The sequence below is a fragment of the Rana temporaria genome, chromosome 10 (assembly GCF_905171775.1).
Source record: "Rana temporaria chromosome 10, aRanTem1.1, whole genome shotgun sequence".
Classification (NCBI taxonomy): Eukaryota; Metazoa; Chordata; class Amphibia; order Anura; family Ranidae; genus Rana; species Rana temporaria.
In genome coordinates, this window is record NC_053498.1 from 81,509,315 (window position 1) to 81,581,403 (window position 72,089).

The 72,089-nt window shown below is 43.0% G+C and overlaps 1 protein-coding gene across 1 annotated transcript; it reads right to left on the reverse strand.

The window, feature by feature from the left end:
• Positions 1–2,772: 2,772 nt before the first annotated feature.
• LOC120915245 (visinin-like) lies at positions 2,773–52,459 on the reverse strand. Its single transcript, XM_040325592.1, has 3 exons — positions 51,931–52,459; positions 6,800–6,911; positions 2,773–3,062 (listed from the first exon to the last, which is right to left on the reverse strand). The coding sequence occupies exons 1-3, from the start codon at positions 52,309–52,311 to the stop codon at positions 2,965–2,967; spliced, it is 591 nt and encodes a 196-aa protein (XP_040181526.1). The 5' UTR covers positions 52,312–52,459; the 3' UTR covers positions 2,773–2,964.
• Positions 52,460–72,089: the final 19,630 nt, after the last annotated feature.

Genomic DNA, 72,089 nt, shown 5'->3' on the forward strand with positions numbered 1-72,089 from the left:
CAGGCATAAAGTGTATCTTAACCCCAGTAATCCTTTATTTTCACCTGGTGATCCTGCTAGTAAAACAATTCCTGTCCATTCCTGACAACTCTTACATACAGTGCTATAACTATGATAGATCAGCTAGGCTGCTCGTTCTTGATTACAGAACACCCCACTTATCTCCATACCATAAAAAGGAGACGTTTGGTAGTCCACAGAGGGGAACTTAGCAGGGCTGATGTAACTACTTAGGATTTCATTGCAGAAGGAGCAGAGTGCACAGCAAATTACAATCTTCCAGTGGTATATTTAACAGACCAAAAGGTAGAATGTTAAAGTTAATTGTTAAGGTTTACATACACTTTAAGCCTTTCCATTGAGCTAATATGGTGTTCATAGAGCACAATATCTCATTGTACATTCCATGGTGATGTTCATAAAATCTGGAATTGTATCTTGTGATTATAGATTGTGGAAAATAAATGCCATAGCATTTATTTTCCACAAATGGCAATTTTTACTGGAGAACCTCTTTAACTGCAAAATGTGTTTTTATGTATTCAACAATAAACATTTAACAGGTTTTTAACTTACTAAGTGTCACCGGTTATGTTAATGTTATAAATAGTGGGTTCTTCCTTACTATTTTCATATGTGGAACTACATGGATAGACATACAACAAAAATTTCATTGCTACTTTTGTTTAGTATGTTAACCTATTGCTGAAAATGGGCTTACATCATGAACTGTAAGAAGAAAATAAATGTGCTCCAACACAACTGGTCTTCAGTAATTTAATGTCTTGGACAACAGCCAATTACAGGGACAATAAGATATTTTGCATGGCCATTACCAGCACCTTTTGAACTCTTATGCCCTGTACACACGATCAGAAATTCCGATGGGATAAAATCAGATGTCATTTTTTGTCGTAATTCCGTTCAAGCTGTCTTGCATACACACTGTCAGACCAAAATCCAACCGTCCAAAACGCAGTGACGTAAAACACTACGATGAGCCCAGAAAAATGCAGTTCAATGCTTCCAAGCATGTGTCGACTTGATTCTGAGAATGCGTGTTTTTTTCTCTGTCGGAGTTCTACACAAACGAGCGGAATTTCCATCGGAAGAAATAAAACATGTTCTATTTCTAAACTCCGACAGAAAAAAGTCCGTCTGACTTGTTTCATTGGAAACTCCGATCATGATCAAGGCATTAATGTGGATTTTAGGATCTCAATATTGCAAGTGGTGTGAGTGCCTGAAGGATAGTTCTGAGTCATCACCGAGATTGCTGAGTATTTTTTTTTTTTTTTTTTGTATAATGAATGATCATGAACTCAGGAAACTGTTTTTAATTAAATTAGATGTGTGGGGGTATCCTTTGTTGGATGAATAAGGGACATAGGTTTACTAAAAATGGAGCCCAGAGAATAAGGTGCAGCTGTTCATGGTAACCAATCTCCTAAATTCAGCTTGTTCAATAAGGCTTTGACAATAACACCTAGTAGCTGATTGGTTACTGTGCATAGGTGCACCAGTTTCTCTGTGCATCGGTTTTAGTAAATCTCCCTCATTATGTAGCTCTAAACAAAATGGCAAATTGCACAATTGATACCAAAGTTACTGTAAAGCAATAGAGGTATTTTATTTAATACTCAATTCTTGACCTGCAACCTGCTGTAGAACCAACACATGATAAAAGACTAAAAAGTTGTGGAGACAATCCTCAGATTCAATGGCTAAAGATTTCCAAATTACAGAGAGAGTGCAAAGAGACTTTCTAGTTAAGCCTCGTATACACGCTCGGTTGTCTCGACAAGAACCAGCAAGAAAACTGATGGCAGAGCTTTCTTGCCTAGTAAACCGAGCGTGTAAACGAGGCTTTCAGGTTTCTCGTCTGGAAATCTGGCCAGAATCTCAATGAGAAAAATAGAGATCCTGCTCTCTATTTTCTCGTAAAGATTCTTGTCAGCCTGTTTCCCGACGAGAAACCCGAGAGTGTGTATACTTACCTGTCACCGTGGAAACCCGCGCATGCTCGAAATGACTTTACGCATACACGGTAGCTTCCGCGGCATAGGTAGTGTGAAGCAAGATGGCGGCGATGGCATCGAATGTGACAAGCGTATGCTCGTCGTACGCAATGACGTCACCACGTTCTTGCCTTTCAAAAGAACCGCGGTTCTTTTGAAAGGACTGTGTGTACACTCAGGTGGCAAGAGATTCTTGCCAAGAATCTCTTTAGGAAAAACAAAGTTTGTTCCTGACGAGATTCTGGCCCGTGTGTACGGGGCCTCACATTGGAAAACTGCTTAACATGTCACTTACTTCATCTGCACAATGTGCCGAGTACACTGGTGCTTTGCTATACTTCACTGTTACTCTAGAGATGTATAGGGAAGCCTGTGTTAGAGGCCCAGTTATAACACAGCCATGTTTTCCCATGTGCCCCTACACTAACCCATGTAAAATTTCAGGTTACACGACCTAGCTCAGGGACTTGGAAGGGCAGAGAAAACGCCACTGCACTCTGCACCGCTCTGTCATGCGCCTATTTGCATAGCATGCCAGGTAACAGAGTATGTGACTTATTATAGCAGTCTACCACAGACCTAAACCCCATTGCAGAAGTATTGTACTGCAACTGGACCAGTAGCCTAGTTAATTTATTTCACACCTGCTCCATATATTAGGTAATCCAACACAGCAATTTCCTTTTTTAATCTTGACTCTCCTGTTGTTTTATGACATTTTTCTGTAGGTCTAGGAAACATAGGACATTTAAAGTGTTTTCTATGGTAGATTATTTTAATTATTAGATTTCAGTCCAGATTGAAAGAAGGCATCTACAGAATAACTCTATTTTTTTTATTATAGACTGTAAACATCACCTGATAACTCACAAACACATATATACACCAAATTATATACACCACAGGCAAGCACATTTGGCGTTCTTTTATGCCTTGCTGTCTTTCTTCAAGTCTTGTTAGCTACTTTAGGGTCATATTGGATAAGCCGCATTATTTCATCATTCATCATAACTCCTTGAATGAATTCCCCTTCAGCAATTTTATCTGGATAAAAGAAAACAAATATATGAAAATAAACCAATTTCTTGTATAAAATTAATATACCTAGATAAACACGAATTATTGGCATCCTATAAGTTTGCTCATTAGACTATTTGTTAGGCTCAGAACTTGTTGGATATATCATTGGCGCTTCCCCAAACTCCATTCCGAAGACATTGGTGGTGGTTTAAGCACACAAGTACACACAAGTAGTTTTTCCCCCCGTCAACTCAGCAGGGCTGAAGGAAAAATAAAATGACAGCTCTGGAGGAGCTGCTGTACTAACCATGCAATGTTAGTACAGTGATCTCTCCCGCTGTGCTATTGTGCTCTGGCAGGTGGGTGGCCCCCTGCCAGAACACTCCGGCCCACACTCTCAGTCATTGGCTGAGAGAGCTGATCAGGAGCCAATTGGCAGACCTTTTTCGGTAATGCCCCATCAACAGGAGCCAGTCAAACTGCTGGCATCGGTCGGAGCATTTGCAGTACACACAGGCAGAATGTTGTCAGGTTTCTATTGAACCGGCCTATACCACCCAACATTCGGTCCGTGTGTACTAGGCTTTAGCTTGTTGAAAACAAAACAATGCCCTGCACAATTCTTTGGAAAACGAATTGTCATTCAGTTGGGTTTTAGGTTTTCATGCACTTTACCATATTCCACAAAAGTGGAAATCCCATTCACGTTTTCCCTGGTGTTGGCTGGTGGTTGTGTTTCAGACTTCAAAAAAGCAAGACTACTGGAATATTCATAACTATTCAGTTAAGAATAGAACAAGGCTGACCAGCTCATAGTGCTACTGTGCCCTTGTCGCTTTTCTAAATTGCGATCGGATGAGGAGTAAGGGTTCTGAGTGGGAAGACCCTTCACCAGTTCAATCAATGAACATATAAAGTTAATACACTTTTTTGTTGAAAGTGAAGAACACCTTTAAAGAGACTTTGTCACTGGGAGAACAAGTACTGCAGTTATGAGGTGCCTGCACACACCTGCAGCAGCCACCCAAGCCTTCCTGTCATGGTTGAATCTCAGGCAGTTGCCAAATGCAAAGTTTCAGTCGTTCTTGATGGGACCGAAGCTTTACCTGCCCTCCGAGGATATCATAGTGACAGGCCAATAGATGTGTGTGTGTGTGTGGTATGGCTTAATGGTAGAGTAAGCTGGGCCGTCGCTAGACTATTTTGTGCCCAAGGCAAGACAGCTACTTACACCCCCCCCCCCCCAAAGAAAAAAATAAAAATGTAAAAATATTAAAACAGGCTCTAGCTTGGGTGACACTGCCCCGCTGATATCTGTGATGTTTCCTTGCCACACTGGGATCACAGAAACCTTGGTCTCTTGTATGTCCTGAGCCTGGAGTCCTGACATCAGCTTTCACATCCTGGGCCTGTTGTGGGGAGTGCCAGGCCTTCCTCTTTGAGGTGCTCCCAGTTGGGGAGGATCCGTGTGACTACCTGGTACCCTGCCAAGGCACAGTGCACTATGGACCATTACTAAAAGGGCACCACCGTGGCCACGTCATCTGCAGAGCACTCTGGCTCTCCAGACCTGGTGGAGGAGGATTGCACCCACCAGGGCTCAGCCATGGACCACAGGGTTGAGCTCTCCCTCAGTGCCAGTGGAGTCAAGCTCTGTCGATAGCCTGCATCAGAGGTACCATCCATGGAGGTGATTGGGGCACCGATACCTAGAGGATCACACCCAACAGAGTAAGTAATTCTATAGGACCATCGCAGGTAAAGCTGTCTGCCCTACCTGCATAGGAACCGCCACAGCCAGTGGTGGTGTGGTGATGTGTGGGCCTTCAGCCCTGTGTGAGGAGCTTGAGAAGTGGCCTGGGGCTTTGCGGGATACCCCTAAAGGTACTGCCGTGGCAGAGCAGCTGGAAGGATTTGAGGCTCATGTTGCTTTACCTACAACATCTTTACCAGTCCCCACTGCTGTTTTGCCTGAGAGGGGGTGCTATTACATGGTCCCCAACACCTGGGAGACCTGATGTCCTCCTAACAAGGAGTCAGAGGAGGATTAAGGGGTGAGGATGCCAGCAGTGCTCCAGAAAAACCCACTATCTTACCTGGCCTTAGGACAGGGGCGCAGAGCCACTACCTCACACGGTTGTCGGTGTCGCTGTCTCCAGCAGTAGTTGACAAGGGACATTAGAGAAACCAGCAGCCATGGCTGCACCCTAGGCAGCAGTGCACCCTAGGCAACTGCCCAGTTCACCTAGTGGTAGCGCTGGCCCTGGTGGTAAGCACTTACACTTCTAGGAAGTGTAGGAACTTTGCCTGTCAAAACAGCCTGACATCCAGCCATGACAGGAAGGTTTGGGAGTCTGCTACAGTTAGGTTACCTAGAGGTGCATGCATTTCATATCTGAAAAAGCTTTCCCCCTTTTCCACCAGTAACTTTTTTTTTTTACTACACATCCACATAATCTATAGTATTATATTTTTAAATGTTTTGGTGCATAATTTAAAGTGTATTTAAAGTCAGCAGTTTATTTTAGTTGTGTGAGAGGATAACTCTCAGTGATTCATACACAGTCCCATCTCTATCCAAAAAAAAAAATTGATTTAGATGAACTTTAAAGTGGAACTAAACCCATTGATTTAATTGTTCCCTAAAACAGTAACCTTTGAGGTATGCTATGAAGGAAAACTGTAAAGCCCTGTACACACGCTCGTTTTTCCCGGCGGTAAAAAATCCCCCGGGAAAAACGAGGGGAAAGCCGAGAACCCGGCAGTATAACTGCCATGAGAGCTTTGGGAGGGAATCCCGGCCGTGTGTATGCTCCATCGGCACTACCTCGCAGTGTTTCCCATAGGAAAGTATTAGTAAATCTGGCGGAAAAAAACGCTGGTAATCCTGACGGGAAAATAGAGAGCAGGTTCTCTATTTTCCCGCCGGGATTCCCGGCTGTTTTCCTGTCGGGAAAACTGCGAGGAAGCATACACACATACGGTTTTCCCGGCCTAAAGCTCTGTTGGCAGTTTTCCTGGCAGGAAAACCAGTCGTGTGTATGGGGTTTTAGTGTTTCCAGTGTGCTTATGTCAGGTCTCAACTGAACTGTTAAGCCACCAAATGGACCGTTTTCATCGGACGAACCGATCGTGTGTACAGGGCATTAGAGGTGATCACATGTGGAGCTTGATAACAACTTCAGATCAAACAGAAGCTAAGATGGCAGCTTCCTTGGCTGTAAAGGAGAGGAGGGTATAGTTCCACTTTAAGTGAGACTTGGAAGTAAGTTTTTAATATTTCCGTATTCCTCCATGCTTGTGTAACAGGTCCACAAAGTGTAACAAAACTTACCAAAACCTTACTTTCCAAAGTCTTCATCTTGTTTAAACACAAGTTGTGAAAATGTGGCGATATCAAATGAAAAAAAAAAAAAAAACATAGCAAATACATTGCCAATTTTCTAACCTCAGGGGGCCAGTTCTGCTTGTACCCATTACAATCATTTCATGATGATGAACTGAAAAGTGTGTTGAAATGCAGTCTGGCTTAGCAGGCTTGTGTAACATGAATTTGCTTTAGAAATATATAAAAAATTGTCTATTCTTCCAGTAGCAGCCAGAGCCAGAAAGAGAATAATAAATAATGGGTTTCACGATTACTTGTCCCCCAGTGAACTTTGACTGTTTAGCTAAAATATGCTCAGTAGAATATGATTGTTCATTGTATGCATACCAAGCATTGCTGTATTGGCAATTAAATGTTAATTAAATAAAATTACCATGATCTTTCTTTTTAAAATAAGCCCATAGCTTGTCTGCTCTCTTTTGTGGTGTATTTTCATCCTCTGGGAGGTTATTCTGTTCTGTTGGAGGGATCATCTTGAATATAGCCTAGAGAAAAACAAAAAATATATTACTGTGTAAATAAACTTATCTAGTCATTTGGATACAGTCGTATGTAAATATGGTGGCAAGGTGTGTTATCACAAAACTCTTCTTTTGCAAGAACACATTTTTATTAGGAAAAATTATCTCTATAAAATCCACTTGCAAACTACCTAACTGGGAAAATATGTCATAATTTTATAGTGGTATACTGGGGTTATGGCTGTAGCTAGATGCCATAACCATGTATTAAAATTGTCCTCAATCACTGCTCTTTCCGATAAAAGTGATTAGAGTGGCTGATTAGCCGCTGGATCACTTTTAGAAAAGGTGGAAAAGGGCACCCCCCCCCCCATTCCCGTGGTTCTCAGGCTTACCTGGCTCATCGGGAAGCTCGGGAACCTGATGGTTGCGGTGGCTGGACATAGAGATTAGCAGAGGAAAGACGCTCATCTCTATGACCTAGGAATCTGGGAACAACGTCATTATGTCACTTCCAGTTCATGACAAAAGTAAACAAGGCCATTTTTTTTTAAGCATTAGATCAATGTGTTTTTTTGATCTGATGCTTCTCATTGTTGAAGAGAGATGTGGGGTCTTATTGACCTCAGATCTCTCCATAAAGAGGATGTCATGCTTTATTGTTATCACAGGGATGTTTACATTTCTTGTGATAGAAATAAAAGTGATCAATTTGTTTTTCAAGGGACAGTGTAAAAATAATAAAAAAAAAAGTAATAAAATAAATGAACAATTTGTTTTTTTTAAAGCGCCCCTGTACCCTTGTGCATGTGCGCAGTGGTACATGCATACATAGGTCATGCCCACATATGTAAACAGTGTAGTGTAGTTTGGCCCCATTCCACGAGCGCATGCAATTTTAAAGCATGACATGTTAGGTATCTATTTATTTGGTGTAACATCATCTTTCATATTTTCCAAAATGATTGTGTTATATACAGGCATACCCCGCTTTAAGTACACTCACTTTACATGCACTCGCGAGTAAGGACATACCCGCGAGTGTATGTAAAGTGCCTTACAAGTACTGTACAGACATTTTGCAGCCGCAGTAGAAGGAGCTGAAGTTCCGAGAGCATACCCTGCACTGTTACAGTGTGCCCCTGACACCCCCACTACAGCTCCTGACACCCCCACTACAGCTCCTGACCCCCCACTACACCCTAGAAGTGAAAAAAGGTATTGTTTCACTTTAAGTACATTTTCGTTTTACATACATGCTCTGGTCCCATTGTGTACTTAAAAGTGGGGTATGCCTGTATTGTGTTTTTTTTTATAATTAAAGTGTTTTTTTTTGTCCCCTACCTGGAAATAGTTTGCAGATTAGCATGTACCCGACTTTACACATATGCATATTTTTCTTAATTCAGGTACTGAAGCTTTAATTAACCAATTTATTCAGTGCACTAGGCAGACATCCAGCATCTTCGGGAGGAAAATTGATAATAGCAACCCTCCACATCAATATGTCTCTCGGGAGACAATTCTGGATCTCCCAAAGCCTTCAGCAGTTGCATACAGAATACACGTTAGGTCCTTATGACAGTAGGGATGCCTGAACACTTTTATTTGAATTACACCGAAAAATTTGTATGTGATAGATAATTAGTAACTGTAATTTAAAAGTGGGAGGGACAGCACCAGGGGCCAACCGGGTGTGCTGCATTTACATGTGCTGACAAAGAATATGCTGACAGGAGGAGAGGGAAGTAGGTAGACAGATGGTCTCACCAGTATGTTGTAGCTCCGTCACAGGCCAAGGCCAGAAAAGTTTTATCACGTTACCAAGCTGACTCTGATGTCCAGTAACTCAGGGATAAAAATACAAATTATTTTGTAGATTAAATAAACTTTATGGGGCAGATCCACAAAGGAAGTACGTCGGCGTATCTACTGACACGCCGGCGTACGTTCAAATTTCCTGCGTCGTATCTTTGGTTTGAATCCTCAAACCAAGATACGACGGCATCTGGGTTAGATCCTACAGGCGTACGGCTTCGTATGCCTTCGGATCTTAGATGCAATACTTTGGCATCCGCTGGGTGGCGTTCACGCCGTTTTCCGCGTCGGGTATGCAAATTAGCTATTTCCGACGATCCACGAACGTACGCGCGGCCGTCGCATTCTCTTACGTCGTCTCTAGTCGGCTTTTTCCGGCGTATAGTTAAAGCTGGTATTTCGTTGCGTATAGTTAGACTTGCCATGTTAAGTATGGCCGTCGTTCCCACGTTAATTTTGAATTTTTTTTTTTTTTGCGCAAGTCGTCTGTGAATCGGGATGGACGTAATTCACGTCTATGTAAAAAAAAATGACGTCCTTGCGACGTCATTTAGCGCAATGCACGATGGGAAATTTAGGGACGGCGCATGCGCAGTTCATTCGGCGCGGGGGCGCGCTTCATTTAAATGAAACACGCCCCCTAATCGCCAATTTGAATTACGCGCCGTTATGCCTCCAGAGATAGACTACGCCACCGTGACTTACGCCGCAAATTCTTTCAGGATTCGAACCGAGGACAAGTAAGTCACGGCGGCGTAGCGTATCTCAGATACGCTGCGCTGGGGCAGATCTTTGTGGATCTGCCCCTAAATCTATATGTGTGTATTTTAAGTGCACATTTTTTTTTTTTTTGTCTGACTTTGTATAATTTGTTTTATTATGGATAGGACTAAATAATACACATAAGAAGGTTGAAAGAGACTATTTAGAGTAGGTGGCTCGGCTGTCTCTTTTCCACGTTTCCTTTTTTATCTGCTCTGTTGAAATAAACCTTAACTTTAGCTCAGGCTAAAATGTTCATACTTAGGTGTACGTTTAATAAACCGTGATAAGCCGAGATCATGATGATCACGGCTGATCACTGCTTATCACAGAGCATTGCCGGTTTAATAAACTGTGATAAGGAGCAGAGAACACATTCTCCACTTCACATCACATCACATGTTTTGTCACAAACGGCCAGTTTAATAAACCGTGATATGAAGATTTCACAGCTCTTCCACTGAAATATATCCCTTCCAGATTCACCAGCTCAGAGGTGGAGAATCTGGGAGAGAAGCTGGTGTGATAAGAGGATGAAGGCTTATTTCTTCCTAATTTCAACACCAGTGGGTTAAAAATGAATATTAACAACAATATACACGTGTGTGTGTGTATATATATATATATATATATATATATATACATACAGTATCTATATAACACGTGTGTGTGTGTATATATATATATATACATACACACACACACACACACACACATATATATACCGTATTTATCGGCGTATAGCGCGCACTTTTTTGCCTGTAAAATAAGGGCAAAATTGTGGGTGCGCGATATACACCGATACTTGCTTCCCGCACTGTGTTTGAACTTTGCCGCCAATCCCTGCTTCCCGCGCTGTGTTTGAACGCCGCCGCGGACATATACCGAGCGCAGTACACTCGGGTACAGTCGGCCAGGCTCGGCTCCCTTCTAGGTTATGCAAGATGAGCCGAGCGTGCTCGAGTGTACTGCGCTCGGTAATGTCGGCGGAGGCGGCGTTCAAACACAGTGCGGGAAGCAGGGATAGGCTCAGAGACAGCGCAGGAGCAGCGGGGAGGACACCACGAAGGCCGCAGACGGACGCCGGACCGGACAAGGCCGCCGATGGACGCCAGGCAAGACACCAAAACTGTAAGTAATAAAAAATAAATAAAATTCAGGAATTTCACGTCCAGAGTAGGGGTGCGCGCTATATGCGGGTGCGCACAATAGGCTGATAAATACGGTATATATGTATGTATATATATGTGTATGTGTGTATGTGTATATATGCATGTGTATATATATATATATATATATATACATACATACAGTATATATATATATATATATATATATATATATATATATATATATGTAATTTTATATATATATATAATATGTTATCACATGTCTGAAAACATTAATTACATGTTCTTTTAAACGTTAGTTTCACTTTTTGAATTCGGCTGCACCATAATCTCACAATATCTCACAAGATTACAGGCAGTCAACCCACTTTTACACAGATCTCGGCTGTTTTCAGAGAAAAAACTTCACCTCTGTTCACCATCTGAGAACTGAAGTTCTCAGTTTATTAAACCGGCTGCAGAGGAGATAATTCTCCTCATGAGAACTGCCGTGAACTGAACGGAGAAAAAACTTCACAGTTTATTAAACGGACACCTTAGCTAGATGAGTTTTCCCCACCCTCCCCGTTCTGAGAGCTGTAAAATGTTTTAATCAGAGAGCGAGCCTGAAGACAGGCAGTTTCTGCTGTGCTCTTCCTTTAGAGAACCCATAATGCTATGTGAATTGTGTGTTACAGATTAACATTGAATTAAGCATTTAAGCAACAGATTTATATTCAGTAAAAAAAAACATGAATGAAAAAAAATCCCAAATCCATTGTACTTTTCATTTAAACACAATGGACCTATTTGAAAGGAAATGGGTATTACAATTTGTACACTATTTCTGCATATGCCAATTTTATAAGTCTGTTCAACATGGAATTCTAGTTGTGGATCAGCTAACTGGCATATTGTAAGGACTTGTGAGTGCAGTTTTGGGCAAAAGCAGCATATCTTTTAAAACAATAGCAAATGTAGCTGCCTTACTGGAATGAATGATACAAAGGTAGAGGACAGGCTTATGGATACCCAGTAAAGTCTCTAAGCATTCAATAGAAACCAGTCGACATTCAGTCGGTCCGGCTTCTGTCGAAGGGGAAAGGTCTGCCGATCGGCTCCCGATCAGCGCTCTTAGCCAATGGCTGAGATTGCTGACCGGAGTGTTATGGCGGGGGAGCACCCCCTGTCAGAACACAATAGAACAGCAGGGGAGATCGCTGTACATAACTCGGATAATAAATAAATAATACAGTGGCACCTCATGAGCTGTCAGTTTTTTCGTTAAGCCCTGCTGAACAAAAACAAATACTAGTATGTACTAGGCTTAAAGTGGATGTAACCCAAATTCATGAAATTTGAGCTGGGCACATATATTTGCAGTATTTTGTTATATCTCTTCAAAGAGCTAAGTCCCATAGCTCTCTCCTGACCCGTTCCTCTGTTATCAGCCTGATAACTCCTGACAAATTCTCTGACACATCAGATAAAAGCAGCCTGAAACTTCTGTCAGGGGATGTTGCAAAAATAGATTAGCAGGGAGCTGGCTCTGTTACAAAACACCTCTGAGAGTCTCTGCCTATGTGGAGAGGGGGTGAGTGCCTTTCCACCAATCAGCAATTTTAGCTATCTTGGCTGTATGCCCAGACATCACACTCTGTGTTAACCAGGAAGAGAAGATTTCCTAACATGATCTGAACCTTCTAAACAGTATATAAATGTGAAGACAGCAGATATACATGTAAAACCTGTAGGGAGATTTGGTTCATATGTACATAGTTCCAATATGTAGTATAAGATTTTAGGGGGTAATCCACAAAGATCCGGCGTAACTTAATTTTTTCCATTTAAGTTACACTGCCTTAAAATTTCTACCTAAGTGCCCGATCCACAAAGTACTTATCTAGAAATTTTTGGCTGTGTAACTTAAATTCCGCCGGCGCAAGGCGTTCCTATTTTCATGGGGGCGATTCCCATTTAAATTAGGCGCGCTCCCACGCCGGCCGTACTGCGCATGCTCGTGACGTCATTTTCCCGACGTGCATAGCGCGAAATTACGTTACGCCGAGCTTTGTGGATTGCGACGGGTCAATAAAGTTGCGTCGGGAAAAAAAAAGATACGGCGCGAAAAAAAAAATTCAAAACAAAAAAAAAAATCGCGTCGCTGGACAGAAGGGTCTGTTTTTACAAGGTGTAAACAGTTTACACTTTGTAAAAGCAGCCCTAATTTTGCATTTGCAAACTAAAACTTACGGAGAAAAAACTAAGCTGAAAAGCTTTGTGGATCTCCGTAAGTGCTAATTTGCATACCCGAGGCGGCATTTCGACACGAAATGCCCCCAGCGGCGGATGCGGTACTGCATCCTAAGATCCGGCAGTGTAAGTCCCTTACACATGTCGGATCTTCTGCCTAACTATGGGAAACTGATTCTGTGGATCAGTTCCATAGTTAGAAACAGGGATACGACGGCGTAACAGCAGTTACGCCGGCATATTCCTTTTGAGGATCTGGCCCTTAGCTTCTATAATACATTTTTTTTTTTAAAACGACACTCTTGATAATAATTAAGACCTTTTTTTTTATCTAAGGTCATCTTATATTAACCTGGTCTAAGTTGGTTTAATCCTTTCTTATACAATGTATGACGTAATATTTTAAGTAGTTAGATCCATGCTAAAATTATTTTAGTTAAACTACTTTTAGTTTATGTTGGAACTACAACTCAATATTGTTAACATATATGTGATCTTTTCTTTTGCTGCCACCATATGTACCTATGTATGCTAATTGTTAAGATTCAATAAACAAATTTGACAAGAACATGTTTTTATATATAAGATACATAGTAAAAAAGCATAATTTCATCATTTAGATGTTGTATTAATAACCTCTCTACCTAAAAACAGGCCTAACAAATAGGGAGAATACAGTAAGTCAAGAACACAACAAATCCTCTTTTGGTGTGTACAGATATGTGCAAATAGTGTATTTAATTTGGTTTTTCTTTTTTTTTTTTTTTTTGCAGAAAAGTGTACTGTGCTGCAATCAGCCTTGAAACAATAAAATTTCGACAACTTAAGAGTAATATTTTAAAAGCACACACTGGAGTGCAAAAGTCCTAGTACTGCTTATAAGAAGGAAGATATGCCGGTATGTATACAAGTATTATACACCAATGGAAAGTATTTTCTTTTAGAGCATGTGTTCTATTTTTTTTGCACAGGGACTTGGTGTTTTGAAGCAGAGGGCCACATACATGCAAGGTGTTAAATATTTGGGGGCAGATCCACAAAAGGATTACGCCGGCGTATCTACTGATACACCGGCGTAATTTTAAATTTCCTGCGTCGTATCTTTGTTTTGTATCCACAAAACAAGATACAACGGCATCTGCGATCGATCCGACAGGCGTACGTCTTAGTACGCCGTCGAATCTAAGCTGCAAGGTGGCGTTCCCGTCGAAATCCGTATTGAGTATGCAAATTAGCTAGTTACGGCGATCCACGAACGTACATCGGCCCGGCGCATTTTTTTACGTTGTTTTCGTTCGGCTTTTTCCGGCGTATAGTTAAAGGTGCTATATGGTGGCGTACTAAGTATGGCTGTCGTTCCCGCATACAATTTTGATTTGTTTTATGTCGTTTGCGTAAGTCGTTCGCGAATAGGAATTTGCGTAGAATGACGTCACCGTCGTAAGCATTGGCTTGTTCTGGTTAAATTTCGAGCATGTGACATCGGGTCACAACGTATTTACATAAAACACGCCCCCTTAACATCCATTTGAATTCCGCGCCCTTACGCTGCAAGAGATAAACTACGCAGCCGTAACTTACGGCGCAAATTCATTGAGGATTCGAAACAAAAAAAAGTAAGTTACAGCAGCGTAGTGTATCTTAGATACGCTACGCCCGGCACAATCGTTAAGCAATCTGGCCAACACACAGGCATTCTGCTCAGCAGTGTGAGCTTTTACTGCCTAATATGCAATGCAGTCACAACAATCACTTCCAGTTTAATGCTCAAAGCAAGAAGGACAGAGGCATCTTCTCAACACAGAATAAAAACTGATAGAAGTTTTAGCTCATTCATGCTTTGTTAAAAAAAAAACACTTTTGACTGCAATAGGTCTTTCATCTTACCAACATATGAAATATATCTAACAAATACTAAGCATCGATTTTACTGTATTGAATTATATTGCAATGTGCACAGTTTTCATCCTGGTAAAGGCGTTTAAAATATATTTCTAATTTAATTCACTGCTGCTCTGATGTAGGATGGCATATTTTTGAAGACCTAAAGAACACATATTTAGATTACAATTTTAAACTGGCTGTGGGATTCATAGGAGTAAGAGGGTTACATGTGGGCCAAAAATTTGACATGCCTGCTGTAAGTGAATTGATTTATTTCTGTTGTTCGAAGTTCAGTCCGCCGTGTGCTTACAAATTACAATAATGAGAAGATGGATTTTCCTCTGCTTCTTGCTCGGGGCTAGAGGAGGTGGGGGTTACTCAATGTTACTACATTGGCAGCTCCTATCTAAATCAAGGATTTGTATTTTATATTTTCTTTTAGATTTTCCTTTATGTATAACAATCAAGTATAAGTGCATAGACCTTAATGGCTGATCTGATCTGATCTGTACTGTTATATATGCGTGAACCCAGTGCTCTTTTGGACATTTAGTCATAGCCCACTGGAACCCTCTGGTTTGTGGAACCAGAGGAATTATCCCCCTGCTGATGGTTGGTGTTTTTTTTTTTTAATGTATATGGGTTATGCTGTCATGGTTGTGTGATACCTTCTTTAAGCTTGTTTAATATTTGCTACTGTCATTTTTCCTTGTCAAGATATTTTATTGATTGAATAAGCAAGTAAATTACAATACATTTGTAATAAATATTACAATGAGCCATACGTGTTTAACAGAAATGGTAAAACTCTAATGTCCAACAGTAAACTTCCGATAGGTAGGTTATTTAACTACTATCAAAAAAGAAAAAGTACGTTAGTTAATAAAACGTGAGATAACTGACTTTGGTGGAAATTATGCTACCGTAAGAGGTAATAGCTTGGACCAGAACTATTAAAACCATTAAGTAGAATAATACTTTATTACTCTTCAGAAAAGAAGAAAAAAAAGAAGCAGAGAGACACAAGGAAGAGTAGGAAAGAGTAGTAGGAGAGATAGAGAAGAAAGTACAGGAGTTCACTGGATTGGCACGAGTAAAATTGCTTTTTGTCTGAGGGCGTAAAAAGAGCATTATGATCTTCACAGTATAGAGTAGGGTAACAGCTAGGTTCTAAGGCCCCGTACACACGGTCGGACAAAACCGATGAGAATGGTCCGACGGAAGTTCACCTCTGAAGTGGCCGTATGGCCTGATGTGTGTACACACCATCAGTTCAAAATCCGATCGGGTCAGAACGCGGTGACGTAAAAAACATGACGTGCTGAATAAAACAAAGTTCATTGCTTCCAAGCATGCGTCGACTTGATTCTGAGCATGCGCGTGTTTTGAACCAATGCTTTTCTGTACTAACCATCGGTTTGGTCCGATGGGGCAGCGGTCCATCGGTTCGGTTTTGAAGCATGTTTTAAAATTTTGGACCGAAGGAAAACAGACCGATAGCCTATACACACGGTCGGTTTGGTCCGATGAAAATGAACTTCGGTTCATTCTCATCGGACCAAACCGACCGTGTGTACGGGGCCTAAGAGTTTGGGTTTGTAAGTCACTTTTATCTGGGTAGGGTTGCCAGCTACCATGGCATGAGAATTCTGTTATCGCAGGATGGTGATAAGCGGTAGTTAATCCAAGGATTCCATATTTTTTCAAAAACAGGAATTCGGTCCCTTTCTATTGCTAGCATTTTGGCATGAGACATAAAAACATTTAGTCGACTTTCAGTCTCGGGTATCATTGCTACTATAATTTTTTGATTGTTCCACTGTCTCATTTTACAAGATATATTTTTGAATATACTGTATATGTTTTATTTTCTCTTTTCTGTATATCTGAAATCTAGAATAAAGAATTTAGAAAAAAAAAAGTATAAATACAATGTCTACACTGGGCAACCAGTTCATATGCAGTATATGTACATAAAATATAAATTTATGACACTGGATAAAGTTGTATACATATATGGTTTCAACCTTTCACACCTAAATTTTCTTAATTAAGTTAAACAATATAATTAGTTATTTGATCCAAGTATAGTGTTATTGTGATTTAACATTGAACACTGGTATTTCCATTAGATTAGAAGACCTTAATGGTTTATTCCATAAAAAGTATAGTCTGATTAAATTGCCTTAATACAGCTGAATATCAGTGTAATCGCGTTAGTTTCATGGGTTTGGTGATTTGCCTTCTGTACACTTTGTTCCTACTTGGATTATGTGACAGCTGTGAGTTGGTTTTAATGTCCTCAGGTTCCTTGTTAGTAAGACCCTGAGCATAATGTGCAGTATTTAGTACAAGCTCCTCCTGTTAATGAGGCTTTTCTCCAAGGGTTTCTGAGGTATCCTAATTTGTGCCCAGCATAACCTTTTTCTATGTACATGTTGAGCTCTTGCTCGATAATGTCACAAGTGCAGTCATTTTAAACTACTGTTGTGCACATTGTGTTGAATATTCAGACTACATACCAAGCACGTATTCATTGTTTTCTTCACCTACCTACAGAGATACTATGTTTACATATAAGATATCTCTGTAAACAGTTGCAAGCCAGTCCTCAACAGATATCAAACTGGCACATACCGTCTGTGTTCCATATGTATTTTGTTGGTGTCATTTATGGGCATTGTCATTTTTAGGCTCCATTTATACTTGTTCGACTTGTCATGCAACTTGGGACATCCAAGTTGCATGACAAGTCGTTCTCCATGTCTTACAATGATAACCATTCATATATGCACAGCTTAAAAATGCAGCAACTTAAAAGTAAATCATGCACTACTTTGGTCCAATTTTCATGCAACTTAAAGCGGGGGTACACCCAAATTTTTTTTTTTAACATTAGATTGATGCTAATTGCGGGAAGCACAATCAGTTGTTTTTTTAAAAATCAATGCAGTACATACCGTTTTAGAGATAGATGTTCCCCGTGGCTTCTGGATATGGTCTGCGGGACTGGGCGTTCCTGATTTGATTGACAGCCTTCTGACCGTCGCATACAGCACGTCACGAGTTGCCGAAAGAAGCCGAACGTCGGTGCGGCTCTATACGGCGCCTGCGCACCGACGTTCGACTACTTTCGGCAAATCGTGACGCGCTGTATGCGACGGTCGGAAGTCTGTCAATCAAATAGGAACGCCCAGTCCCGCAGACCATACCCGGAAGCCGCGGAGAACATCTATCTCTAAAACGGTATGTACTGCATTGATTTAAAAAAAAACACCCGATTGTGCTTCCCACAATTAGCCTCAATCTAATGTTAAAAATTTGTTTTTCAGGTGAACCCCCGCTTGAAGGGCCACAGACTTTAATGTTAACTCTCAGAAGTTGCATGAAAGTCATACATGAATGTTATACAATGCAACAGTTGTGCAACAGTCGTCCATTTTCACTGGTCAAAGCCAAACTCGTATCCAAGTTGCACCCATCCAAAGTTGCATCAAATTTGCACTCCAAAGTTAGTGCAACTTTGGAGTCGTACAAGTGTGAATGGAGCCTAATAAAATTTACATGAAAGCAGGAGAACTTCTCCAGCTGGGAAATCATAACATAATTTGAATACAGCCCGTATTTAATAATTTGTGCATTGATAACTGCATATCATAATGCTATTTAGGGACTGTAATTGTGTCCTTCAGCTGCATTGGTTAATCATTTTATTTCTTTGGTTTGGGTTCAGTTTTATGTCAAATTGTGTTCCCTTTTGGGTTTTTGACCTCTTCTATAGGAACTAAGGGCCAGATTCACAGAAGAGATACGACGGCGTATCTCCTGATACGCCGTCGTATCTCTGTGATCCGCCCATCCTAACTATGCGGCTGATTCATAGAATCAGTTACGCATAGATAGCCAAAAGATCCAACAGGTGTAATTGACTTACACTGTCGGATCTTAACCACTTAACCCCCGGACCATATTGCTGCCCAAAGACCAGAGCACTTTTTGCGATTCGGGACTGCGACGCTTTAACTGACAATTGCGCGGTCGTGCGACGTGGCTCCCAAACAAAATTGGCGTCCTTTTTTCCCCACAAATAGAGATTTCTTTTGGTGGTATTTGATCACCTCTGCGGTTTTTATTTTTTGCGCTATAAACAAAAATAGAGCGGCCCCTAGTGGCCGCTCGAAGAGCGGACGTATAGCTACGGGCTCTCGCCCAGGAGAGCCGAACTGCCGCCGTATAATGACGGTGGCTGGTCGGCTAGTGGTTAAGGATGCAATTCTAGGCCGGCCGCTAGGTGGCGAGGCCATTGTGGTCGGCGTAGAATATGCAAATGACTAGTTACGGCGATCCCTGAACGTCCGCGCTGCCCGTCGATCTAACTTTACGTCGTTTCCCTCGCATTACACCACGTAAAATTAGGGCTGAGCCCTAGGTGTTCTAAGCCATGTTAAGTATGGCCGTCGTTCCCGCGTCGAAATTTAAAAAAATCACGTTGTTTGCGTAAGTCGTCCGTGAATGGCGCTGGACGCCATTTACGTTAACGTCTAAACAAATGACGTCCGTGCGATGTCATTTAGCGCAATGCATGTCGGGTAAATTTCCAGACAGAGCATGCGCAGTACGTTCGGCGCGGGACTGCGCCTAATTTAAATGGTGCCCGCCCCATTTGAATTAGGCGGGCTTACGTCGATCGGATTTACGTTACACCGCCACAAGTTTACAGGTAAGAGTTTTGAGAATCATGCACTTACGCTGTAAACCTGCGGCGATGTAACGTAAATGGGATACATTACGCCGCCGTGGAGTAACGTAATTCTATGTGAATCTGGCCCTTAATGTTTTTAAATATATTAACTTTAACCCATATTACATTAGTTTTACCCACATTTGCCTCATCATGAACATTTAGATGTAAGGAATATTTTGGAACTAAAAAAGTCATCTTTGTCTACCAATTATGACATATTAAGGTTAATTTACTAAAGTTAAATAGACTGTTCAATTGCATAGGAAGTTGCTCTTTGCATGGGAATTTTCCCCAGAGCTTAGTGAAAAAGGGGAATCTTTGTTGACTTCCACCATCCAATCATGTATAGTAAAACCTTGGATTGCGAACATAATTTGTTCCAGAAAAATGTGTGTAATCCAAAGCACTTGTATATCAAAGCAAATTTCCCCATAAGAAATATAGGAAACTTAGATGATTCGTTCCACAACCATTAATTCATAGGTCCCTCAGTTTATAGTCCATATAAAAAGATTATAGTAATGTGATAGGTTGTGTAACCGTAAAATGTCCATCCACAAATGGAAGCCTCTACAAGAGGATTATAAGCAAAATCCAGCAGGAGCTACAGAGTATAAAAAAGACGAGAGGCGCCTCTAATGCCGCGTACCTACGATCGGTCAATCCGATGAGAACGGTCTGATGGACCGTTTTCATCAGACCAAACCGATCGTGTGTAGGCCCCATCAGTTATTTATCCATCGGTTAAAAAATGTGAAATTTGTTTTAAAATTAACCGATGGATACCTAATCGATAGAAAAAAAAAACGATTGTTTGTAGGCATGTCCATCGGTTAAAAATCCACGCATGCTCAGACTAAATTAGGGGACGGGAGCGCTCGTTTTGGTAAAACTAGCGTTCGTTATGGAGATAGCACATTCATCACGCTGTAACAGACAGAAAAGCGCGAATTGGCTCTAACCAAACTTTTACTAACACGCGGTAACACGGAATCAGCAAAAGCAGCCCCAAGGGTGGCGCCATTGGATTTGAACTTCCCCTTTATAGTGCCATCGTACGTGGTTTACGTGAATAATCCATCAGACCGTTCTCATCGGATTGACCAATCGTGTGTACAGGGCATAAGTGAAGCAATATGTTGCTAAATGTGGTACCTTCATTAAATGTAACCATATTGCTACACTTACAGGTGCCTCTCTTCTCTTTTATATCGCTTGTATAACAAGGCAAATGTTATTAAAATGTTTTGCTTGTTGTCAGGGAAGGTTCCATCTGCTGATGACTGCCTGATATTTGGCGTGCAGTACTGTGGTCCACCAGCAGGTGTCTCCTGGCAGTCTGGAACTGCCAGGGGAGCTTTCCTCTGGTGGTGGTATTATGTGATCTTTGGGCCGCAGTACTGGCGTCCACCAGCGGGTGGTTCCTGGCAGTGTGGGGCCATCATCATCTCCTGCAATCAGGCGACACCTGAGTCTGATTGCAGGAGATGTGTATAAATACCTGGCAGACACACTCATACTTTGCCTTGGTATCTTTCCTTGCGCCCTGACCCTGAACCTGAAAAGCTCTGTATCTGTACCTGATCCGGATCCTGTCTGTTACCCGAACCCTGAGCCTTGTACCTCTACCAGTCCCTCCTGTGATCCATCCATCCTCTCCTTGTCCCGTTTGTTTTCCCTTTCCCCAGCTGCTGACCTCCCGTTGACGACACTGGCCTGGCCCTGTTTATGATTCTGGTTTTCCCCATTACTTGTATATATTTGTCTGTTACTGTTATTATTTGTGGGTTATGTTTGGTATTGGTTGCTGTGCACTGTGTGGAATTGGAGGTGGTTGTATTTATATTATTTCACTTATCTTAACCACTTGACCACTGGGCACGTAAACCCACTTAATAACCAGACCAATTTTCAGCTTTCGGTGTTCTCACAATTTGAATGACAATTACTCAGTCATACAACATTGTACCCAAATTAAATTTTCGTCCTTTTTTTCACACAAATAGAGCTTTCTTTTGGTGGTATTAAATCACCGTTGGGTTTTTTATTTTTTGCGCTATAAGAGAAAAAAGACTGAAAATTCTGTAAAAAAAATAATTTTCTTTGTTTCTGTTATAAAATTTAGTAAATTTGGTATTTTTTATTCATTCTTTTGCATAAATGTGGAAGATGAAGTTACGCCGAGTAAATAGATACCCAACATGTCACCCTTCAAAATTGCACACGCTCGTGGAATGGCGCCAAACTTCGCTACCTAAGAATCCCCATAGGCAACGTTGCAGGGTATTGTGGGGTATTGCGGAGTATTGTGGGGTATTGCGGAGTATTGTGGGGTATTGCGGAGTATTGTGGGGTATTTTGGGGTATTGCAGCAGAGTATTTTGGGGTATTGCAGCAGAGTATTTTGGGGTATTGCAGAGTATTGCTGGGGCATTGCAGAGTATTGCTGGGGCATTGCAGAGTATTGCTGGGGCATTGCAGAGTATTGCCGGGGCATTGCAGAGTATTGCTGGGGCATTGCAGAGTATTGACGGGGCATTGCAGAGTATTGCCGGGGCATTGCAGTGTATTGCCGAGTATTGCTGGGGCATTGCAGAGTATTGCTGGGGCATTGCAGAGTATTGCTGGGGCATTGCAGAGTATTGCTTGGGCATTGCAGAGTATTGCTTGGGCATTGCAGAGTATTGCTTGGGCATAGCAGAGTATTGCTGTGGCATTGCAGAGTATTGCTGGGGCATTGCAGAGTATTGCTGGGGCATTGCAGAGTATTGCTGGGGCATTGCAGAGTATTGCTGGGGCATTGCAGAGTATTGCACAGGGAGGGATGGATGGCTGGCTGGATCTGTGACTGCATGTGTCACAGATCCAGCCTGCAGCAGCTGCTGCTGCATGCGCTCTCTCCCCTCTCCTCTCTCACACTGTACCGTTCGGTACAGAGAGGAGAGGGAGGAACCGGCGTCATGACATGACGCCGGTTCGTTTACTAGGGATCGCTCCGTCATTGGACGGAGCGATCACGTGGTAAACCGCCGCTATCAGCGGCGATTTACCGTGATCCGTGATCAGCCGGGTCCGGAGGACCCGGCGGTCACGGAGATTCCCGTGTGCGCGCCCCACAGGGCGCGCGGGAGTGCGATTCTGGGAGGACGTACATTGACGCCCTCCCAGAGTTAAGCAACCGCCTTGTAGACGTATTTCGTCTATAGGGCGGTTGCTAACTGGTTAAATAAATCATTATATTTCACTTACACATGTTTGGGTTTCCTCTGTTGCAGTCCACACAGTTCTGGTATTTTCTGATACGTGACACTTGTCTTGCAAAACACTCTTAAACCAAGTTACTCTTAAACCAAGGTTTTACTGTACAAGCAAAAATGCTGTTTTTTATGTTCATTGAACATAGTTTGGTACTCTTTGCAAAGTGAAATTTCTCCGCATTTTATAAGCTCTGGAGAAAATGCACTTGCCATATGAACATCCTTTAGTAAATCAACCCCATTATTCACATATACATTTTAGCTTAATAACATATCCATATAAGTGGAAACCCTACCAATACTTTTATTAAGGGTTCCACTAGGTCAGGGGCCTCCAAACTTTATAAGCAGAGGGCCAGTTTACTGTCCTTCAGGTTTTGGCTAAGCCAGGGCCGGATTAACAATGGGGCTGATGGAGCTGCAGCTCCAGGCCCCTTTCTCAAGATAGGCCCATTTGCCCAAAAAAAAAAAAAAAAAAAAAAATTTTTTTTTTTTTTTTTTTTTTAAGATTTTTTTTTCTAAGATCGAATTTGGGGGGTTGTAGCTCGATGACCAGAGGTCACAGAAACCCCACATTTTGGGGTAGGCATGGGAAGAGCTACCCCACAACTGGTTAAAATATGGGACGGCTATCATTTATGGTTCCGGAGATACGGGCCTGCTTGCACAGCCTGTCAGAAGCTACATTCAGAGCGGCCAATATAAATACAAGCTGACACACTACAGCAGACTGATAGGATCACAGTGCTTATAATAATTATTTGTATATTACTCATGGTAATTAGCCCCTCGCCACCCAGGCCAATTCTGACACTTCTCTACTACATGTAAAAATCATCATTTGTTTTTTGCTAGAAAATTACTCTATGGTGGTCTTTGCACTTTTTATGTTGCAGGGTACAGAGCTGCACGATTCTGGCTAAAATGAGAATTGCAATTTTTTTGCTTAGAAGATAGATCACAATTCTCTCACGATTGTTGCGGCATAACATCATCTTTCACATTAAAACAAAAAAAAAAAAAAATGGGCTAACTTCACTGTTTTGTTTTTATGGTTTTTATTATTCATTGAAGTAAGAAAATGCAGTGTGACATAACATATTGCAGCAATAGCCATTGTATTCCCTAAAGTCTCTGCTAAAATATATATAATGTTTGGCGGTTCCAAGTAATTTTCTAGCAAATAATATTATTTTTTAATTTAAGAAACAAGTGTTGGACTTTAAGTGGTTAAATTTAGTTACAATGTTAGTTACAATGTTTCATGTTGTTTACAAACTTCGCAGACTGCCCAGATTTGTTCTTTACACACAGAAGTGTATCCCTTTGATCTAAGAAGGAAGTGTTAGTTACAATGTTTCCTGTTAAAAACTTGGCAGACTGCCCAGATATTTTCTTTTGACAGCTGAAAGTCTCTCCACTTGTTATATGAAAGAATCAGCAAACTCTGAGATTGGAGATCGTCAGGGCGGTTGAATCTAGATCATGATTTTTTTAACGATTAATTGTGCAGCTCTAGCACGGTATTTGCGCAGCAATTTTTGAAACATGTTTTTTTGGAAAAAAACGTTTCATTCATTAGAAAAACAGTTAGTTAGTTAAGTTAGCACAATTTTTTTTGGTATCCTAAGCGATGCTTTAGTTTTTTTAGGTTACATGTTTAGAGTTACAGAGGAGGTCTAGTACTAGAATTATTGTTCTCGCTCTAATGATCGTGGCGTATGTAACCTGTGTGTATCTGGCTCTGATACTACCAGTGCCTACCCAGCCACTGACTAGTATCTCTCCCCAGCCTGTCCCCACACACCCTCTCACCTGCTGACCTGTGGATGGGGGAATCACTCCTGCAGTGTTATTGTGTTCTGCCAGTGCGTACAATGATCAGTGTTGCTAACTTTAGCTGGCAGCACTGATTGTTTTAAGAAAAAAAAACAGGCTGGTTGTACTCAAGTTGATTAATAGATTGACTTGTGTAAAACCAGCTAGCCCATACATAGATTGACTATGGCTGGTCTCTGCATAATTGGCGTAATTTCAATCCATGTATGACCCGCTTAACCACTACTCAGTCCCTAAATATCCTTCCACTCCTGTACATAGTGCTCACTGTCATACTCTCCACACTCCTCTCCTGTACATAGTGCCCACTGTCATACTCTCCACACTTCTCTCCTATACATAGTACCCACTGTCATACCCTACACACTCCTCTCCTGTACATAGTGCCCACTGTCATACCCTCCACACTCCTCTCCTATACATAGCGCCCACTGTCATACCCTTCACACTCCTCTCCTGTACATAGTGCCTGCTGTCATACACTTCTCTCCTGTACTTAGTGCCCACTGTCGCACCCTCCACACTCCTCTCCTGTACATACTGCTCACTGTCATACCCTCCACACTCCTCTCCTATACATAGTGTTCACTGTCATACCCTCCACACTCCTCTCCTATACATAGAGCCCACTATCATATCGTCTACATTCCTCTCCTGTACATACTGCCCACTGTCATACCCTCCACACTCCTCTCCTGTACATACTGCCCCATCATACCCTCCACACTTCTCTCTGGTACGTACTACCCTCTGTCATACCCCCTCACTCTTCCTGTACATACTACCCATTGTCATACCCTTCACACTCCTCTCCTGTACATAGTGCTTTTTTCCGTACCCTTTGTACTCCTCTCCTGTACATAGTGCCCACTGTTAGACCCTCCACATTCCTCTCCCTCACCTGCACATACTTCCCACTTATATACCGTCCATACTCCTCCCCTATGTCGCTTACCCACAAAAACAGTTCTTTAAAATTATACTGAATATCCTCAATGTTACCAGCTCTAGAATGGACACACTTTTGTTAGTTCAACTAAAGGAAATCTCAGTTCTCATATTTGTTCTGCCCCATTATTAGTACTCCTTTAATTTTGTGATTACTACTATGATGTATAGAGGAACATAGGGGATCTCAGCTACTCTAAATATAGCACTTATATAAAAAAATGGCCCTGAAAATATTTTTTAAATGTTGGCAACTGTGCACTTAGGCACTGCCCAAGGGCCACCGTCCACTGGGTCAGTAGGGGGCCCCATGAGAGGCTCCTGGGATCCTGTGATAATAAAGTGGTAGTAAACTTTCCTGACATTACTACTTTTTAGAGGCCCTGGGGTAGGTTATGCCACAATGTACAAGTATGCACAGCATATTAGCACATTAGTGTACACTTCAATTTTCAGACTGAGCCCTCCAGTGCTGCGCTGTGATGAATCAGGCGGGGCCTGGACACTTCCATCTTCACCCGGTCTTCCTTCTGGGTTCTGTGCCTTTGGTCACTTGCCTTGGCTGGGCTGCGTTCATGTCATTCCCACGCATTTATTTATTATTTATTACACTCCATTCACACCTCCGCGACAAAACGCCCGACGCCGGCCGCTCGTGCCGCTGGAGGGGAGAATTCCCATTGCTGTCTATGAGATGGTTCACATCTCATAGACACCGTACACCTGCGGCATGAAAAAAAGTCCCGGACCCTTTTTTTCAGGCGGCATTGGCGTTCGGCCATACAAAGCAATAAGAAGGATTTGTAAAAAAAAAGTTACACTATTCGCGGCAAAATACGCCGCGTACGCGGCGTTACTTGTCGCGGAGGTGTGAATGCAGCCTAAAAGGCCCCACCAAAATCCTCAGCACCAGGCCCATGATGTTCTTAATCTGGCCCTGGGCTAAGCCAGACTGTGGTCAGTGGAAGAAAGCAATTCCCCATAATCAGTTTTGGGAGTTTTGCCCCCTTGTTGGCATCAGTACCCCATCATTTGTTTTAATTTGATGAAGAGTGCCCCTTGTTGGTATCAGTGGGAGGAATAGTGCCCCATTGGTGCTGTCAATGAGAGTAATGGTGTCCTATAATTACCATCAGTTAGAGTAGTACTGCCCCAAGGGCTGCATAAAGGTAAGCAAAAGGCCACATCCGGCCCTAGGGGTGGCAGTTTGGAGACCACTGCACTAGGTCAAAAAACCTCCTGAAAATAATATTTTGCTTTGCTCCTTTTTAAGACCATACCTGAGATTTGAACCCTTATCAATAAGCTGAATGGGCACATAGGGATTTACACTTAGAAAAGGTGGAACTTGTACCTTGGGATGTGACCCCTTTCTGAGTGAATTTGTGTCAAATATAAAAAAAATGATGGAAGGTACAAATGACTTAAAGGTCACTTTCTATAAAAAAAAAATACAGCCCATCCTCCTCTGGTGATGTCACTGGGCCGGATTCAGATACATTGCAGTATCTGTCGGCGCGGCGTAACGTAGCTCAGATACGGTACGCCGCCGTAACTTAGGGCGCAAGTTCCGTATGGAGAAAGAACTTGCGCCCTTAGTTACGGTGGCGTAACGTATGTGTGTCGGCGTAAGCCCGCCTAATTCAAATGGGGATGATGTGGGCGTGTTTTATGCAAATTCACTGTGACCCCACGTATTTGACGTATTTTACGAAAAAATCCCAGTGCGCATGCTCTAAATTATGCCGTAAGTCGTCAATACTTTAGACGTGAGCGTAACTTCCGTACAGCCCTATTCGCGAACGACTTACGCAAACAACGTAAAATTTTCAAAACTCGTCGCGGGAACGACGTCCATACTTAACATTAGCTACGCCTCATATAGCAGGGGTAAGTTTACGCCGGAAAAAGCCTAACGTAAACGATGTAAAAAAAAAAGCACCGGCCGGACGTACGTTTCTGAATCGGCGTAAATACCTAATTAGCATATTCCTTGCGTAAATATACGGAAGCGCCACCTAGCGGCCAGCGTAAATATGCAGCCTAAGATACGACGGTGTAAGACACTTACGAATCTATGAATCAGTCGCATAGATACGACGGCCCGCACTCAGAGATACGACGGCATATCCGGAGATACGCCGTCGTATCTCCTTTCTGAATCCGGGCCACAGTGTTTGGGCCTAGCAGTTGGCAGCAAGGCCTGAGCACTGTCACAGGTAGCAAGTCATATACGTCCTTGCCTGCAGAGAGCAAGGAGCTGTGAGGGAGCACTCTTAATGTGAGTATATCAGGGCCAGGGGATGCTCTTTGCAGAGACACTTTTATTTTGCCCTGCATGAGCAAGGTGATAATATCTCTTTAGAGTGCCATCTGCTGTATGCAAATGGTAGATATGAAATTTTTTGCAATATTACATGTATAAAGAAAAGTAAAACATTCTTACTTTTCAGTACTGCAAATGACTGAACCCCCCCCCCCCAAATATATAATTTATTGCTTACCTTACTGCGTATTTCTATCATATAATATTTTTATACTGTGATAAGTCATCCTGTTATTAACCACCTTTTAATAATAACATCATCTAAATTCATTATCGTTATTAATTATCATTCTTTACCTATTGGCTCTCCAACCACAACTAATGTTTTCCTGAGTAGTATGCAGTACATCTTTATGGGCTGCAGGTGCCACTGTTGCAATTTTTCATTGCTCAGCAATTTTGGATTATGCTAGGATTAAAGATTTGGGAAACCTTGGTACCGTTTGTGATTGAAAAAGTAAAAAAATAAAAAAAGCGTTTTTTACAAATTGGACCCTTGTTTTACAAAATGTATTACTGTGCAGGGATCATTTATTAAACTTGACAGGTATATTGAAAAAGGTGTCTGTACTTGTACTAAGGCTACATTCACACCAGTTATTTAGGCAGGTGTGAATTGTAGAGTCAGAAATCAGAGATTCCTGCTTCAGTCCCAAGCGGCTAGATGTGACCACTGGTCCTGTTCACATTAATGTAGGTTGCCGACAGCTGCAGCTATTTGCTGCTGTCCACACAGCCAGTGATGTTCTGTGGTGATCGCTAGGGAAGAGGGCAGGGGGCACACCTAGCCACACGCTACAATTTGCACCGGCCTACATTGCTGGTGTGAATGTAGCCCAATAAAACATATTTGTTACTTTTTTTTTTCCCCCAATAAATTTATATTGGTTTTAGTAGACACTAGACAGCATTTCTATAGAAAATTATATATCTGAATATTATATATGTTGATTTTATTTGTGCAGTTCTCACATACATAAAAATAAGCAATTTGATAATTTGGTAATTTTTTAAGCTTTTATGAAAACATAGAGAAGGGTTATCACCCCTGTAAACATTTGTTTTGCTGTCTGTGTGCATCTGTTCAGAAGATTGCACCTCACTTTCTGTCCCAATGACAAATGATGTTTTGAAAATTTGGGTTTTGTAGTGAAACAAGGATTGGTAATAAAGCATCAGTGGACAGGAGACACCTCTTACAGAAGAGAATTTCCCTTCCTAGGGGTAGATTTCCTCTCACTTCCTGTTGTCTCCTTCCGTTTGCAAGTAGGAGTCGTTTGTAAGTTGGATGTTTGAAAGTAGGCGCCTGCCGTATATACTCTGCAGAAATTTGGGCCCTAGGTGTTGGTGTTGCCACAACACTGTAAGCCCTCACAGTAAGTCTTGATGGGCGCTGGAATGCCCTGCTGTGTGAACTAGTATATCAAAATTGTAATACATGCCATTGTTGAACAGTGGTAGAAAAATTGGCCCTTTGGTGCTGGCGCTGGTGCCACAACTCTGTAAGCCCTCACAGTTACTCTTGGTGGGCACAGGAATGGGCCCTGCTGTGAAATATTAGATCAAGAATTGTAATTACATTCCCCTGTTGAACAGGGGCTGAAAAATTGGGCCTTTGTTGGTGGTGGTGCTGGTGCCACAACACTGCAACCCCTTACAGATACGCTAGTTGGAGCGCAGGAATGAGCCCGCTGCAAAGTATTGCATCAAAAATTGTAATTAAGGACTTGAGTGATTAAGGACATGAGCAAAACAGGGCACATGGGTCAGTTGTCCCTGTCGCAGGGCGGAGAGGCGGTTGGTGCCATTGTCGCAAACCACCATTCCTGGCTTAAGCTGGCGTGGCGTCAACCACCTCTGAGCCTGCCCCTGCAGAGCTGACAGAACCTCTGGCCCAGTGTGGCTCCTGTCCCCCAAGCACACCAGCTCAAGCACCGCATGGCATCTCTTTGCCTGCGTACCTGCGTAGCCCCTTGAACGCCTACGCAGCACCGCTGGTTCCGAGGACACATCAGCACAGGAAGAGGCCACAGAGGAAGAAAAAGAGGAGGGGGTGGAGGGGAGAGGTGTTACACAATCAGTAGTAGCATTTTGGAGGCGTGGTGGCGGAACAACCTCCAACACTACTGTACCTTGTCCTGCGTCCTTCCCAGCTGCCAGCAGAGTCACCCAATGCGCCGTGAAAGATAGGTAACGTCCCTGTCCATGCCTGCTGGACCATGAGTCAGCGGTAATATGCACCTTACCACTGACCGCCCTGTCCAGCGAGGCATGGACATTGCCTTCCACATGGCGGTAGAGAGCCAGAATCGCCTTCCGTGAGAAAAAGTGGCGTTTGGGAACTTGCCACTGAGGTACCGCACATTCCACAAACTCACGGAAGGGGGCAGAATCTACCAACTGAAAAGGCAGCAGTTGAAGTGCTAGCAATTTAGCTAAGCTAACATTCAACCGCTGGGCATGTGGATGGCTGGGAGAGAACTTCTTTCGGCGCTGCAGAAACTGGGGCAGGGAAATTTGCCTGGTACAATCTGCCATCGGTGTACCGATAGTAGATTGCCCGCATGTACTAGGCTGTGACACACCTAGTTCTACACCTTCAGTCCTATCAGTGCAGGCTTCAGAGAGGACTGAGGGTATAGTGGGGTTGGAGATCCCAGCTGATGAGGGGGAAGGGGAGGTCCGCTTTGTTCTTTGGTGTGGGTCTTTGAGGTACGCTTGCCAACGAACTGCATGGCAGGTCGACATATGTCTGGTCAAGCAGGTGGTGCCCAAGCGGGTGATGTTTTGGCCACGCGAGACATATGTTGCAAATAGCAGCGGTGGAATAACGCTGAGACACAGCAGCGCCCTGCATATGCGTAGCTCTGCGTTGTGATGCAGTCGGTGTGCTGCCCTTAAGCTGGCCCCTGGAGGGCATCCTGCCTCGTTGGAGATGTGCCTGTGCCTCCTCCTCCTCCTCTCTCCTATCAGGCACCCACGTAGAGTCAGTGACCTCATCATCCCCTCCCTCCTCATCACTGTAGAAAACCTGGCAGTATGCTGCAGCTGGGGGAACATGACTGCCAGATTGCTGTGCTTCTTTGGCACCCCCTCTCTCTGGGCTCACGTTACTGCCTTCCTCTAGCTGTGTACCATCATCGGAGCCTTCAAAACGCTGCGCATCCTCATGCAGCATGTACCCAACACTGTGGTCAAACAGTTCGGGGGACTCCTCAGGAGGACATGGTGGGGCTAGGGAAGGAGTGACTGGTGCCATTGAGCAGAGGGAAGAGGACGCCTTGGCAGCTGCTTTGCCAGACAAAGTACCCTAAACCTGGGTGAGAGAGGATGAGGAGGATGAGGACGGCTTGGTCATCCACTCTACCAAGTCTTCGGCATGTTGCGGCTCAACGCGGCCAGCTGCCGAAAACAAGGACGAGCGTGTCCAACGGCCACATGCTGATGAGGATGCACCGTGTCCACGACCAGCACTGTTGCCTCTAGATGCAGAGCCTGCTTGCCCTCGTGACTCTCTGCCTCTCCTTGTTGTTCTTCCAGACATACTAATGGCCTGCAGAGGACAAAGGCAGTACACACACCTCGTAGCTTTAGGTGCAAACTACAGAGGACACCGGCAGTACACACCAAGTAGCTTTAGCTGCAAACTACAAAGGACACGGGCAGTACACACCAAGTAGCTTTAGGTGCAAACTGCAGAGGACAAAGGCAGTATACACACTACATAGCTTTAGGTGCAAACTGCAGAGGACGCAGGCAGTACACACCAAGTAGCTTTAGGTGCAAACTACAGAGGACACGGGCAGTACACACCAAGTAGCTTTAGGTGCAAACTGCAGAGGACACAGGCAGTACACACACTATGTAGCTTTAGGTGCAAACTGCAGAGGACATGGGCAGTACACACCAAGTAGCTTTAGGTGCAAACTGCAGAGGACACGGGCAGTACACACACTACGTAGCTTTATGGTGCACACTGCAGAGGACACAAGCAGAACACACCAAGTAGCTTTAGGTGAAAACTGCAGCGGAAACGGGCAGTACACACCAAGTAGCTTTAGGTGCAAACTGCAGAGGACAAAGACAGTACACACACTACGTAGCTTAAAGTGGAGGTTCACCCGAAAAATAAATTTTTAACATTAGATTGAGCAAAATTAGGCGAAGCAGAATCGGGTGTGTTTTTTTTAATCAATGCAGTACTTACCGTTTTAGAGATAGATGTTCTCCGCTGCTTCCGGGTATGGGCTGCGGGACTGGGCGTTCCTATTTGATTGACAGCCTTCCGACGGTCGCATACAGCGCGTCACAAGTTCCCGAAAGTAGCCAAACGTCGGTGCGCAGGCGCCATATAGAGCCGCACCGACGTTCGGCAACTCGTGACACGCTGTATGCGACCGTCGGAAGGCTGACAATCAAATAGGAACGCCCAGTCCCGAAGATCATACCCGGAAGCCACGGAGAACATCTATCTCTAAAACGGTAAGTACTACATTGAAAAAACACCCGATTCTGCTTCGCCTAATTAGCCTCAATCTAATGTTTAAATTTTTTTTTCGGGTGAACTCCCGCTTTAAGGTGCAAACTGCAGAGGACACGGGCAGTACACACTACATAGCTTTAGGTGCAAACTGCAGAGGACACGGGCAGTACACACCAAGTAGCTTTAGGTGCAAACTACAGAGGACAAAGGCAGTACACACACCACATAGCTTTATGGTGCACACTGCAGAGGAAACAGGCAATACACCACATGAGAATACTGCAGCTAGCACAATCACCTGCCTGCCAGTGAATTAGGAATAGCTGATCTAGCTAAACTGTACAGTGTATAAATATATGTACAACACCTGGGATGCATATATATCCTCTACACACTGTAACTTTAACTGACTAGCCTGCCTGCTCTATCTACCTAGAAAAAATGACACTCTCTCTTGCTCTCTCTCTGTCTCTAACAACCACCGCAACACACTACACAAGGCCGACCTGCAGGCGGCCTTTTATAGTGTGGGGCGTGTACTAAACCCCCTGAGCCATAATTGGCCAAAGCCACCCTGGCTTTGGCCAATTATGGCTCTCCGTTTTTTGCACGCTGTGATTGGCCAAGCATGCGGGTCATAGTGCATGCTTGACCAATCATCAGCCAGCAATGCACTGCGATGCCGCAGTGAATTTTGGGCCGTGACGCGCCACTCGAATTTGAAGCAAACGGCCCATAACGTTCGTATTTTGACGAACGGTCGAACATACGAAGCTCATCCCTAGTTGAGGGTTTAGTAACACTAAGACCCCTTTCACACTGGGTCACTTTGCAGGCGCTATAACGCTAAAAATAGCGCCTGCAAATCGACCTGAAACATCCGCTGCTCTCTCTCCAGTGTGAAAGCAGGACGGTAAAAAAAGACCCGCTAGCAGCATCTTTGGAGCGGTGAAGGAGTGGTGTGTATACTGCTCCTGCTCATTGAAATCAATGGGGCATCGCAGCTATACTGCCTCGCTTTGCAGTGTTTTAACCCTTTCTTGGCCGCTAGAGGGGGTAAAAGCGCCCCGCTAGCGGCCAAAGAGTGCCATGAAATTGACGGTTAAGCGCCGCTAAAGTAGCGGCGCTTTACCACCGCCGCCGTCCCTGCCCCAGTGTGAAAGGGGCCTAAGAATTCTAGCAAACGTGGTCCCATTTAATAAAGGGTTACATTAGACTGAATGCTTTTGTGCTCCTGAGTGATCCATAAACGCCTTGATATACATTACTGGCCTATAAGACAATATTTTGTTAACCCATTTAACACACACAGACTTCAGCTTGTATAAGAGCAGTACGCTTTGACTAGCAATGGGAAAACACGGCTATACCGCCGGCAATGCACCTCTGCAAAGGGGGGTTAGAACCGCACCGCTAGGGGCCGAATACCGCCGCAATTCCGATGGTATAGCCGCCACTGCACCTCTCACCCCAGTGTGAAAGGGGTCTTAAACTGAAACATTCCTTTAAATTTCGTACCTGGGGGATGTCTATAGTATGCCTGTAAAGTAGCGCATGTTTCCCATGTTTATAAAAGTCTCTGCACAAAATGAAATTTCTAAAGGAAAAAAAGTAATTTAAAACTACTCGCGGCTATAATGAATTGTCGAGTCCCGGCAATACAGATAAAAGTAATTGAAAAAAGACGTCATGGGTTCCCCTTTAGTTAATTACCAGGCCCTTTGGGTCTGGTATGAGTATTAAGGGGAACCACGAAACAAAATACAAAAAAAAAATGCGTGGGGGTCCCCCCTAAAATATATATAACAGGCCCTTCAGGTCTGGTATGGTATAGTTTATTTTTATCAATTAACAATATAGAATATAACTGAGCAAAACAGAAATTCTAATTAATATTTGGTGTGACCACCCTTTGCCTCCCTAACAAGGCAAAGTAATAACAGCATCATTTAAAGTATATCTATAGCCAAAAATTAGGTTTTCGTTTTCGTTCGTTCTTTTTTTTTTTTTTTGTAGAGGGAGGGGATAGACAAATGGAGGGTTATAATTTTGCTCTAGCTTAAGAAATCTTTTTTTTGCCAGAAAGTGGCATGCAGTACAATTACTACTGTTACTAGAATAGTTATTACCAAACCATTTCCTTGTGTGAGTGACGATAATGAAATGTTATGGAGTCGGCGTCAGTAAGATCACTTTTATTCTTTTATAGTCAGAAGTGCAACCCATATGGGGTGGGATCTGAATCATGAAATGGACTAGGCTGCTTCTATTCTTACTTTTGTATTAAAGCTTTTTTAAACTTTTGTTGCCCCCACTCTTTTCATTCTTTTCCAGTTTGTCATCCATTCAGTTGATTTGCTAGATTCATGAGCACCGACTGCTCTGTACACCATCATGCCTATAATAAAAATGTTACTTTCATTGTCATTGTGCCTTGTTAACCTCCCTGGCGGTATGATTCTTTCTGGTTTTAGGTGCTGAAAGCGGTACAATTATTTTGCATGAAAATTTGGAGTTTTACATTGTAGGCCTGTAATTCTTAGGAATAACTCACTTAAATCTGTCCAAACAAGAGTCTAGTAGACATCCCCGGTATGATAACATTTGAAAAACAAAATCATAAATTATAATATAATAAATAACTATAAATAATTATAGCAAATAATAATGGGCTGGATTCAGGTACGACTTGCGCCCTCTTACGGAGGCGCAGAGTACCGTTTTTACGCTGCGCCTCCGTAAATTACGTGCACTACGGTTCATTCACGAAGCAGTAGCTCCGTAATTTGCGTGTGCGCTCCCTAAAACTGCCCCGGTGTAAGGGCGCGTAATTTAAATGATCCCGTAGGGGGCGTGGATCATTTAAATTAGGCGCGTTCCTGCGCCGAACGTAATGCGCATGCTCCGTCGGGAAACTTTCCCGACGTGCATTGCGGCAAATGACGTCGCAAGGACGTCATTTGCTTCAACGTGAACGTAAATGGCGTCCAGCGCCATTCACGATTCACTTACGCAAACAACGTAATTTTCAAACATCGCGACGCGGGAACAACGGGTATACTTAGCATTGGCTGCCCCTGCTAATAGCAAGAGCAGCCTTACGCGGAACCCGACGAACGCAAACAACGTAAAATGCGTACGCAGGGCGCGCGTAGGGTTGTGAATCGGCGTGAGTATGCAATTTGCATACTCTACGCTGACCACTACGGGAACACCACCTAGCGGCCATCGTAAGAATGCAGCTTACGATACAACGGCATAAGAGCCTTATGCCAGTCATATCTTAGGCTGCAGTCGGCGTAACAAGCTTTCTGAATACAGAAAAGTCGTTACGCCGGCGCAACTAAGCAATTGCGCTGCGTTACTATGGTTACGCAGACGCAATTGCTTACTGAATCTACCCCAATGTAATTATAATAAAAATTATTCAATAACGTAATCAAATCAAAAACACTGAAATTTGCTCAGTTGCAGAATTGTCGCTGTCATTACTTTCAGTGTCTGAAGACGAATTTCGCCACAAATCGCAATCGCTAAATTCTGCAAGTGATTATAATTTATTTCGTTTTCTAGCTGCTCTAAAATCACTTTTGACATAAAGGGACACTTTTTGGTTGCTATGGACAATCCACAGTTTGCAGGCAGAAAAACAGTTTTTATTATATAAAAGAACATGTAGGGCACTGGGCAGACCACTAGGGACAAGGGGGGTGTGTATTTTTTACATACAGTACTGTAATCTGTAAAATTACAGTATACTGTATGTAATGTGTTTATTTACTTTTTTGGCGCCGTTCCTCGCCCCCGTGCATCGTAACGTCACAGGAAACGGAGAGCAGAGTCACACAGGCTCTGTGTAAATCGAGCAAGGACGCCGCTCGCTCACACAGCGGGGATGCATCGCAGAATCCAGGGACAAGGTAAGTAACTTGTGCCTGTGGCTGCTGCGAGGCGATCCCGAGTCTGGCTCGGGGATACCGTTTTTGGTATTGAAATCTTACCCCGAGCCAGACTCGGGAATACCGCCAGGGGGGTTAATCATTGTTGTGGGACATAGATTAATTTTTTCACATTGGTAGCTGGGAAAATTATACTGAGAGATATATTGGCAGACTACAATACAGAGCAGCACATATTTTATTTTTTTATTCACTTTGCAATGTTTATTTATATTCACACTTTTTTTTTTTTTACTTTTTTACATTTGTTTTACCCAGGTAACTATAAAGTATTGCATTTAAAGAACTGCCATCTGCTCACATAATGTGTAATAAAAACATCTTTGTCATTCTGAAGCTTCCAACCACCAACCACTTTACATTTGATTTTATATACTGTGATTCTGTACTTGCCAAATATGCTGCAGAAATCTTCCTCCACTGAGTCTGGCTGCAATAATTTTAACTGTGGACAGCTGAAGCTGCTGCCTGTTCACTTCCTGGATTTACTCAGACACACAGAGGTACACCTCCAGCTCTGCAGTTCATTGGATCTCTTATAACTCACCCCCCTTTCTTCCTGGCAAACTCTAACAAGAGTAAAGCCGCGTACACACAATCGGTTTGTCTGCTGAAAACAGACCGATGGACTGTTTTCATCGGACAAACTGATCGTGTATGGGCTCCATCTGTTTTATTTCCATCGGTGTAAAAAAATAGAACATGTTTTAAATTTTTCCTATGGATAAAAAAACCTATAGAAAAATCCGATCATCTGTATGGATATGGAACTCCATCGGTCAAAAATCCATGCATGCTCAGAATCAAGTCGACGCATGCTTGGAAGCATTGAACTTCATTTTTTTCGGCTCATTGTAGTGTTGTACGTCACAGCGTTTTGGCACAAACAGATTTTTGACTGATGGTGTGTAGGCAAGACTGATGAAAGTAAGCTTCATGGGATATCCAACGAAAAAATCCATCGGATTAGATTCCATCAGATATCCGATCGTGTGTACAGGGCTTAAGAGAGCGAGAGCTGTGCATGATGTCATAAGCCTAAACTAATGACCAGACAAGAAACAGGAAGTGGGCTGTATAAAGTATTTACTGGCAGAAAAATGTTTTACTATTCAAAGTTAAAACAACAAGGTCAGAAAATTTAATAGATGAAAAGATTAAAAAATTACGGAAGTTCCGCTTTAAATATTTAAAATGTTCTCCTTCCAAACGGCAGGGGGTGTGTGAACTTTCAACATTTCTGATATCTGATTTTCTGCTCTGCTGAACTTTTGGTTAGAATGTGGAAAGGTTAGTACCTCTGCCAGGTTTTATTGCTGCCTGTATACCTGCTGGGGAGTTTAAAGGGCTTGTAAAGGTTTGTTTTTTATTTTCTAAATAGGTTCCTTTAAGCCAGTGCATTGTTGGTTCACTTACCTTTTCCTTCCATTTGCCTTCTAAATGTTTTTTTTCTTTGTTTACTTTGTCTGAATTTCTCACTTCCTGTTCCTCCTCAGTAAGCTGTTCTGGCTGACTGACCCCAGCCAGAACAACTCGGATGATGGGGGCAAACTTACTGAGGAGAACAGGAAGTGAGAAATTCAGACAAAGAAAAAAAACATTTAGGCCCAGATTCACGTACGACTTACGCGACGTATCTTCTGATACGCCGCGTAAGTTCTAGGATGTGCCGTCGTATCTATGCGCTTTATTCTTGAAACAAGATACGCCTGAATTTTGGCTTGATCCGACCGACGTAAGTCTCCTACGCCGTCGTATATTGGATGCATATTTACGCTTCCATTGATTTACGCGTCGAATATGTAAATTACCTAGATACGCCGATTCACGAACGTACTTGCGCCCGTCGCAGTAAGCTACGCCGTTTACGTAAGGTGTATGTCCGGTGTAAAGTTATTCCACCTAAAGCAGGGGTAAGTCATGTTAGGGTATGGACGTCGGAACAGCCGTCGTATTTTACGTTGTTTACGTAAGTCGTACGTGAATGGGGCTGGGCGTAGGTTACGTTCACGTCGTACGCATTGAGCCGTGGTATCTTAGGTAGTATATGCGACGTGATTCTGAGCATGCGCCGTTCATTCGGCCATTAATTTACATGGGGTCACGGTTCATTTTAATACAACACGCCCACTACCTTCCTAATTTGAATTAGCCGGGCTTACGCCGGCCCATTTACGCTACGCCGCCGTAACTTAGGGAGCAAGTGCTTTGTGAATACTGGTCTTGCCTCTCTATGTTACGTCGGCGTAGCGCATATGAGATGCGCTACGCCAGCTCAAAGAAACGCCACTGTACGTGAATCTGGCCCTTAGAAGGTAAATCGAAGGAAAAGGTAAGTGAACCAAGAATGCACTAACTTAAAGGAACCTATTTAGAAAATAAAAAACAAACCTTTACAACCCCTTTAACCTACACCATTGGTTCTTTTTAGTTGTCAGTGAAATGGAGGGTGAGAGGAAATCTTCAAATGGGGATACCTGCTCTGGAGACAACCATCTAAAGCTGGCTATACATTATACAATTTTCTCATTGAATTACCTTCCAGGGCCTGCCTGATTGCATTCAAATTGAAATTGTTTAGGTTTGACCTCATATTATATAGTTTTGGTAAATCTAAAGGAAAATTTAGCAAAAAAATTGTATAATGTATACCGTATATACTCGAGTATAAGCCAAGTTTTTTCAGCCCTTGTTTTAGGGCTGAAAATAGCCCCCTCAGCTTATATTGGAGTCAGTGTACCTGAAGGACTGTGGGTGTCCATTTTTCAAAAGTCGCTGCTTTCTCCTGGTCCAGTTCTTGATAGGCGTTTGACGAGAGGTCCTCTCATCCTCGGACTTTCCCAGCAGACACTTCAGTGTTCAGTGTTCCGCCTATCACGGACGTCTTCTTGTCCGAGGATGAAAGAAGGTCCGTGATTGGCGGGAACACTGAATACAGTGTTTGCTGGGAAACTGAGTCCCAGGATGAGAGGACCTTCATGATAGGTGGTAGCGGAACACTATCACGGAACGGAGTAGGACCAGGAGGAAGCCGCGACTTTTGAAAAATGGATGCCCACAGCCTGTCAAGAATACAGGTACCGCGACGAATACTCCGTTGCGGGTCTATAAAAAATCGGTGGTACGCCACCTACTGGATGCGGCTAAGGCCTGCATCCCGCTGACTTGGAAATCCCAGAACCCGTCTACACTAGCCCTCTGGCTCAATAAAGTCGACAATATCAACCATCTGGAGGACCTTATCCTCACCAGCCAAAATAAACAGGAGGCATACAAAAACACATGGCAACTGTGGAACGTGTTTAAATACTCCTCTGAAGGACAGAGCCTTAGGGAAGAGTAAGCAGGTGACGCCGATTAGGACATACCCCTGACTCTCTGACCGCACCTCCCCCCAGGACTCCCCCCCCCGCAACCCGCTGATACTTCTCTTTTCTTTCTTTTTTCTACTTGTTTCCTTTTTTTTTTTTTTTCTCTCTTCTTCTTCTTCTCTTTCGATACACCAGTACCTGTTTTTCCTACTCTCTTATTTAAATATTTTGGAAAATTAAGGGAGGATTGGCCTTGTATGGGTCAAGTTACTTAAGGGCCCCCCCTGGGTCGAGGGGCACACGTGATGATCGCTTAGGCCCCTGAGGGGATCCTCACAAGGGGCATCACACGTAGACCGATAGACGATTTCCTAGGCCTCTTGAAAAACACACATACTGCCGCACTGAACAGGGTCATACATCCAGGGAATCTCTAGAGACGCACTATATTTAGACACAGGCGGAGGTTATTTGATGATATTACCAGTAGAATATACAGACTTTCAAGAAGTGATCTGTAATGTTACATAAGATGGTATACTGAACTGTTGAGCCTATAACCTGATACGTGATGTAACACTAGTGGAACTGTTGTACCATTGTGGCCTGTGCAGGCCGATCTTCCTGTTATAAATAAAAAAAATAAAAAAAAAGAATACAGGTACACTGAGGCTGCAATGGGCACAGTGAGAATGGGCACAGTAAGGCTACAATGGGCACAGTGAGAATGGGCACAGTGAGAATGGGCACAGTAAGGCTGCAATGGGCACAGTAAGGCTACAATGGGCACAGTGAGAATGGGCACCCAATGTTGAACCTCTTTTCCGCTTACAGTAGCTGCTGCATTCTCACTCTAGGCTTATACTTGAGTCAATACGTTTTCCCATTTTTTTGTGGTAAAATTAGAGCCTCGGCTTATATTCGGTGAGATTTTGCCAGGCAAAGTCCTGGCGACTTGAGTACTACTTGATGCAACTTTGAAGTGACTTTGGAGCATCTTTGAAGCGACTTTAAAGCCAATTTAAGGCAACTTTGAAGCAACTTTCAAGGAATGCCTGGGTAATCTTCCTGTACTGTCGAAAATAAATCACATTAATATAGATGAGGATCCGACTTGGAAATTGAATTACAAAAAGGTATTTCAGAACAATGGAAATCTAGAAAAATTACCAAAGAAAACTGTATTTTGTTGAGAGTATTTTTTTTTAATCGGTAGAATCAGTGTCTTAAGCATCTTGCTACTGGCAGATGGCATTAACCACTTCTGCACCAAGCCTGGGGGGGGGGGCTTTAAAAAAAAGAATCATTTTTCTTTTCTTAAATAATTTGAAAAAAAAAATAACTGTCTCTTTAACCACTTAATCACCAGGCCTATTTTGGCACTTCTCTCCTTCATGTAAAAATCACAAATTTTTTGCTAGAAAATTAATCAGAACCCCCAAACATTATATATATTTTTTAGCAGACATCCTAGGGAATAAAATGGCAGTCATTGCAATACTTTTTGTCACACCGTATTTGCGCAGCGGTCTTACAAGCGCACTTTTTTTGTGAAAAATTAATTTTTTTTAATTAAAAAATAAGACAACAATAATTTTTGCCCAATTTTTTATATATTGTGAAAGATAATGTTACGCCGAGTAAAATGATACCCAACATGACACGCTTAAAAATTGCGCCCGCTCGTAGCATGGCGTCAAACTTTTACCCTTAAAAATCTCGATAGGCGACGTTTAAAAAATTCTACAGGTTGCATTTTTTGAGCTACAGAGTAGGTCTAGGACTAGAATTATTGCTCTCGCTCTAACGATCGCGGCGATACCTCACTTGTGTGGTTTGAACACCGTTTTCATATGCGGGTGCTACTCGCGTATGCGTTCGCTTCTGTGCGCGAGCTCGTCGGGACGGGGCGTTTTAAAAAATTTTTTTTTTGTTTTCTTATTTATTTTTATTTATTTGTATAATTTTTTACACTGAAATAAAAAAAAAAAATATATCACTTTTATTCCTATTACAAGGAATGTAAACATCCCTTGTAATAGAAAAAAACATGACAGGTCCTCTTAAATATGAGATCTGGGGTCAAAAAGACCTCAGATCTCATATTTAGGCTTAAATGCAAAAAATAAATAAATAAATAAACTGTAATTTTTTCAAATGACAGAAAAAAAAAATGTTGCTTTAAGACGCTGGGCGGGACTGACGTTTTGACGTCACTTCCGCCCAGCAGAGATATGGGGACAGGTGGGGGCGATTTTTCCCTCAGTCGCATCCCCACACAGGTGCCGAACGGTCCCGATCGCCTCCGCCGCTACCGACGGCTCCGATAAGCGGCGGAGGGCGCGGGAGAGCGGCGGGAGGCCCTCTCCCGCCACCGATATCGCGGCGAATCCACCGCAGAGACATCCGTTATCGTTTACAGGACCGTCGGCACTGAAGATGGATACCTTGGTTGTGGCAGCAGCTGCTGCCGTTACCGAGATATCCATCTTTAAAGTGCCGCCGTTAAAATACGTAAGGCGGTCGGCAAGTGGTTAAAAGAAAAAAAAATGATCACTTTTATTGCTGTCACAAGGAATGTAAACATCTGTGACAGTAATAGGCAGTGACAGGTACTCTTTAAAAGACCCCAGATCCTTCCTTTGCACTTAAAGGGGTTGTAAAGGATTTTCCCCCCCCTAAATAGCTTCCTTTACCTTAGTGCAGTCCTCTTTCACTTACCTCATCCTTCCATTTTGCTTTTTGCTTTTTAATGTCCTTATTTCTTCTGAGAAATCCTCACTTCCTGTTCTTCTGTCTGTAACTACACACCGTAATGCGAGGATTTCTCCCTGGTGTGAAGAAAGCCTTTTGAGGGGGGAGAGGGCGAGCAGGAGTGTCAAGACGCCCACTAACACACAGCTCCTTTCTCTATCTGCAAAGTAGAGAGCGTCCTGACTTGCCTGCTCGCCCCCTCCCCCCTCAAGAGGCTTTCTCCACACCAGGGAGAAAGCCTTGCATTACTGTGTGGAGTTACAGACAGAAGAACAGGAAGTGAGGATTTCTCAGAAGAAATAAAGGAAGCTATTTAGGGGAAAAAAATGTTTCCTTTACAACCCCTTAAAAAGTATTTAAAAATGCCAAAATCTGCATTTTGGAATCCTGTGTATTTAAAAAAAAGTGACATTGTGACGTTGCTTCCGGGTTACTACATCGGAGACCCGATCTAAGCTGAATCTGGCTTTGTTTGGCCCACTTGCAGCTGGTGATGTGCCGGCTGGTCACTCGGGACTCCGGGGCGAAGCGGCAGAAGGAGTTTGGGGGGGGGGGTACATCCCCTCCCACTACTTGTGATAACAGCTGAGTGGCTGCTGCTGTTGAGCCGCATCAGTTGTTATCACCAGAAAGCCGACCACCAGCTCTAAAAAACTGTACCAGGGTGAAGCAGGCTCCCCCCCGTAATAACCACTTCCTCAAAACGTAGTACACGTCGTTTCACATGAAGTGGTTAAATTCACACAAAAAAAAAAGAAGTTTGGCAAGGGCAAAGGCTGACACTATCCTTTCGTATTTAATCACAGCGCTTAAGCCATCAACCATAAATTATGCTAAATAATACTAAATTCTAAAAATATAATGTTCCATATAGTGCATAATCCATATAGTGCAGCTTTAAAGCGGAGGTTCACCCAAATAACATCTATATCAGACCAAATTCTTTATACTTCTAACATGTACAGTCCGCATTTTTTTTTTTTTACGCTGTACATACTGTATAATCTATATTTGCAATCTGGCTTCCGGGTACTTCTCCCCGCGGGAGTAGGCGTTTCTATGCTGAGGAGGAATGTCCTCTGGGAGGTCGCCCATGTGATTGACGTCCTTTCAGAAAAAGTTCCCCTGGATAAGGCCCCCCGTATTGCGTAGGCGTGTCACGAGTCACAGTGTTTCCGAAAGAAGCCGAACATGCAGAGCTGCGAGTCGGCTCTATACGGCACCTGCACACTGACTAGGAGCCGTGTAGAGCTGACTGCGCAGGCGCCGTATAGAGCTTCTCCGCTTTAAAGCTGCACTATATGGATTATGCACTATATGGAACATTATATTTTTAGAATTTAGTACAGCTTTAGTGTTATTTGGGTGAACCTCCGCTTTAAAGAGAAAGTCAATTAATGAATAACATCATTCAAGTGCTGCTTGCAGCTATCATTTATCTGCAATACTTTCCAAAAAAGTTCTCGGTGCAAACTGTGCAAACTAAATTCCATTCTATTGATTATAAAATGCTCTTTAAAAGGTTCTCTTGTGTTGAGCAGTAAGCCACCACCACATATGAGAATTCACCAGACAGTATTGACCCTCTGCTTGAGTAGGTCAGTCAGGTTAATCAACTAAGGTAGCACCGCTCCTTCCACTCACCACGGTCGGGGATTTCATAAAATCAGAGGTGATATAGGGCTCCAATAGTGTAAGGAAAAAACGTTTTTTATTTAGGCGACTGACACACAAAAATCCATAAGCCATCATGCTCACATTTAACTGTGCATTTCGCCCTGCACCCGGGTTATGTAGTCTTTTTATCATACAAGACTGGCTTTCCTATAACAAGCACAAGACCTGTTTGTAGCTCCGATCACTCGGGCCTCTCACCACATCCGGGTATCTCCAGCGGACCAGCTTTCCTTCCTGTACCCACGTCCAAGGCCTAAGGGACATCTAAGGTCCCTAACTCATATTAAAAGAAACACATGACAAGTAATTGCCAGACTATTGTTACCAATTTTTACTAACAGTCTACTGACTGGAATGGTACCAGCTGATTGGAGAAAAGCCAATGTAGCACCAATATTTAAAAAAGGGCCAAGATACATCCCTGGGAATTACAGACCAGTTAGACTAACATCAATAGTATGCAAGCTCTTGGAGGAGACGCTAAGGGAATATATATAAAAGATTTTAGTCCTCCTTCACTTACCTCATCCTTCCATTTTTCTTTTAAATGTCCTTATTTCTTCTGAGAAATCCTCACTTCCTGTTCTTCTGTCTGTAACTCCACACAGTAATGCAAGGCTTTCTCCCTGGTGTGGAGTGTCGTGCTCGTCCCCTCCCTTGGACTACAGGAGAGTCAGGACGCCCACTAACACACAGCTCCTTTCTCTATCTGCAACGTAGAGAGAATCCTGACTCTCCTGTAGTCCAAGGGAGGGGCAAGCACAACACTTCACACCAGGGAGAAAGCCTTGCATTACTGCTTACAAGGTAAAGTAAGCTATTTAGAAAACAAAATTGTACCTTTACAACAACTTTAAAGTCCCAAACTCTCCCTTTTTAGTGTATATCAATACTCCATGAAGGCATCAACATTTTTAAAGCAGAATTAAACCACAATTAACTGTTTTTAATCCTTATGCTGCCAGCAAATAATACATAGAGAGGTTTCTGAACTAGGCCAAAATGAGCTCAAAGTGGACAGCTTAGTAAATCAGTCCCAAGGAATTGACATGATGGGTCTACTTTAAAATCATTGGAAGGTAGTGGAACCTATGCTGTATCTGTGTCCACCCTTATTGTTGACAACTGTGACATGCGGAGGAGCAATGTCCACACACAGCGCCTAACGTTTGACGTTCCTCCACATATGTATTGTGAGTCATAAAAACCCACATAACTAGGACAGTATTTTCCTATTTCTTTTATTATGACAACAGATTAGATCTAGACTCTTGCTTAACATTTTATTTTCATGATGGTCATAGATTTCAATATAGGGTGAATCATAATTCCGAGAGGCAATTCAAAGCCGCCAGGACCTGCAGTCAGTTGTGCATGTTTCCATCTGGTCATATAGAGGACGTTTTACAATTATAAATTGAACCTATTGGCTTAAATTTAAATTAACAATTAACATAAGATTTAGGAGATTAGTGTAAGATTTTCTTCTAATTTTAGATACTATACAAGCATTATATCTCCCTAGAGAAATGAAGCGGGCATTTAACTGTTAGGCTTCATGCACACAGAGCATCTGCTTTTCTCCTCTGAACCCCAAAACTCCTGGAAAGACAAAAGTTTCCTAAAAATGGCGTGTCAAGAGTTTAAACGTTACTGGATTACATTGGCTAAAATATCAATTCATTCTTGCCATTGAACTGCAAGAACGCTCAAATGCACCTAAACGCATCTAGCGTTTAGATATCTTTAGGTGCATTCAACGATTTTTCTGCTCTTCAGCTCCTCTCCTTAATGTGTCTTTTGATGGTTTTTATATCAGCTTGTATTTGCTCCTCTTCTAATACGCCTCTAAAATGTGTGCATGGACACCTAGATGAACTCAAGCCTCGTACACACGACCGAGTTTCTCGGCAAAAACCAGCAAGAAACTTACTGGAAAATATTTTTTTGCCGAGGAAACTGTTGAGAAACTCGACGAGCCAAAAAGAGAGCAAGTTCTCTATTTCTTCAACGGGAATGGAGAAACTTGCCTTGTCGAGTTCCTCGACAGCCTAACAAGGAACTTGATGAGGAAAACTATGTGTTGAAAACTGTCGTGTGTACGAGGCTTTAGAGGTGGTTTTAGGCCTTGTACACACGATCAGTCCAAACTGATGAAAACGGACTGAAGGTCCGTTTCATTGGTCCAAACAGTCAGTTATCCTTCAGTCAAAAAAAAATAAAACATGCTTTAAAATTGAACTGATGGACTGATAACCGATAGATCAAAACCGATGGTTAGTACGCAAAAGCATCGGTTAAAAACCCGTGCATGCTCAGAATCAAGTCGACGCATGCTTGGAAGCATTGAACTTCGATTTTTTCAGCACGTCGTTGTGTTTTACGTCACCGCGTTGGACTCGATCGGTTTTTGAACTGATGGTGTGTAGGCACATCAGACCATCAGTCAGCTTCATCGGTTAACCGATGAGAACAGTCCTTCAGTCCGTTTTCATCAGTTTGGACTGATAGTGTGTACAAGGCCTTATACATTGAAAAAAAAATGCCAAACGCTTGTAAAAGGGTCTTTTTTTAAAGCCCAGGTCTTAAAGAAGACATTTTTTTGCAGTCCAGCAAACCTTCATATTTTTAAATGCTTAAATCAACTCGAGGGAGACAAAGGAACAACAAAAACAATTATATGGACCAAAAAAACAAACAAACAAAAATAAATGAGAAGATTCCCTAAACTTTATTGGATATTTAACATGAACATGGGTTCACTGGATGAGCGGAGAATGTACTCCTCTAGAAAATGAATCACTTTCTAGCCTAAAACCTAAAACTAGGCTTTGACTCTACAGTCACACAAATAACTTTTCCTTGTCAAAGCAAATTCTGTATCTAAAAGAGTTGTAGAGTTTCAGTTACAATATTACAGTCACATTATAATCAACAGGGGTCAGAAAAATATTTTTTTGTGTAAACTTTACAGTTGAATACAAGTTTTTTAAATTCTTAAGAGCCGAGTACTGTTATTTGTCCTTTTTCCAACTTTGTGCAATCAGATTATGATACATATCATTGTAAACACATGCCTGTAAATGCTTATGTTTTAGGAAATAGACCACTGGATTTCAAATGATTGTATTAGCACAGGAAAAGGCCTACACCCCATTTACAATTGCCTATTCATATCCATATACTCTCAGACAGTTTGGGACTTGATGTTAACTCCTTAGAAAGCAGGCAGGAAGACAGATCTGAATAGCTAGGACTGTAACGTATTGTTACGTATTAAGTTATGTGAACTAACTTTCATCTATTAGTTTTCATACTGTATGTCAGTGTCATTGGGTACATTCATTATTAAATAGAAGATATTCAATAGCCTTTATACTAATCTAACAATGTGTAAACTATTTAAAGTGGTTCTAGAGGCGGAAGTTGTTTTTTTTTTAATCAAAAAACAAAGTTTTATTGAGCATAAAATAAAAGAGACATACAAAAAAAAAGTGCAACAAGCACTACACACAGGGTAATCGCATTGACATATGCATACTGGTTACAAGTCATTGAGGGTTCTGTTAACAAGTGGAACCAATGATGTACATTGTAGGTAAAACACCAAACGGTGCATTGTTTATTAATATGGTTGTAAATGCCCACGGAGAGGGGGAAGGGGGAGAATCATATGAATGAATACATAGGTCATTCTGGGAGGGGGGTTTGGGGGGTTGCTAGTGTAAATCAAGGATCATTCCTCTGCATCCTCTAGCCACCTATCCCACGATTTATGGTATTTGTTTGGACAGCCCCTATGTAAATAGAGTACCCTTTTGTAGGGAAGGGTGGCATTAATAGCTCTGATCCACTTTTGAATAGTGGGGGGCGACTCTCTCATGCATGTCCTGGCAATTTACACTCTAGCTAAGAATAGTAATTCTTGCAAAAAAAATGTTTAGGTGTTTTTCGCCCTCAGAGAGAGAGGGAGAGGAGCCCCAGTATACATTGACAGGGGAACAGGGTCAGGGGGGAACCCATGAGATCGTGGAGAAATTTAACAACCTGTGACCAGTACACCTGCATGGATGGGCAAGACCATAGCAAGTGGTAGAAGGATCACCACACCTAGGACATGCTGAACTATGCTCCAGCCTATACCTGGAGAGGTAGTGGGGTGTTAGATAGGACCTATTGAGGACGTAGAGATGGGTGAGGCGATCAGATAGGAGGCTGAAAGTTTTTTTTGCATTGAAATAAAAAACCTTCAGTGTGCAGCTTCACCCCATACTCCCCCCACCCCCCACATACTCATCCGAGCCCGATCCCGATCCAGTAAGGGTGGGGCTGAGCCGCGCTGTGTGTGACTCAGACACTCAGAAGTGGCTCGGGAATGAGCACCGACGAGTGTCACTAGAGCAAGCAACTATCTATGGGGGCACTCAGCAGGGGGAGGGCCAGGAGCACTGGCAGGAGGCCCAAGAAGAGAAGGATTTTAGGTGCTCTGTGCAAAACCATTGCACAGAGCAGGTAAATATGACATGTTTGTTATTAAAAAAACAAAGCTGAACCTTTACAAAGCCTTTGAAGAGTAACTCCACTTTCATAGAAAAAAAATTATTAAAAAAAAAATGTATATAGCATATACATTTGCGACACAAGTCATACTGTAATTAAATGCTATTAAAAATCATCTTTCCTTTTCAATCTGCCATTTTCTGTAATACGCAATGCAATATGGCTACCTGGAGGTGTTCTGTACACAGAATATGTACAAAACACCCCCCAGATATGTAATTTCCTGCTTGTGTGATTGGCTTATTGATTTTCCCAGAATTGTGCACCAAGTCAGATTTCGGGCATCTCATGTAACAAAAAAATTATTTTTGGTGAGATACTCCCAATAAGAAATCACATCTAATGGGATGCAGACCCTTCAACGTTCCTCATAAGAGCTTTGCAGCTGGTTGATACATTTGAAATCACTTACATAGACTCACTCAGAAAAAACACAGGGATTTAGAATAACAAATAGTAGGAGTCTGCAGCAAAGTTAAAATCCTTGCAATGTACATGGCTCACTAAAAGTTACTCTTTAAAGGTAATTAGTTAAAACCATTATCATTTTTCTATCCTGCGGGCCTATTTATTAAGACAGTGTATTAGCCTGGAACAATCCAAAAGACAACTTTTCATTGATTTAGAGCAACAACAGAAAGTAATAATTTATTTTAATTTACAGAGATATATAAGGGCCCCAAATGCCTTGAGTTTTATGCTGATTTAGTATCAAACAGTACAGCCCTCAGATGCCATGAGTGATGGATATTTACGCTTTTTTTAAAATCTGAATCTGCATTAAATCTGATCGTGTTGGCCTAGCATGGCTAATTCTATCTGAATTCTTGTTGAAAACTTGTTTTTATTACAGACCTTAAGGCCCTGTTCACAGTGGTGCGCTTTTGCTGCACTAAAACGCACCTTTTAAGTGCAAGAAAAGCATGTGACAAATCGTCCCCTTTAAATTGTCTGTAATTATTCAAATCACTGAGGTGCGAGTGCATTTCTTTTTCAAAAGTCCTGCATATTGCATCTTTGGTGCCCTATTTGAACACACCAAAGATTCCAAAGCATTATTCTTAACACACACATTCCTGTAGAGATGGCTGTGTATGTAAGTTGGTCCTGAAGTGACTACCGGCTGGAACCGTGAATAGTCAGAGAGGTATCACCAGCACACCCAGATCTTCAAAATGGGTCCAAAGCTTTGTTCAGCGATCACATCGTCACAGCAAATAGCAACTCTTTGGAGCTACACAGGACCCCTTCATCATGTTACGTCACATCAGGGCCTACCCTACCATGGGTCCCGGTGGGTCCATGGGACCCAGGCGGCAGTTTGGGCAGGGGCGGCCATGGCTTGGTTGCCCTGCCGCCACCTCTATATGTCCTGACTCCTGTGTGTAAGTAGAAGAAATGTATCGCTAATTGCTGTAATGGCATTAGCTCTCACTCAGCCTCAGACAGTGTTGCATCCGCCAGGCGGGTGCGAACAACAGGCACAGGCAGCCAGCATTATATAAAATACACCACCGGCACGGCACCATCTCTGCCTCCAGCTCCTGTGTACATTTCTGGGGAGCGGCCAAGTGGGACGAGCGGCGTGGGGTAGGCATGGCTTGTGAGTGTGGAGCAGGTTTCCTAGCTGGAGCACATCACACAGCATAGCACAGGCAAAGCACAAGTACCCGCTCATCACTGACACCACCAGTGCTGCAAGATGGAATAAGAGGCTCAGGTACCACTTTGCCAGCTGGTGAGTTCTATTTTCATAGTAAATCTAGGTAATGCGAGTGGCAGGCTGGTTTACTCAGCTCAGGTCAAGTCCCTCCCACTTGCCAACCTCGATATAGCCAAATGATGGAATGATGGCTACAGCGAGGCCTCTCAGACCGCTTCTTGAAAGTGTCCGTGATGGCTGGGTCCGCAGGACCCAGTGCATCACAGATCAGGGTAAAGGGCTGACAAAGCAATGACAAAGCAATCACTTGTCATCAAACCAGTTCATCATTGCCAGTTCAGCGCGCGCTGCTGCATTGAAAGGAGAGAGAAACCACAGCAGCGCAAACTGGGATGATCCTGTGTGCTATCAGTGCCCCATTTTAGTTTTAATTATCATGATATTAAATAAAGGATGAGGGCCTTTTCGTGGGCCTTTTTTCGGGGGGGGGGGGGGGGGGGCAACATTTAATTCTTGTGCCCTGCATCACATGCCTGATGAGGGGGCCATGCGTGACTCCAAAACATTGTTATTTGCAGTAATGATGTAATCACTGAATAAAGCTTTGGACCCATTTTGGAGATCTTGGTGTGCTGGTGACTCTAAGAACACACCAAAAACGCACCTTCCATTATACAGTATACAAGCTAGCTCTAACTAGTGAAAATGCTGCTGTTTTTGTACAATTAACACATGGAATAGATGTAAAAGTGGTTTGAGCTGCTGTAAAGTCACTTGATCACTTTTACAGTTCTGTGAAACGCAACAGTACAGTTCTCCAATCTGCTCTGTGATGAATGAACATGGAAGTGCTGAGCTCTGAGCCTTTCTGGGTTCATAGCTGTCAAAATCCTTGCTAAGATGCTGAGTGCACAACCAATGCAGTGGCGGTAAGGAAGATATTAGGGGCATAATAGAACCCCGATGTCTCTAAAAACAGAACCGGTCCCCTGCCAATGCATTATATAGTGGACTTGTTAGCCCCCTTGGAATAGCAATAAAGTTATTTGTAAAACAAAAAAGTGTAAAAAAATGTAATTATATTTAAAAAAATATATAATTTATATAAAATTATATATAAAAATGTTTTAACAACAACCCCATCACCCTGCACACATATATGAATGCGAATAGGTATTGCTGCTAATATTAGTGACAGCAATAATTCTAAGATCATCATTCACTTTTAACTCTAAATTGATGACTTGTAAAGACTTTTAAAACGTTGCCTACGAACAATTTGGGGTGCTGTTTTTTTGCCATTTCAAGGGTGCGTATAATTTTAAGACTTTTCAAGAATGTTTTAGTGTCTACTAAGTGCAACCCCATCTTTCATATTTAAAAAAATTAGGTATTATCGAGTTTTTGTGTGTATTAAAATATTAGAGTATTTTTTACTGAAAATATACGATTGATAAATAGTTGCACAAATATAATGCAGCACAAAAAAAATAACCATCATTTTATACTACATTATTATATAATTGATTATATTATTATAATTGTTTGGGGTTTGAAACTATTTTTTGTAAAATAATACAGATTTTAACATGTGAGTAAAAATCACAAAATTGCCCCTAACGCAAAATGGTTAAACATCAGTTTATTTTACACTGTGGATTCTCTAGTAAAAGGCTAAACACAAAACTGTACTTACTGAGATGATCTCAAGTACTTCAACTTTGCTGACTTCACCGTTCCTGTCCACATCAAACAAAGAAAATGCCCATTCTAGCTTAAGGCTTGTTTTCCCTGAAGAGGTTAGATGAAGTGCAATGATGTACTCTCGGAAGTCCAGGGTGCCATCATCATTTGTGTCGAAGCTGCGGAAAACATGCCTGGCGTAGGTCTTCGGGTCCGAATTGGGGAAGAAATTGGCGTAGATCTTCTCAAAGTCTGGGCGTGTTATCTTGCCATCTGGACATTGTTTCTTAAAACTTTCGTACCAGTTGAAAAGCTCGTCCTCTGAATACTTTGTGTTCAGTTTCAGGTCTTCAAGGATTTCTTTCGAAAGGGCTCCACTTTTCGTGTTCCCCATGGTTGTTGTGATCCCCTACTCTATGTTTTACCAGTGGCTGCAGTAAGAAAATAAATATCTTCAAACTTCTGATACTTCTGCTGGGCTTAACTGAAGTAGAGATGTCAGGAACGCCTAATTTTCCTTTTATAGATTCTTAAGTGACTTATTACATCAGAGATTGAAAATCCAGCCCCTTCTTCTACACCTTTCAGAAGTGCCTGAGTAAAGGGCTTAGTGATACCTAGATCTTTTTAATGAAGGGAGATTTTAGTCCTGAGCAGATTTAGTCATGTCTTTAATTTCCGCCATATGCTCTCTGTCTATATCCCTTCCTCCTCTCTGTAGCTACACTAAACTGTAGGCCACAACAATTCGCCATATATTTTTTTCAGTTTTCATGGGTATACCTGGAACTTTTCTTTATCTTGTTTGGCATCTGTATTTATTAACCTAAATACAGTATATGATTGGTAAAGCACATAGATGTTTGTGTGTACCAGCATAATTGAACAGTAGCTGGGAAATTCTGTGAGCCTATTAGTCTATTTATTTACCAGTACAGTCTTTACACTGAACAGAAAGTTCAACTTCAGCTTAAAGGGTACATCTTTCCAAAACAGAATTGATTGTTTTTACCAATTAAGCCCTGGACCGTTCTGTTGCTAAATGACCGGGCCACTTTTGCGATTCGCCACTGCGTCGCTTTAACTTACAATTGCGGGGTCGTGCGACGTGGCTCCCAAACAAAATGTACGTCCTTTTTTTCCCCACAAATAGAGCTTTCTTTTGGTTCTATTTGATCACCTCTTCGGTTTTTATTTTTTGCGCTATAAACAAAAATATAGCAACAATTTTGAAAAAAATGCAATATTTTTTACTTTTTGCTATAATAAATATCCCCCAAAAATATATAAAAAAACGTTTTTTTCCTCAGTTTAGGCCAATATGTATTCTTCTACATATTTTTGGTGAAAAAAAATTCAATAAGCATTTATCGATTGGTTTGCGCAAAAGTTATAGCGTCTATAAAATAGGGGATAGTTTTATGGCATTTTTATTAATATTTAATATTTTTTTTTTACTAGTGGCGGCGATCAGCGTTTTTTTATGCCGGACACATCGCACACTTTTGACACATTTTTGGGACCATTGTAATTTTTACAGCGATCAGTTCTATAAAAATGCACTGTTACTGTGAAATGACACTGGCAGTGAAGGCGTTAACCACTAGGTGACGCTGTAGGGGTTTAGTGTGCCCTAGTGAGTGTTTCTTACTGTGGGGGGGTGGGCTGTGTGTGACAAGACAGTCATCCCCGCTTCCGATTACAGGAAGCGGTGATCACTGTCATTGTCACTAGGCAGAAAGATGCTTGGTTACATTAGCATCTCCCCGCTCTATCTCTCCATGAGGCCATCGGGTTCACGGAGCTTGTGGCGGGGCACGTGAGCGCCCCGCCGGCATGGCGCACGCGTGCACATTAGCGCTTCCTTAAAGGGGACGTATATATATGTCTTTCTGCCCAGGAGTGCCATTGTGTCAACGTATATATGCGTGCGGTGGTCGGGAAGCAGTTAAGTAAATGTTGGGCGCTTTAATTATTTAACAGGTTCTAACATATTTCTGTGACTCCTGTGGAAAGTCTTTGCACCTGGACCCTTGTCTTTACCCACATGGTGCTGACATCAAAAATGGGGTTGACTTTCACAGCTGGGTGGGTGCAAAAGGAGCAGGGAGACCTCCTGATTTGTCCTTTTCATGACTAGAGTGAGGGGAAGGCAGAGCTTTTAACATCTGTGAGAGGAGCATTCTGTTAGTTGAATTAACCGCCTGTCCACCGCCTCATGCAGATATACTGCGGCATAATGGCACGGCTGCACAAAACCCCGTATGGGTACATTGTCCTTTTTAAGATCTTGTGCACGAGAGCCAGCACGGGGATTTGTGTATGTAAACACTAGGGATGAGCTTCGTGTTCGAAATTAATTACACATGCCCGCCGCAAGCTCCGTGAACCCGATCGTCTCACGGAGAGATAGAGCGGGGAGATGCTAATGTAACCAATACGAACGTTATGGGCCGTTCGTGACAAATTCGAGTGGCTTTTCACGGCCCATAATTCACTGCGGCATCGCAGTATATTTCTGGCTGATGATTGGCCAAGCATGCACTATGACCCGCATGCTTGGCCAATCACAGCTTGCAAAAAATGGAGAGCCATAATTTGCCAAAGCCAGGGTGGCTTTGGCCAATTATGGCTCAGGGGGTTTAGTACACGCCTCACACTATAAAAGGCTGCCTGCAAGTCGGCCTTGTGCAGTGTTTTGCGGTGGTTAAGACAGAGAGAGAGTGTCATTTATTGCAGGCAGGCAGGCTAGTCAGTTAGAGTTACAGTGTGTAGAGGATATATATGCATCCCAGGTGTTGTATATATACTTGTACACTGTATTGAGTTTAGCTAGACCCGCTTTTCCTAATTTACTGACAGGCGGGCAGGTGATTGTACTAGCTGCAGTATTCTCATGTGGTGTACTGTCTGTGTCCTCTGCAGTGTGCACCTAAAGCTACATGGTGTGTGTACTGTCCGTGTCCTCTGCACATTGTGCACCTAACGTAAAGCTGGTGTTTCTCATATTTACTCCTAGAGGCAGGGATCTGCTCATATTAATACTACAGGCAGAGGATATTGCTGCAAGTACTTTCACGTGGTGTACTGTCTGTGTCCTCTGCAGTGTGCACCTAAAGCTACGTGGTGTGTGTACTGTCTGTGTCTGTGCTATTTTTCTCAATGATTTTCATCCATATTGCAGGGACCAGACATTACATTAAAGCCGCAAGCAGTTTTAAATTACTTTTTTCTTATAGTAATCTCATTTTGTGCAAGGACAGTTCTAAACATGTGCCACTTCACAGGCATAGTATAGACACCCAGCAGGTATGATATTTAAAGGAATTTTTCAATTTTTGTTTCACTTCAAGCATCATTAAAATCACTGCTCCCGAAAAAAACGACAGTTTTTAAAACTTTTTTTACATTGATACATGTTCCCTGGGGCAAGACCTGGGTTCTCAAACTTGTTTTACGACAATAACTTGCATATTAGGCTTTAAAATTAGCACTTTTGAATTTGAACGTTCGAGTCCCATAGACTTCAATGGGGTTCTAAATGTTCGCGCAAAAACATTCGGTCCGTTCCAAGGTTCTGGTGCAAACCGAACGGGGGGGGGGGGGCGTTCGGCTCATCCCTAGTAAACACACGAATCCCTGTTATGTCAGGGGAGAGAAGACCTATAATTTGTTGCTACTAAGTAGGAACAACGTTAGGTCTCCTCCCCCAGTCAGTCCTATCCCCATACACTTAGAACACACTGGGGAACACACATTTAACTCCTTGATTGCCCCCTAGTATTAACCCCTTCCCTACCAGTGACATTTACACAGTAATCACACACTTTTATAGCACTGATTACTGTATAAATGTCAATGGTCCAAAAAATGTGTCAAAGGTGTCGAAGAGGTAATGGTGCAACCCAGCTGTTAGACTCATCCTGGAAGAATTCTTTGTCCATTATTTTGATGAACTCTCTATCTACAACTGACAAGGCTATTTTGTTGTCATTGCTTGTAGTACACAACACTGTGGTACCTAGATTGTCGTCACAAAGGATAGAAGTGATGTCAGGTACTTGGATGATGTCAGGAGGCTTCTCTTTTACTTCATAATGGCGAGGGCACTGTTTGTAGTTTTTAAGGAGTGGATCTGGGATGACATAAGCATTATATCCAAGCATACGTCACCCACGATTACTTAGCCTAGATCAAGTTTTTGTGTGTAAGGGGCATCATCAGGTCCATTGCACTGCTTGCGTACTGTTGTATGTACTCTGAGAATGTCTCTTCCTAGCAAGATCAAGTTTTCAGCATTCATGTCCATTGCAAGAATCTCATTAACAAGGTGCCTTAAAGGGGTTGTAAAGGTAAAAAATGTTTTCCCTAAATAGCTTCCTTTACCTTGGTGCAGTCCTCCTTCACTTACCTCATCCTTCGATTTTGCTTTTAAATGTCCTTATTTCTTATGAGAAATCCTCATTTCCTGTTCTTCTGTCTGTAACTACACACAGTAATGTGAGGCTTTCTCCCTGGTGTGGAGAAAACCTCTTGAGGGGGATGGGGCGAGCAGGAGTGTCAGGACGCCCACTAACACACAGCTCCTTTCTCTATCTGCAAAGTAGAGAGCGTCCTGACTCTTCTGCTTGCCCCCTCCTCCCTCAAGAGTCTTTCTCCACACCAGGGAGAAAGCCTTGCATTACTGTGTTTAGTTACAGACAGAAGAACAGGAAGTGAGGATTTCTCATAAGAAATAAGCACATTTAAAAGCAAAATCGAAGGATGAGGTAAGTGAAGGAGGACTGCACTTAGGTAAAGGAAGCTATTTAGGGAAAACATTTTTTACCTTTACAACCCCTTTACGTGAGGATGGTGATATGCAGCCTCTGGAGTAAGAATTTATTCCCTTTCGTCTGGTATCTGGTCACACTCAACTAATGTCGGTAGGGGTATGCCCTCTTCCTTATTGATATGAGAGACCATGAAGCCATCGGCCCTTCTGTCGAAGGTCTCTTCACGACCAGAACAGGTTTTGAGAGTATATGGTGATGCATGTCCATCTATGCCAAAGATCTCAAAGAAGGCTTAACCAGGGATCTGTTGCTCTGCTCATCTATTATGGCATACATCCTAATAGCTTCCTCAGGTTTGCCCTTTGGGTATATCTTGACTAGGCATATCTTAGCACAGCATTTGTAATCTAATGCCGCATACAGACGATTGGACATTCCGACAACAAAACCGTGGATACATTTCTGACGGATGTTGGCTCAAACTTGTCTTGCATACATACACGGTCACACAATTATTGTTGGAAATTCCGAATGTCAAGAACGCAGTGACGTACAACACTATGACGAGCTGAGAAAAATGAATTCCGAGCATGCGTCGATTTGATTCCCAGCATGCGTAGAATTTGTGTGCGTTGAATTGTGTACACACAGTTGGAACCTGCTCTCAAATTTTTGTTGTTGGAAATTCCGACAGCAAATGTCCAATGGAGCATACACTCAGTCGAAATTTCTGACAAGCTCACTTTGAACATTTGTTGTCGTAAATTCCGACCGTGTGTACGCGGCATTAGTCTTCTCCACAGACTTCTGTGCATGAAGAGGAAACAGCTGTGGCTGGAGCATGACCTTGTTGCTCCCTGCCATGATTTGAGACAAGGCTGGAGGTAGGAGGCTGCTGTGAATTGTCTGAAGGTGGGCCCGGATGCATAGCTGTAACATGTCTGTCGCTACTGCATTCTATGCAATTGATGACAACTTTACAGTCTTTAGCAAAATGTCCATAACATGCACAGCACCTGTAGCATATTCCAAGTTTCTGAAGAATCTCCTTGTACTCTTGTAACGTCTTTGCCCTAAGCCCACATTTTTTTAGGGGGTGAGGCTTCTTGTAAACAGGGCACTGACGATTAGGGTCTTTATCTCTGTCACCCGAATCGCTCTGGTGAACAGGAGAGGATACGGGTGGTGAGATGTCTGTCCTTTTAACAGATATTGCTCTATTAAATACAAAAAGATACTTGGTGGGCACACCCAAAAAATGCTATACATCTAAGCTGGTGCTGCTATAAGACCAAATACAGTACAAAACAGATTATAGCGCACACATGCAAAAATGACATTTATCCTGCAAGGCTAGTTAAAAACACCTGAACATATTCAAAAATACGGGGGTTTGGTCACACTATATAGTCATATAGTGCTAAGCCCACTTACTGCGACAAAGTACCCCGAATTAGTGGGTCCTACCCTAGTAATAGAATGAAAGAACCTGGGTCTCAACCATGGGAGATATACTCCTCTATGTGGGAGAACTGAAGGGATTCTTCCTATACAATGGTGGCCACTAATGTGAGGTAATGAAGAGGGGGAGGGGTGCTCCAGCCAAGAGACCTGGTCAGGGTCTATACAAAATACAAAAAGATACTTGGTGGGCACACCCAAAAAATGCTATACATCTAAGCTGGTGCTGCTATAAGACCAAATACAGTACAAAACAGATTATAGCGCACACATGCAAAAATGACATTTATCCTGCAAGGCTAGTTAAAAACACCTGAACATATTCAAAAATACGGGGGTTTGGTCACACTATATAGTCATATAGTGCTAAGCCCACTTACTGCGACAAAGTACCCCGAATTAGTGGGTCCTACCCTAGTAATAGAATGAAAGAACCTGGGTCTCAACCATGGGAGATATACTCCTCTATGTGGGAGAACTGAAGGGATTCTTCCTATACAATGGTGGCCACTAATGTGAGGTAATGAAGAGGGGGAGGGGTGCTCCAGCCAAGAGACCTGGTCAGGGTCTATACAAAATACAAAAAGATACTTGGTGGGCACACCCAAAAAATGCTATACATCTAAGCTGGTGCTGCTATAAGACCAAATACAGTACAAAACAGATTATAGCGCACACATGCAAAAATGACATTTATCCTGCAAGGCTAGTTAAAAACACCTGAACATATTCAAAAATACGGGGGTTTGGTCACACTATATAGTCATATAGTGCTAAGCCCACTTACTGCGACAAAGTACCCCGAATTAGTGGGTCCTACCCTAGTAATAGAATGAAAGAACCTGGGTCTCAACCATGGGAGATATACTCCTCTATGTGGGAGAACTGAAGGGATTCTTCCTATACAATGGTGGCCACTAATGTGAGGTAATGAAGAGGGGGAGGGGTGCTCCAGCCAAGAGACCTGGTCAGGGTCTATACAAAATACAAAAAGATACTTGGTGGGCACACCCAAAAAATGCTATACATCTAAGCTGGTGCTGCTATAAGACCAAATACAGTACAAAACAGATTATAGCGCACACATGCAAAAATGACATTTATCCTGCAAGGCTAGTTAAAAACACCTGAACATATTCAAAAATACGGGGGTTTGGTCACACTATATAGTCATATAGTGCTAAGCCCACTTACTGCGACAAAGTACCCCGAATTAGTGGGTCCTACCCTAGTAATAGAATGAAAGAACCTGGGTCTCAACCATGGGAGATATACTCCTCTATGTGGGAGAACTGAAGGGATTCTTCCTATACAATGGTGGCCACTAATGTGAGGTAATGAAGAGGGGGAGGGGTGCTCCAGCCAAGAGACCTGGTCAGGGTCTATACAAAATACAAAAAGATACTTGGTGGGCACACCCAAAAAATGCTATACATCTAAGCTGGTGCTGCTATAAGACCAAATACAGTACAAAACAGATTATAGCGCACACATGCAAAAATGACATTTATCCTGCAAGGCTAGTTAAAAACACCTGAACATATTCAAAAATACGGGGGTTTGGTCACACTATATAGTCATATAGTGCTAAGCCCACTTACTGCGACAAAGTACCCCGAATTAGTGGGTCCTACCCTAGTAATAGAATGAAAGAACCTGGGTCTCAACCATGGGAGATATACTCCTCTATGTGGGAGAACTGAAGGGATTCTTCCTATACAATGGTGGCCACTAATGTGAGGTAATGAAGAGGGGGAGGGGTGCTCCAGCCAAGAGACCTGGTCAGGGTCTATACAAAATACAAAAAGATACTTGGTGGGCACACCCAAAAAATGCTATACATCTAAGCTGGTGCTGCTATAAGACCAAATACAGTACAAAACAGATTATAGCGCACACATGCAAAAATGACATTTATCCTGCAAGGCTAGTTAAAAACACCTGAACATATTCAAAAATACGGGGGTTTGGTCACACTATATAGTCATATAGTGCTAAGCCCACTTACTGCGACAAAGTACCCCGAATTAGTGGGTCCTACCCTAGTAATAGAATGAAAGAACCTGGGTCTCAACCATGGGAGATATACTCCTCTATGTGGGAGAACTGAAGGGATTCTTCCTATACAATGGTGGCCACTAATGTGAGGTAATGAAGAGGGGGAGGGGTGCTCCAGCCAAGAGACCTGGTCAGGGTCTATACAAAATACAAAAAGATACTTGGTGGGCACACCCAAAAAATGCTATACATCTAAGCTGGTGCTGCTATAAGACCAAATACAGTACAAAACAGATTATAGCGCACACATGCAAAAATGACATTTATCCTGCAAGGCTAGTTAAAAACACCTGAACATATTCAAAAATACGGGGGTTTGGTCACACTATATAGTCATATAGTGCTAAGCCCACTTACTGCGACAAAGTACCCCGAATTAGTGGGTCCTACCCTAGTAATAGAATGAAAGAACCTGGGTCTCAACCATGGGAGATATACTCCTCTATGTGGGAGAACTGAAGGGATTCTTCCTATACAATGGTGGCCACTAATGTGAGGTAATGAAGAGGGGGAGGGGTGCTCCAGCCAAGAGACCTGGTCAGGGTCTATACAAAATACAAAAAGATACTTGGTGGGCACACCCAAAAAATGCTATACATCTAAGCTGGTGCTGCTATAAGACCAAATACAGTACAAAACAGATTATAGCGCACACATGCAAAAATGACATTTATCCTGCAAGGCTAGTTAAAAACACCTGAACATATTCAAAAATACGGGGGTTTGGTCACACTATATAGTCATATAGTGCTAAGCCCACTTACTGCGACAAAGTACCCCGAATTAGTGGGTCCTACCCTAGTAATAGAATGAAAGAACCTGGGTCTCAACCATGGGAGATATACTCCTCTATGTGGGAGAACTGAAGGGATTCTTCCTATACAATGGTGGCCACTAATGTGAGGTAATGAAGAGGGGGAGGGGTGCTCCAGCCAAGAGACCTGGTCAGGGTCTATACAAAATACAAAAAGATACTTGGTGGGCACACCCAAAAAATGCTATACATCTAAGCTGGTGCTGCTATAAGACCAAATACAGTACAAAACAGATTATAGCGCACACATGCAAAAATGACATTTATCCTGCAAGGCTAGTTAAAAACACCTGAACATATTCAAAAATACGGGGGTTTGGTCACACTATATAGTCATATAGTGCTAAGCCCACTTACTGCGACAAAGTACCCCGAATTAGTGGGTCCTACCCTAGTAATAGAATGAAAGAACCTGGGTCTCAACCATGGGAGATATACTCCTCTATGTGGGAGAACTGAAGGGATTCTTCCTATACAATGGTGGCCACTAATGTGAGGTAATGAAGAGGGGGAGGGGTGCTCCAGCCAAGAGACCTGGTCAGGGTCTATACAAAATACAAAAAGATACTTGGTGGGCACACCCAAAAAATGCTATACATCTAAGCTGGTGCTGCTATAAGACCAAATACAGTACAAAACAGATTATAGCGCACACATGCAAAAATGACATTTATCCTGCAAGGCTAGTTAAAAACACCTGAACATATTCAAAAATACGGGGGTTTGGTCACACTATATAGTCATATAGTGCTAAGCCCACTTACTGCGACAAAGTACCCCGAATTAGTGGGTCCTACCCTAGTAATAGAATGAAAGAACCTGGGTCTCAACCATGGGAGATATACTCCTCTATGTGGGAGAACTGAAGGGATTCTTCCTATACAATGGTGGCCACTAATGTGAGGTAATGAAGAGGGGGAGGGGTGCTCCAGCCAAGAGACCTGGTCAGGGTCTATACAAAATACAAAAAGATACTTGGTGGGCACACCCAAAAAATGCTATACATCTAAGCTGGTGCTGCTATAAGACCAAATACAGTACAAAACAGATTATAGCGCACACATGCAAAAATGACATTTATCCTGCAAGGCTAGTTAAAAACACCTGAACATATTCAAAAATACGGGGGTTTGGTCACACTATATAGTCATATAGTGCTAAGCCCACTTACTGCGACAAAGTACCCCGAATTAGTGGGTCCTACCCTAGTAATAGAATGAAAGAACCTGGGTCTCAACCATGGGAGATATACTCCTCTATGTGGGAGAACTGAAGGGATTCTTCCTATACAATGGTGGCCACTAATGTGAGGTAATGAAGAGGGGGAGGGGTGCTCCAGCCAAGAGACCTGGTCAGGGTCTATACAAAATACAAAAAGATACTTGGTGGGCACACCCAAAAAATGCTATACATCTAAGCTGGTGCTGCTATAAGACCAAATACAGTACAAAACAGATTATAGCGCACACATGCAAAAATGACATTTATCCTGCAAGGCTAGTTAAAAACACCTGAACATATTCAAAAATACGGGGGTTTGGTCACACTATATAGTCATATAGTGCTAAGCCCACTTACTGCGACAAAGTACCCCGAATTAGTGGGTCCTACCCTAGTAATAGAATGAAAGAACCTGGGTCTCAACCATGGGAGATATACTCCTCTATGTGGGAGAACTGAAGGGATTCTTCCTATACAATGGTGGCCACTAATGTGAGGTAATGAAGAGGGGGAGGGGTGCTCCAGCCAAGAGACCTGGTCAGGGTCTATACAAAATACAAAAAGATACTTGGTGGGCACACCCAAAAAATGCTATACATCTAAGCTGGTGCTGCTATAAGACCAAATACAGTACAAAACAGATTATAGCGCACACATGCAAAAATGACATTTATCCTGCAAGGCTAGTTAAAAACACCTGAACATATTCAAAAATACGGGGGTTTGGTCACACTATATAGTCATATAGTGCTAAGCCCACTTACTGCGACAAAGTACCCCGAATTAGTGGGTCCTACCCTAGTAATAGAATGAAAGAACCTGGGTCTCAACCATGGGAGATATACTCCTCTATGTGGGAGAACTGAAGGGATTCTTCCTATACAATGGTGGCCACTAATGTGAGGTAATGAAGAGGGGGAGGGGTGCTCCAGCCAAGAGACCTGGTCAGGGTCTATACAAAATACAAAAAGATACTTGGTGGGCACACCCAAAAAATGCTATACATCTAAGCTGGTGCTGCTATAAGACCAAATACAGTACAAAACAGATTATAGCGCACACATGCAAAAATGACATTTATCCTGCAAGGCTAGTTAAAAACACCTGAACATATTCAAAAATACGGGGGTTTGGTCACACTATATAGTCATATAGTGCTAAGCCCACTTACTGCGACAAAGTACCCCGAATTAGTGTTTTTAACTAGCCTTGCAGGATAAATGTCATTTTTGCATGTGTGCGCTATAATCTGTTTTGTACTGTATTTGGTCTTATAGCAGCACCAGCTTAGATGTATAGCATTTTTTGGGTGTGCCCACCAAGTATCTTTTTGTATTTTGTATAGACCCTGACCAGGTCTCTTGGCTGGAGCACCCCTCCCCCTCTTCATTACCTCACATTAGTGGCCACCATTGTATAGGAAGAATCCCTTCAGTTCTCCCACATAGAGGAGTATATCTCCCATGGTTGAGACCCAGGTTCTTTCATTCTATTACTAGGGTAGGACCCACTAATTCGGGGTACTTTGTCGCAGTAAGTGGGCTTAGCACTATATGACTATATAGTGTGACCAAACCCCCGTATTTTTGAATATGTTCAGGTGTTTTTAACTAGCCTTGCAGGATAAATGTCATTTTTGCATGTGTGCGCTATAATCTGTTTTGTACTGTATTTGGTCTTATAGCAGCACCAGCTTAGATGTATAGCATTTTTTGGGTGTGCCCACCAAGTATCTTTTTGTATTTTGTATAGACCCTGACCAGGTCTCTTGGCTGGAGCACCCCTCCCCCTCTTCATTACCTCACATTAGTGGCCACCATTGTATAGGAAGAATCCCTTCAGTTCTCCCACATAGAGGAGTATATCTCCCATGGTTGAGACCCAGGTTCTTTCATTCTATTACTAGGGTAGGACCCACTAATTCGGGGTACTTTGTCGCAGTAAGTGGGCTTAGCACTATATGACTATATAGTGTGACCAAACCCCCGTATTTTTGAATATGTTCAGGTGTTTTTAACTAGCCTTGCAGGATAAATGTCATTTTTGCATGTGTGCGCTATAATCTGTTTTGTATTGCTCTATTAAAGTCTCTACATTTAGCTGCTGTCTTATCATACCTTGATGAAGATGATGATGATGAAGCAGGCAAGTTGGGTTCACTGGGGTCGTTTCTCGTCCAGGCTTGATCACTGATGAACCTGCAAAAATATGCGAATTGAGGAAAAGATATGTTATAGTCTCTTTTGTACCTTGAGCCCTGTTGTGCTCATTTCTCTTGCAGGACATATGGCAGTTTAAACACCACTGGATTGACACCATGAGCAGAGTCCAGGAAGCTTAGTCCAGGTAGACGGGGGTCTGTCTTTGCCAACTCCAGCTCCATGAGAAGGTCACTCAGATCTTGGAGCTTGAGATAGTCTTTGTTCCCTATTTTTGGGGAGTTTTGCAGTCTCTTGAATAGAGCGCTCTCTATGGCCTCAGAGCTACCATAGGCTTGCTCAAGTCTTGCCCATGTAGCAACAAGACCTGCATCTGGGTGGTCAACATGCACTGTTCTCAGTCTTTTAACACGATCTGCAGATTCTGGCCCCAGTTCCACCTTGGTAGTAAGGTTGAGATCAGCAATAGCAGCTTTGAAGGTTGATCTCGAGGCCCTGTAACTCTCTGGACAATCGTCAAACCTTGAGAGGGTAGTGTTAATGAGCTCACGGCGTACCATTTATCTGGCAAAGTCATTCAAGTCTGATCTCTCACTCTTTGGTGCCAAGGTAACTTGTGGAACCCCTTGGGTGTGAAATGTCTCTGGTGAAGTAGGGTGAGGTTTGCCTGGATAAAATGATGTTGCATGAGAATTTGACTGTGGTGTAATCCCTAAGACTTGTGCTGGCTGTGGCTTGAGCTGCGGCTTGTCACTGGAAGTCACCTTGTTTTCAACAAGATGTGGTTTGTTGCATAGATGCACTTGTGTTGTAGACTTGTAGCTAGATTCAGGTAGATGGGCGCATCTTTGTGCCGGCATAGCTCAACGTATATGCGCTACGCCGGCATAAGTCAGAGAGGTAAGTACATGATTCACAAAGCACTTGCTCTCCACGTTGCGCCGCCGTAACGTAAATGTGAAGGCGTAAGCTGGCGTAAGTGTAAGTGGGTGTGAACTTATGCAAATGATGGCCTGAGCGTGAAGCAGTGGATTACGCCCGGCGTATCTCCCACGGAGCATGCGCAGTGATGTCGACGTATGATCGCTTCCTTGTGCGCATGCTCACAACTATGCCGGCCAAACTTCCTGGTTTACGCCGGCCTAACGGCTTGCACCGAGAGCATAAATACGCCCAGACATGCGCCCGTCCGACGCAAAATTACATCCTGCTTTTTCCCCCCCTGAGCAAGGTAATTTTGCTTTTCTTTCTTAACTGCTCTCTTTTGCTGTGCTATGGCTGCTCCAGTCAGCAAGAGGAAACACAATTGTACTCCCCAGGAGAGGGCAATTGTGATTGCAGGCATGGAGAGATACGATACGTTCCTCCATGGTGCCCAGAGTCGGGATACCAGCCGCGCCAAGAAGCAGGAAATCTTGGACACCATCGCGACTCAAGTTAATGCCCTTGGCAATGCCACCCGCAAGTACCAAGGACATTAACAAAAAAATTCATGATTTGAAGCTCCGTGTGCGGGAGAAGCTGTCCGCCATTCGGAAGCACTAGAGTGGCACGGGGGGTGGACCACCCTGCAACATTGTTTTAACCCCGGATGAGGAGATGGTCGCCCGGTGTATCCAGAGGGAGCAGTTGGAGGGAGTTGAGGGCTTCGATTCCCGTGACGATACCTCGAGGACAGGTAAGTGTTTTATATTCCCTGTCCGGTGTGTAGCATGTGAGGGGGTGGAAGGGAACTTGTGACAAGTGTGTGGGTCCCCCAACATGTGACTGCTTTATGTCATCCACAGATGTGCAGGAGGGAGCGGGCCCATCTGCTGGCGGTGGCCGTCCCACCACATCGTCCCCGGAGCAGCCTCAGCAAGACCCCCAAGATCCAGCGGGGGAGGGGAGTGCCCACACCTCTCCTCTCGAGGAGGTGGTGGAGGGGTCGGTGGACCTAGGGCAGATAGGTCTGATAATAGAGGAGTCCAGTGTCCTGCCTGGGCCCTCTACCAACTCCCCTCCAATCAGGGGAAGCCCCTCTGTATCTGCCACCAGCAGGGGAACCACCTCAAGGGGCTCACCCTACACCCGATCGCAGGCATCTTCTGCCACAAGAAAGGCAACACGGAAGACCAGGGGTGTAGCTGTCAATGTCCAGGACCAAATAGCCCTGGACCAGAGCCAGCAGACCCGGCATATGGGGGATATAGCCGGGCACCTGCAGTAAAACACATCTCAACTATCTGTTTTTACCACCATCCTAACCACAAGTGAAGGAGCCCTAACGTACATTTTTTAAGCCTGGCTTTTCTGGTGATCCAAAAGCTTGTCGGGGCTTCATCAACCAGTGTTCAATTAATTTCAAGCTAGCGGCCCACCATTTCCCTACTGTTCATTTCAAGGTGGCATACATAATATCACTCCCTTCTGGGGAGGCTCTGGCTTGGGCCCTTTACTGTGAGAGCATCAAGATCATAGGATTTTCTGTCTTCCTGCAAGCTTTCCGTAAGACCTTCGATGTGCCTGGCAGGACCTCATCTGCTGCTGGAGCACTTCTTCGTCAAGGATACATGACTGTTGATCAGTATGCAGTTCAGTTTTGCACCTTGACCTCGGAGCTAGCATGGAATAATGAGGCCCTTATCGCAATTTTTGGCAAGGTTTAGCAGATTGCATTAAGGACGAGCTAGCTGGCAGATCCATATCCTCCACCCTGGATTACTTGCTTGCCCTTAGCATCCAAATTGATGTCCGCTTTCAGGAGCAAGGTCTGGAAAGGGCTTGTCCATGTCGTCGTCCCCCCCCCCGTGGATCATGTAACACCCATTTTCCTGGAGGCTCCTGAACACCCCATCTCTGCACCTCTGCCGGCATCTGAAGAACCTATGCAATTAGGACAGATACGCCTCATGCCACAAGAGTGATTGCATTGCCTGAAAGTCGGCCTATGCCTTTTTTCGGAACTCAGGGTCACATATTAAAGTCCTGTCCTATCCGCCCGAGAAAACCTTTAGATCTAGGTCCCTCGGAGAGAGGTGATCTAGACCAGAACCTGAATTCCGTCACTTTCCCTTGATCTGTCTTACCTGTCTCCATTCATTGGGCCCTGAACTCATATCAAGTAGCTGCATACAGTGGGGATCAAAAGTTTGGGCACCCCAGGTAAAAATTTGTATTAATGTGCATAACGAAGCCAAGGAAAGATGGAAAAATCTCCAAAAGGCATCAAATTACAGATAAGACATTCTTATTATATGTCAAAAAAAGTTAGATTTTATTTCCATCATTTACACTTTCAAAATTACAGAAAACAAAAAAATGGCGTCTGCAAAAGTTTGGGCACCCTGCAGAATTTATAGCATGCACTGCCCCCTTTGCAAAGCTGAGACCTGCCAGTGTCATAGATTGTTCTCAATCATCGTCTGGAAAGACCAGGTGATGTCAATCTCAAAGGTTTTAAATGCCCAGACTCATCTGACCTTGCCCCAACAATCAGCACTATGGGTTCTTCTAAGCCAGGGGTGTCCAAACTTTTTTCAAAGAGGGCCATATTTGATGAAGTGAACATGCGTGAGGGCCGACCATTTTGCCCAACATTCTTTGAACCATTAAAATTTGGTCTAAGTGTGTTCGTCCGAGCAACTAATACACTGCCCAACAAGAATTCTCTTGACTTTGTGGCTGTGTGGTGAAGAGATGAGCTTGGGTGTATTATTTGGATATACTGTATATATCTCTTTTGTGGCCCCAACGAATCCCCGAGCGCTGCTTAGGACTAAGGATGAGCTTGGGCATGTTATTTGTATGTACCGTATTTATCGGCGTATAACACGCACAGGCTTACCATTGAGATGAATGCAGCCTCACCATTGCCATGAATGCAGCCTTACCATTGCCATGAATGCAGCCTCACATGTGCCCTGAATGCAGCCTTACCATTGCCATCAGTACAGCCTGATTGATGCCCATCTGCAGCCTCGGAGGGGGCAGGAAAAGTGCCGTCAGACTACAAACAGGAGCATTTCTTGTTTACATGGTGGCCTCTTTAATACAAAGTCCCGCCTCCTATGATAAACAGAACAGTCATCCAATGGCATCTCAGGAAACAGGGCATCCTTTTACAGACGCCCCTGAGGAAACAGGAGATTCTCTTCATGTAATCTGACGGTGCATGTCCTGTCACCTCTGAGGCAGCGCCGATATATACTGTATATATCTTTTGTGGCCCCCAGGTCACAGGGCACATGTGAGGCTGCATTGATTATATATATCCAAATCCCCAGGGGGGGCCATATTAAATCACCAGGGGGGCCGCAACTGGCCCGCGGGCCGGACTTTGGACATGCCTGTTCTAAGCAGTTGTCTAGAAAACTGAAACTGAAAATAGTTGACGCTCACAAAGCTGGAGAAGGCTATAAGAAGATAGCAAAGCGTTTTCAGATGTCAATATCCTCTGTTTGGAATGTAATTAAGAAATGGCAGTCATCAGGAACAGTGGAAGTTAAAGCAAGATCTGGAAGACCAAGAAAAATATCAGACAGAACAGCTCGCAGGATTGTGAGAAAAGCAATTCAAAACCCACGTTTGACTGCACGATCCCTCCAGAAAGATCTGGCAGACACTGGAGTTGTGGTACACTATTCCACTATAAAGAGATACTTGTACAAATATGGTCTTCATGGAAGAGTCATCAGAAGAAAACCTCTTCTACGTCCTCACCACAAAAATCAGCGTTTGAACTTTGCAAATGAACATATAGACAAGCCTGATGCATTTTGAAAACAAGTTCTGTGAACCGATGAGGTTAAAATAAATTTTTTTGGCCAGAATGAGCAAAGGTACGCTTGGAGAAGAAAGGGCACAGAATTTAATGAAAAGAACCTCTGTCCAACTGTTAAGCATGGGGTGGATTCAGGGCTTTTTTTCTCAGACAACAGGTGCAGGAACTCCCCCTTTCTGAGTCACCCCTTTTCTCCGCCCCCTACCCACCTCCCAGTACCACCACTTTTAGACAATATAGAACCAAGTATTATTTTGTGATAATTTATATGGAATTTGGTAATGATATCAAGAAAAACAGTAAAATAGATCCCCTGCAGCCAGCAACAATAGATCCCCCTAACAACAATGGACCACCCACAACAAAATTTCCCCGCCAGCAACAATAGACTCACGGCAGCATCAACAGATCTCCGTACAGCCAGCATTAATAGACTCTCTGGCTGCCATCAACAATAGACCCCTCTCCCAACAGTAGATCTCTTTCAGCAACAACTGACCCAGCCCCAGCAACATAAGACCCCCCTAGAAACAATAGGTCCCCCACCAGCAACAATAAACCCCCCTGCAAAAATAGATCCACAGCAGTGAGCATCAATACCCTGCAGCACACCCCAGCATCCCTTGCTATTACATACAGTCAGTTCAGAAGGTGTCGAAACTGCGTTCCCCTCGCGTTCCCGCTGAAAAAAATCCCTGGGTGGATCAATCATGCTTTGGGGTTGTATTGCAGCCAGTGGCACAGGGAACATTTCACGAGTAGAAGGAAAAATGGATTCAATAACATTTCAGCAAATTTTGGATGGTAACTTGATGCCATCTGTGAAAAAAGTTAAAGAGAGGATGGCTTCTACAAATGGATAATGATTCTAAACACACCTCAAAATCCACAGGGGATTACATCAAAAGGCGTAAACTGAAGGTTTTGCCATGGCCTTCACAATCTCCTGACCTCAACATAATTGAAAATCTATGGATAGACCTTAACCCCCCTGACGGTAAACCCGAGCGTGACTCGGGGTTGGTTTTACATGTTAGGATCGGCAAACCCGAGTCACGCTCGGGCTGGACGGGCTTACCTTTCGCTGGATCCACAGGCTTGGTTTACTCACCTTGTCCCTGGATCCAGCGATGCCACCCGCTGTGTGAGCGAGCGGGACCTCCTCGCTCGATTCACAGTCCCCGTGTGACGCCGATCTCCGTTCCCTGCGACGTTACGACGCACGGGGACGGAGAACGGCGCCAAATTCAAAAAAGTAAACAAACACATTACATACAGTATACTGTAATCTTATAGATTACAGTACTGTATGTAAAAAATACACACCCCCCTTGTCCCTAGTGGTCTGCCCAGTGTCCTACATGTACTTTTATATAATAAAAAATGTCATTTCTGCCTAAAAACTGTAGATTGTCCAAAAGTGTCCCTTTATGTCAAAAATGGTTTTAGATCAGCTAGAAAACAGCGATAATAAATTATAATCACTTGCAGAAATGTGCGATAGCGATTTGCGGGGAAATTCGTCATAAAAAAAAAAATAATGACAGCGACAATTCTGCAACTGAGCAAATTTCAGTGATTTTGAGTTGATTACATTATTGAATAATTTTTATTATAATTATATTATTATTTGTTATAATTATTTATAATTATTTATTATAATTTATAATTTTGTTTTAAAAAAAAAATCATACCCGGGATGCCTACAAGACTCTTGCTTGGTCAGATTTAAGTGAGTTATTTCTAAAAATTACAGGCCTACAGTATAAAACGCCAATTTCCTTGCAAAATAAATGTACCGCTTTTGGTACGTAATTCCAGACAGAATCATACCGCCAGGGAGGTTAAAAAAGTGCATGACAGACAGCCCAGAAATCTCAAATAACTTGAAGACTTTTGTAAGGAAGAATGGGCAAAGATACCTAAAACAAGAATTGAAAGACTCTTGGCTGGCTACAAAAAGTGTTTACAAGCTGCGATACTTGCCAAAGGGGGCAGTACAAGATATTAACTCTGCAGGGTGCCCAAACTTTTGCAGATGCCATTTTTTGGTTTTCTGTAATTTTGAAAGTGTAAATGATGGAAATAAAATCTAACTTTTTTTGACATATTATAAGAATGTCTAATCTGTAATTTGATGCCTTTTGGAGATTTTTCCATCTTTCCTTGGCTTCGTTATGCACATTAATACAAATTTTTACCTGGGGTGCCCAAACTTTCGTTCTCCACTGTATGTAGACTCTGGGGCAGCCGTAAACTTCATGGAGCAGTCCTTGACTGCTGAATTGGACATTCCTCTCATTCCCTTGGCAAAGCCCATCTCGGTATCTGCAGTCGATGGCTCTACATTAGCCTTAGAACCCCTACGATTTAAAACTACCCCCATTACTATGCATGTTGGTGTTCTTCATCGTGATTCTTCCTAAGTCTTCTAATCCCATCATTCTTGGACTGCTGTGGCTGCAAAAACATTCGCCAAATATTAAGATTGGAACTCTGGTCAGGTGTTGTCATGGCATCAGACCTGTCTCTCAAAGGTGCTTCCACCTCTCTCTGTACCCGTGGCCAAGGTCACCACCTCTCTGATGCTCACTCAACATTATCAGACCTTCCCAGATGTCTTTTATAAAACAGCTGCTCCCCTTCCTACTCCCACTGTGCTGTCCACCTCTAGTTCCTTACCCTATTTGCTGCCTAAACTACCAGTCACTTTACTTACTGTATAGCTCAAAGCTCTATCTCAGCTATCATCTGGATGGGTAGAGGTCCCAACATCTGTGACTTCTGTACCACCTGAGGTCTCAGTTTCTGTCAGGTCACCTGCGGTCAGGTGACAGATGCACACCGTTAGGGTCAGGAGTGCACCGCTAAGGAAGTGGACCCTACGACTGACTGCTGCAGATTAAACACTGGGTGGTTAAG

Excerpts from the sequence above, each read along its gene's own strand:
- LOC120915245 (XM_040325592.1), bottom strand. The coding sequence starts at position 52,311 with ATGGGGAACACGAAAAGTGGAGCCCTTTCGAAAGAAATCCTTGAAGAC. Across the intron at positions 6,912-51,930 it reads AAGTACTTGAGATCATCTCA|GCTATATTCAAGATGATCCC; the intron begins GTAAGTACAGTT and ends GTTTTTCTCTAG. Across the intron at positions 3,063-6,799 it reads TTTTAAAAAGAAAGATCATG|ATAAAATTGCTGAAGGGGAA; the intron begins GTAATTTTATTT and ends TCTTTTATCCAG.